Source organism: Panicum hallii, chromosome 9, assembly GCF_002211085.1.
Source record: "Panicum hallii strain FIL2 chromosome 9, PHallii_v3.1, whole genome shotgun sequence".
In the NCBI taxonomy this organism is placed as follows: Eukaryota; Viridiplantae; Streptophyta; class Magnoliopsida; order Poales; family Poaceae; genus Panicum; species Panicum hallii.
The window spans coordinates 73,384,825-73,451,766 of NC_038050.1; the positions used below are offsets into that span (position 1 = coordinate 73,384,825).

The window sequence follows — 66,942 nt, forward strand, 5'->3', positions numbered from 1 at the left end:
TTTGGAGAAAATTTTGAAACTATAATAGTTGAGCGCAAAATTTCAAAAATAAAATTGCCTCCACGTATAGGTTCCACATTAGTATAAATATTTCAGCTTTATAATTTAAAAATAGTAATTTAGACTTTAAGTGATATAATTAGCAAGTTTATGGATATGAATGTGCATTTTGAAAGTTTATGGACCTAAATGACACTACTAGCCAAGTTCGATGACCAACCGTGCATTTTACTCTATTTTTTAACATCATGACACTCTTCCGTTCTTGTGGTGTTCAGTAGGCCAAAGCTGAGGGTGCGTTTGGCAACTGAATAGGAAAAGATATGGGAATTAGTGGTGGGATTGATGGAGGGAATTCGCTTGGAAGTTTGTTTTTTAATCACAATCCCTTGTTTGGTTTGCGGAGGGAATTAAGGGAGGAAGTTGCAAAGGGAATTCATATCCTCTATTTGGTATGTGGGTTTTGACATGAAAAATTATATTATAAGTCATGATGAATGATGAAGGGTTAAGATCATTTGTTTTCATCTTAAAGCAGAATTTCCTTCCAATTGCCACCCCTGTCTATGGGAAAAGATAGCTGAGAATTGAGTCTCTAAATTCCCTTTCTCCATCCAAAAATTCCCCTTCGCCATCCCAAGTAAACTCCCCCACCCCCCCCCCCCCCCCGCCCCAACACTAAACAAACAAGAAAATTTGAAAATTTTAGTCTCATATCTCTAGATTCCATTGCACCAATTACCCCCTTGAATGTACTGCAATTTCCCTCGGCCCTCGCTCATGAGCATCTCCCATATTTTAGTGGCTCGCGATGTCGCTGAACCTACGAAGTAATAAGGGCTACCTGTAAGTAAAAGAGAAAAAAAGGAATTCGTTTCCCTAATGCCAAACGGGGTGCTGACGTGCTATTGCGTGGCAGAGATATATTCAGATAATCAGACCAGGTAATCAATCTAATCAAGTTTGACAGAATCACACAAATATTCAAAAATCAAATGTTTCAGTAGGCGAGCATTTGACCCAATACCACTCTGTTAAAGTCTGCATCATACCGTGCAGCACATGCAACCTTTGAAGATTTCTACTAGGTAAGCATCATGGTTCTAGGAATAGTGTAGGCGAAGGGCATAATTCTTACACGATTGCCATGTACAATCTCAACACCAAATAACCAAAACTTGATCCAAACATACAGCTATAAAGGCAGGAGACGATGCTACACTGCTACAGCAACCATCACTGTAAAATGATAAGCTTAGTGTTGACTCGGAACAATCGCTGATCAACAACAGACTGTCAAGGTTCACATATCATAGGCAATCATCTCTTTATATGAGACCAATATAATTATGTACAAAACTTAAGGCGTAAAAATGCAATAGGAAGACCATTTGATTATCGAAAACAACATTGCTAACATACTCAAGCACAATGGATTAAACCAAATGCTTACTTCTAAAGATGCGACATACAATTAGTTCCATATCCTAAGACACAAAACAAAGTTCCAAGTCATACATCATAGGGAAAACCACCAAGCTGAAAATAGAAAACTAGATTTAGACCAGATAAGGTAGCGGCTGCAACAAACCAGATTGCCGCACGGATCAGCCCTAAATAAAGAAGAGTGAGGAGGTTCTTATATATATAGTTCACATTTAAACTAGAAGCCAAAACTTCCCGATATAAACTATAAGAATAGAAACAGGCCCCAAGGGCCGTTCAGTTGTCCCAGCAGTAGGCATCATGTTATGCAGACAAGAACCTTAATGTTTGATTATTAATTTAGCAATCTTCGTAAGACATAAACACAGCTAAAAAGGTGTCACTGTGGAGCCTATGACATTAATCAATGCAAGAGCCTCCAAGTAAAGGAAGATAGGCATTGAAGCAGAGCATGCAGACACCAGTTTGTTGTTTAATGAAGTTGCACAGTCAAGTTCATGGACAAGTTCCAAAAAGAAATGATACAAGCATTATTATGTCGCTGTGCGGATAAAACACTAGACTGCTTCAGACCAGTCTTTATCCCACCCCAAAAAGATAGATAGCCTACCAAACAAATAGCACCAGTTAGCTGAGAAAATTCAGCGTATTTACTGACACACGATTGCACCAGATAACCATATATTTATCAATAACTTGTAACGTACCAAAAAAGAAATCGCTAAGCTGTGGAATCAATCAACAATTTACATGTTTTTCTATTAAAGATGATGCCAAAGTAGAATGCTCTCAGAAATCTGGAAAACTGCAGAGGATGCATGGTCATATTCATAGACAAGTTCCAACATGAAATGATCCTGCCATTAGTGTGTCACCGTGTGGAGGAGAAATCAGATTGCTTTGGAGCAATGTACTCCATACGAGACTATCAAACAAATATAAAGACTATTGAATGGATATAAGTCCATCAGGGGAGGAAGTTCTACACATTCATAATATACAATTGCACAGGCAACCAAACAACCCCATCAGGGGAGGAGATTCTGCACATTTCTAATCTACGATTGCACAGGCAACCAGAAATTACACCATGGCTTGTAGAAAGAACACCGAATTTTGCTTAGCTGTGGCAGTCAACAAGGTAATGCATGTTTTGCAATAACAAAGTAAGAATTCTTTCAGTTTGACTATGTAGGAACACATCAAGAGCGTATTCATTCATAATTTCAATTTCCTTTCCCCACACGACATACATAGACAGAATCAGAGAGACGCGACATATATAGGTGCATACAGCTTATACTGCATAATTTAATTCCGAGTAAATCATGCAATATTATTGCGAACCCTTTGGTTGCCCTCGGGAAGACCGAAGACGGATCCCCAATCCTAGTTCTTACCGGCGCCGTACTCCTCGGCGTCGTGGATGATGACGTAGCCGGCCTTCTTGGGGCTCTCGGAGTCGGACAGTTGGTCCTCGTCGTCGCTGTAGACGTCGTCGTAGCCGGAGGCGCAGGTGGAGGCGATGAGCGACCAGACGAGGTACATGGTCGCGGCGGTGAGGGCGCCGCAGCCGAATCCGAAGAGGAGGCCGGAGACGACGACGAGGATGTCCTTGGCGCGCTCCTGCACGGACGAGGCGACCTCCGACTCGGAGGCCGCGGCGGCGGCTGGGAGGGCCTCGGTGCGGCGGATCTGGTGCGGGCCGAGGCGGCGGACGCGGAGGACGGTGACGACGGTGGTGGTGAGGGGCGCGGGGTTGGTGGGGTCCGGGTTGGGCCTGGAGACGGAGGAGAAGGAGATGAGGAGCGTCTGCGCGTGGCCGCACTGGCGCGCGTCGGCGCCGGGGGAGGCGGCGATGAGGGACACCGCGGCGACGGCGGCGAGGAGGAGGAGCTTGCCGGCGGCGGCCATGGCGGCGACGACGCGGCGGATTTGGGGGGGGGATCGGAGGGTGAGTTGGGGAAAGGGGAAAATAAGGAGGTTGCAGACGTTTGACTTGGTGGGGGCACGCACTTGTCGAGTCTGAGCCTTCGCCTTCGCCTTCGCGAATTATCAGGAGCGTAGTTTCAAAATTTGTCTTGCCAATATTTTGACCTGCCCTAGTTTTAGCGAGGTAAATTTTGGAACCAAACGTAAACGTATCAGACTCTAGGCTATTGATTTGGTCAAAGGTCAAAAATCATTTTTCCTTTTTCTGGTCGGTAGCAAGGCCCACCATGCGCGTATTGGGAATCATGATCAGTAATAAAACAATGATCTGCCAGCCTGTGCGACCAATCCACATTTACACATGCATCGTTGATCTGCTCGGACGGAGTAGGCAAGCCGTGTACGCACACCAAAAGAGAAGCAAAAGGATAGTGATCACTTCCAAGACTGCGCTCTTTTTCGCGCCAAGAACATGACCATTCGCGGGAAGAACGTCGTCTTCCTCTGCCTCGCATCCGCCTCCGCCGTCGACGCCATCAGCTCGGTCCTCGGCATGTATCCTCCTCTCGGGCTCAGTATGTGAGGATTCCCGCGCCCGTCGCCGGCGCCCGGGTCGTTGAGCACGGAGATCTCAGCGAGCCCCGCGCGGGGCGACTCGGTCTCGCCGGCCGCGCGCCGCTGCGGATCGTGCTCGGCATGCCACTGCCTGAGCTCCCGCTCCGCCGAAAGCTTCCCGAACTCCTCCTCCTCGGCCTCCAGCGTCGCCGCCTCAAGCGCTTGCCGCCTCTGCTCGCTCTGCCTGTCTTGCTTCGCGAGCTTCTCCAGGCTACGCACCTCCGCGTCCTTGGCTTCCTTGATCAGCTTCACCGCCTCCATCACCCGCTTCCCGGCGATCTCCTCCGTCTCCCGCGCTCTCCGGCTCAGCTCGTCGTACTCCTCCACCGTCAGTGTCACGCCCCCTTCGACGGCGGCCTCGCTCTGCTGTGACTTGTTCGACGGCCTGCTTTCCTGCAGAATCGCGGCCGCCGAGGCCGTGGCGATCTCCTCCGACGTGGCGGCGGCGAGTATCTCCCGCTTCACCGCCTCCAGCCGCGCCTCCATGGTGGTGACGGAGGCCTTCGCCACGCCGGCCTCTTCCCTGGCCTTCGCAACCTCCTCGCGAGCAGATCGGGCCTTCGCCTTCGCCGCCTCCGCTTCTCGCCGCGCCTCGCCTATCTGTTCGGCCATCTTGCTCTCGTCCTTGTCCGCCTTTGCTGCTGCCTCCGCCGCGGCGAGCTCGGAGGTCACCCGGCTCAACTCGTAGTTGAGAGAAGGGATTGATGCTGACGAGAGCGCTTCCTTCCGCCGCAGCGCGGCGAGCTCCGCCTTCTCCTTGGCCAGTTCATCTCCCATCGAGGCGGCGGCGACGCGCAGGCACCTGGCTTCGTCCTTGGCCCTCTCGACGCTCGCCTTCACGTCTTCAAGCTCCTTGTTGATCTTCTCCAGCATCGGCAGGGAGCTCACCGTGGGCTTATCGTCCTCTTCGACGGCGCAAGCGAGCAGCTCGGCTTTTAGGTTCGCCATCAGTTCGGAAGCCGCCTCCGCCTTCATCTCGACATCACAGGCCGCCATCAGCTCAGCTCGTAGCCTCTTGGCCTCCTGCTGGGCATCCTCCAGCTCCATCTGCCATTGCGACTTGTCTTGCTCCAATGCCAACGCGAGGCTCAGTCTCTTCTCCTCCGCCTCCACAAGGGCGGCGTGCGAAGACTCCAGCTCCGCTTTCAGCGCAAAGAGCTCGGCGGCGAGGTCCTCGACGGCCTTGCCAGTCTCCCGCGACTCCGCGGCGGCCTCCCGCGCTCGCGCCTCCACCGCTGCCGCCTCGGCCGCGGCGGCTGCGCACACCTTCTCCCGCGACTGGAGCTCCGCTCGCGCCGCCTGCAGGTCCGCGAGCGCGCCCTCCAGCTCCGCCTTCGCCGCGGCTCTCTCGCTGGCGCCGCGCTGCAACTCCCTGAGGCGGCGGTCGGCGAGCTCGGCTTCCTGGCGCGCTTGGGCCTCCTCAATCTGCGCCTTCTTGAGGCTGAGCCTCAGCTTATCGGCCGCGCTCGTGGTGGTCCTCAGCTCGTGCAGAACCTGTGCGCTGCCGGCCTCTGCCTCCATTGATCTCCTGTGGTGCTCCGTGACGTCTTCCTGCACCTTGTCGCACTCATCATGGGCTCGCTTGCGTTTCTGTGCCATGAAATGTGGGTGCATACTAAGAAATCATCTGAAAATAATAGAAAAGGATTGGAATTGCACAATATAATATATACGAGCCACACCTCTCTCCAATCAAGGATGCCCCCGAATTTGGTGACGGCGCCTTTGACGGAATCGATGGGCGCGGCGGTGTCGACGTGCGACTTGGGATCGATGACCTCGATGAAGCGAGTGGCGATCTCTGAGGCTTTGTAGCTGCTGCTGATCTGCTCCTGCTCCTGCTCCTGCGGCGGCGTTTCATCTTGGTGTTGGTCTTGGGCGTCTTGGTGAGAGGTGGATGCGGGAGCGATGGAGGGCCCTTGAAGGTTAGCTTCCTCCATCCCGCAGCCGCAGCATAGGTGTATGATGTAGAAGAAAAGTCTGACGACCACAGGAGAAGAAACAATCATCAATCATGGATGAGCCTTGCATTACTTCACATTGTGCCGCTGCCTGTAACTGATGGAGAGGCTGTTAGTAAGAAAGTAGTAAAAGCCAATTTGCGTCCGAGGAACTGAAAATCTGTATGTATCACCACAAATGCAAATGCAAAAGCAAACGCAAACGCAAACGCGATTGATTGGTCCTTGCTCACGCAATTGGGTGGTACGGTACCTCATGGCTCCCAGGCATGGCCGAGTGGCCTCTCAATCGATTCAGGCTCCTCCTTGTCTTTCGGAAAAAAGGATTCAGGCTCGTTCTTCGTTCCAAATTCAACAAGCTAAGGCGATTGATTCGGCAATGCACCGGCAGGGAGGCGAGAAATTTACATGGAGGCAGCGAAAGGTACCTGGATGCCCGGCCCCTTGTAGTCGTCCTTGTCTCCTTGCTCGGTTTCTCGCTGGAAGTCCGTCCGTCGATGAGAAAGGAGAGGAGACAGATTGGGCTGGAAGTCCTGGTTTGGTTTGGTTTGGCCGTTGAGAAGAGAGGAGGGAGGAGAGGACCAGGGAGGGAGAATGTGGTGTGGTGGGGAGAGAAGCTCGCGCGCCAGCCGCGGAGCCTCCCGCCCGCATACGCCACCCGCATACGGCCAGCCATCACCATGCCACGGGCTTTATCTCGGCCTCCCTGCTGGGCCATCCGTAGCCCACTGGAGGCCCAGAAGGGCGGTGCTGTGCGTCGTGTCGCTGCGGAGTCCACACACAGCAGGTGACAGACAGGCCGCGGCTCAGTCAGGTGAGGTCGCCGCCGTCCACCACCACCGGATCGAGAGGATGAGACCACCGGTGAGCAGGGGGGCCTTCGCGTCCGTGCTGCTGGGGCGGCGCGCGCTCGGGGCTTCCCTGGTCGCCGCCCGCTGCGCCTCCTCGGCCGCCTCCCCTGCCGCCGCCGTTACTGCCTCCGGTGAGGCCAAAAACCTTCGTGCTTCTCGTTGATTGGTAGCCTTGCCTCCGTCTCGCATTTACTCAGTAGCAATCCAAGTGATTAGTAAATGAGTAGTACTGTTTATTATTAGTATGCCCCTGGCCACTGACGGCTGTCGATAAAACCCATGTCGTCGTTACTTAGTGGCAAAATTGCCTCCATTCATGTGCCAGTGGCGTTTCCCTCACCAGTTGATCCTTTTTTTTTGAAAGAGGCCAATTGATCTTGTGTGTCTTAGTGCGTTCTGATGCCCCTTCGTTTGGATTGTCCTTGTAATTAACTAGAATCACGCTATTGGAGTGCCAACAAATCCATTTCTTCCCTTAATGGCATTTGGGTTTCTAACAATTTTCCTGCTGAAATCCAGACCATGCATCCTTTGTTAAGGAAATCGCCGCAACGGATCCCCCGGAGCATCTCAACTCTCTCTTGAATGTGCTTCAGGCACGAGGTAGGACGCAAAATATCACACTTGCATTACTTTCTTTTATGGTTGCTTCTCTGTTGTCCATCCGCGGTGCATGTCTGAATGGGGGCCCTTTTACCAGCCTGATAGAGTGGCAAATTGTTACGAATTCGAGTCTCTGGTAGATTTTTGGCCGCAGAAATCACACTGTTGAAATCTAGCTGTTGGGACTTAGGACCCTCTCGATCTTGACCACACAAATATATTTGACAGGTGAAATGATTGTTTCTCCTGGAGCAAAAAGAGGCTTGATTCCGGTGGTTATTCCCTTATCAGAAAGTCCAGCAGGTTTGAATGCCTTATAGTTTGAGCGAATTGCTTGATAACAAACATTTGTGATCTAGGTTTGAGAAGTCTCTGAGTCTCTGGCTTTACCTGACATCATCTGTCAAAATGTAGGTAATTTAACATCCCTACTTAGATGGCCAACTGCTCCAACTGGGTACATTGCCACCCCATGTGCTGTGAATTTTATATCCATTTTATAAATCTTTGACAGTGGCAATCTAATTAATGTTTATGCGTTCGTATCCACTTGCCCTTCAGGATGGAGATGCCTGTAGTGGAAGTTCGTAAGCATGGGTTGTGGCTTTTGGCTAAGAATGTAAGTTTATATTGTTTCTTGTTACTAGTGCCTTGACTTATTATTGTAAATGAAAGGTACATGATAAATTTCTATACACATTTTTACTCATATTTATCAGGTGAAACAATATATTCACAGAATACTTGTTGAGGCTGACATCAATGCTAATGCTGGTGACGATATATGGGCTGCTGTGGACGAAGCTGGTGAAAACCTTTACACTAAAGGTGACTTCAAAGAGTCACAGCTGGCGAATCTTGATGTCTATTTGTTGAAGAAGGTTGAGAGATACACATTAGTTCCTAATTACTGAGTTAGAAGACAGCTTTTTGTACTGATGCTTTTTTGTAGGTTGGACTTTTCCCTGACGTTATAGAGAGGAAAACATTACACCATCTGGGAAAAGGAGATAATGTAAAACTCCTAGATCTTCTAAGAGATGCACCAGTCTTCTTTGGATACTGATTTTTAATATGCTTCAGTTTTTCTCTTCAGGTCTCAGCTCTTATCACTGGAGAATTCTACACTAGAGATCAATTTCCCGGATTTGGAAGACCCTTTGTGTTCAATGCAGAGATTTTAAAAAGGTATTACGTAACATGAGCAGTTTAATTTCCTGATTTAATTGCAACATGCAAGAAAAAAAATATTGGGCACATGTAGAATTTGTTCTAAAACAAATCTGAACTCTCTGGCCTGAAAAAGTCAGTTATGCATTGCCATCTGCAGCCACTGCAGTGCCATGTATTTTAACTGTGATATATTTCCCATGCACAGAGGCCTGAGAAGCCACTGCAGTGCCATAAATTTTAATGTAATATAGTTCCCATGCACAAAGGCCTGAGTGGAATTTAATGTTACCTCTATTCCTAATTTATCTAGGTTTTTTTTTTTTGCTGTTAAGAGTCGGGCGTACATCTGAAGCCAAAGATTCAGCCCGTGTGGCTTTGAAGTCACCATGGTGGACACTAGGCTGCAGTTACGAAGTATGATTTCTCTGGCCTTTTCATGTTTTGCCTATATGCCTATCACCCATCAAATATTTCCCTGTTCTCTTAAGGTCACTTGTTATTGAAACTAAAGACTAACAGATACAACTTTTCAATGAGACAGGAGGCTGCTGAATTAGCTGGGTGGGAGGATGAGCAGATCGAATTTATAAGAGAGAAGATAACCGAGGAGGGTAAGCGTGAGGATCTGAAGAAAGGGAAAGCTCCAGAACAGGTCTGTGTTGACAGTTCTCATTTTAACTTGTGATTGTAGTGGCCAATATTTTCTTGGCTGACGCCATCACCTTTGCTGCTTTCCCGGTCACGCCCAGGTGGTCCTTGACGAGGCAGCATTTCTAATGGACTTAGCATATGTGGATGGTAACTGGGATGATGTGGTGGACCGGATTGCTGAGTGTTACAGAGAAGCTGGGCTTGATGACATTGCAAAGTTCATTGCCTACAGGGAATAGGTGTTAGGTTCCCTATGCTTTACAATTTTATTGAAGCAATTTTGGCAAGCTTTCTATTATTCATAAGAGAAATTGTTCCAACCTGTTGAATTTAGGAATAATACTTCCCCTTCACACAGGCGCTAGCTCATGGATTTCTGTCGTCGTTTAGTGATTGGCACCATAATAGACATGTCCTTGTTTTGTCTAGCTCCCAACACAAGTTTTTGTTTTTGCCATTGCTTATTCAGGATTATTATGCACTGTCAGACTGCCATTTTGCTAGATAGCATGTAGAAGTATGCATCCTTTGTAGGGCTCCAATTTATTTACCAGAGTGCTAGGTTTAATTGTAATCACGAAAGAATGTCACTCTTAGAAGCAGTTATTATCCGTCACAGCCAAAGATTATCCTGGGAGTTAACGAGTACGGACACGGGACACTCTGGCCGCCTCGACATGCCAACCAACTCGGCAACTCCCAACCGATTGCCACGGGGACGCCCAACGGGCACGTCTCCTACGACAACGCGGCGCGGCCCTGTCCACCTTCCCCTCCCGCCTCCGCACTTGTCCCCGAACCCTAGCGCTGCCGCCATCTCATTACAGCGAAACCCTACGACCTTGATTGCTCTGCTGCAGCCTGCAGCTTCCTTCTGCTGCGATGGAGGAAGGCGGATTTGATTTTTGGAATATTCCGCGCGGCCCGGAGGCGGCGGTCGGATCGCCCCTGCCGCCACCGAGCAGCGGCTGCTGGGCGGGGATCAACGACCAATGCCCGGCGGCCTCCCCGCCCCTGATCAGCGCCGATGGAAGCTGCTGGCCGCTGGACCTATCGATGCTTGGCGGCGACGACATGTTGACCACGGGGGTCAGAGGACCATTGGCGCTCGAAGCCGAGGAACGGAGGTTGTGCGGCCACCAGTGGATCCACGGCGACGGCGGCCTCCCCGACCAGGCTGGGGGTCGGCGGCTGCTGGACGTCATCGACTCGCCGTGGACGAGCCAAGCACCTCTCGACTCGGGGTCGGGGGCCACGAATCAACTCCAAGCGGGCGCTCACCACCGCTGGGGAATGGACTGTTCGCTGCCGGTGCCGGTAACCCCGCCCGCCGGGACGAACGCCTTGTTGGTGGGAGCCCCGGCCACCGGGCCAAGCCAAGCGCCTCCGGAGCCTGCTGCGGCGTTGCGCGAGCACGGGATGGTGGACATGATGAAAAAGGTGGCCGAAATGGTCCGTACTGCGGAAGAGTTCGCCAAGGACGAAGCCGCGAGCAGAGTGTGGTCCGAGGAGGAGCACAGAGAGCTGCTCTACCGCCTTCAATGGTACTTGCGATCGTCTGCGTCAAATCCGTCTTCTGTTTTTCCCATACCACCAATGCAAGCTAGTCTCTTTACTATATATGGTCGTTTGATGTACTCCCCGGTCCCGCTGTTCCTCTATCTGAATTTGTTCTTCGCAAGGTATGCCAAGCATGACAGTGCCACCATGTGTATCAACATCGCATTCCATCTGCCCAACAAGACTGCAAAGGATGTCGCCCTGCGATGGCGGTGGTTGCAGGTGACTGATTTCCTACTTGAATTGGGGGCATATGTACACAGCACGGTTTCTTGTGCTTAAATAAATAAAAGATCATCTGCCGATTCTCTTTTGTGTTCTAGAACAAGGAAAAAATTGCCAAGAATAATGCAGAGTTGGTAGAGAAAGATTCTTCTGGGGTAAAGGTTAAGAAGGTAAGCATGCAAAAGCATATGTGATTCTGAATTCAACAGTTACAACAAAACTCAGCTTGGTATACTTCATACCAGTATGACATAACAGCATAAATAAGGACTATCATATCTTATTGTGAAAGCGCATGTCATAGATATTAACTTGCAGAATTCATTCTTTGTGCTAATCTGATGTTGAGAGATGCCATTATCTAGGAAGAAAAGAGGGCATATAGTTGAACTTGCTTGGCCTGATTAATTGGATCATGTGACGCCATCACAGTAATATCTGCATTTTATCTTTCCGATTGGCATGAAAACGCCATCCTGTGAATTTTGGTCTTTTTTCAATAGAGGCGTGCTTTTCATAACCTTCATTACTAACTTGTAATATGTGACGCGTTGTGCATCTTCCTTTGACTTAATAACCATCTCATTGGACAGGGGCAGGGAACTAAGGGCGCTAATAAAAATAACAACATGTATCCCCTTTCCAAAGGTACTGTTGATAAAGTAGTTTGCCTATTCAATATCGAAGAATTCTTCCTCCCTTAATCTCATTCTTGATCTTTTAGATTAATGGCTTGCTGATTGAGGTTGTTCATCTAGTCAGTAATCTATGCCCTTTTCCCCTGAATTATAATGCTATTCAATTTGCCAAGAATTCAAGTATTGCTCGTAACATTTTGGTTAGCCCCAACTTTGAAATTTATTTAGCCTGGACAGGTAAGTTTCAATAAAATTTAGTTACCGCTGCTCTGTAAATGCTATTCCCCAACCAACTTTGCGAATGGCTGATTTACCTTTTTCCGTTATGTTACAGAGGCTCTAGATTCCAAGAGTACTAGAGAGCTTCTCCGGGATAGTCATATTTTTATGCAACAAATAGAAGAGAACATAAAAGCAGGAGAGGTATGCTTTGTCATGCCGTACATTGACTTATACGTTTAAGCCTTTGTCAGACACTTGATGTCACAAGGTTCTTTAGTCTCTACAGTTTCATCATGGGAGTAACCTCCCTGTAGTTTTGTTTTTTCTCAAGGCAATAAACTGCATTGGTTTTGTTTTGGGCAGTTGGGCAACGATACTGCAGACTACTTTCACTACGTGAAAACTAACATGGATGCTATAGTAACGAGGTAAATCAAAACACATACCGACTGATGAAATATACTGATTTTTTTTGAAGCAAATGAAATATACTGATTTGAGTATAGCCATTCTCTGAAAACAAGTGCTACGGTTTGCTTGTGCAGAGAGAAGGAATTTTGTAGAATCAGCATCCCCATGCCTCCCATAGATGAGCAAGGCCTAGAGAAAATCCGACAGCAGTCTCGTCACAGTTCATCGGTACCTTCTGACACTTTGCGATTAATCCTGTTGTTGCGTCTGCTTCCAGTTTTATGCCGTGTCCTTTTCTTCTGAACTAAATGATGATATCTTTTTTTCTGTTCATGGCCAAAAAAAAAAGAAAAACCAGGTCGGCAAAAAGGGTGCATGATGGCTGGAGGGCACCGCACAAAGGTGGAGAGAAGAAGAAACAGGCCACCGTTGGAATTCTGAAAGATGAAAATGTTCGCATTGCATTGAGCTGTTCTCTTGCCTCCTTTATTTGCACTCTATCACAAGAGCGTTAGGTTTAAGCATGACTGAAAGTCAGCCCAGCCATGCTTTGTTTCGTGCTAATACTCCCTCTGTTTTTATTTACATGCCGTATTAGGGTTGTTCTAAGTCAAATTTGGTCAACGTTGACTAAATTTATAGAAAAAATAATAATATTTATAATACCAAATTTGTTTCATTGAATCCACCATGAAATATATTTGATAGTGCATATGTTGGATAATATAGTTGTTGCTATATTTTTGTACAGACTTGATCAAAAATTTAGGATAACCTAATATGATATGTAAATAAAAATGAAGCGAGTAAGTGGGACAAATTTTGGCGCGCCGAAGTCGCTTTGCTTCAAGATCCTGCCTGACGATGTGTGCCATTTGTACTATGAGCGTATGATGATGTCTGTATTGTACGAATAGGTACTAGGATGCACTTTGTAGAACAAAACGGGCCCCATGCCCGAAAACCCGAGCCCAACCACCTCACGCGGTGCGCACAGGACGGCGTCCGTCCATTCCGACGCAGGCGGACGGCCAGGATTGGCCGGTTGTTTGTTAAAACCCTAACGCGGAGGCCGTCCGTCCGCCCGAGTCCCCTATCTGCTAATCCCCCCTCCCCCCAACCCCCCCTCTCCCCCTCTTTCTTCCTCCTCCACGCCGTCCTCTCCGCCCCGCCGCCGCCACCGCCTAGCAAAGGTTAGCGAGACCGCCGATGCCCCTCTCCTCTCCCCGCCCTCTTGCCATGTTTTTCTTTACTAGGGTTGGACCGCTGTTTATGTGCGGTTCCGTCGATTCATTGCTCCATTGGTCGGTATTGTTGTATTGGTTGTGCGCTCAATCTTCGCAATCTGTTCCGTCTGTGGCCTAGATTTAGCCCTCGAGCAAGCAGCAAGGACTTGTGAGATTGGATTTAGCAGCCTGATTTGCCTATCTGCCGTTTTGGTAGATTCGGGTGTACGGTTGGGAAAAGCCCCCGCTGGATTTGCGCAAGCGCGGCTGCCTCGTGCTCTCTCACTATGTATTATGACTGGTCCCTGCTGTCTCTATCGTCTGCCTCTGTGCCTCATGTGACTTTTGTCTTGCAGATGAATGTGGATAAGCTCAAGAAGATGGCGGGCGCTGTGCGCACCGGAGGAAAGGGCAGCATGCGCAGGTGCTTCCTTGTTCTCTTCCTGCTTTCACATGTGTTACAGTGTTAGTGATTAGTATGAAAGCGTTTACATTTGTCACATGGGAATGACCTCCAAAATATTTAGCATTGCAAGTGCCATTACAATTCACATAGGTATTTGGTACAATATAATTACAAGAGGCAATAGCTAAAGTGTGCTTTTGATATCACACTGTTATCCGAAATGGCAAGTAGGCATTATTGAAGTTTATGTTGTGCTAACTCACATATTGAGCATCCATATGTACGGTGGGGAAACTGCATCCTTTTTGTGGCAACTTGTGCAGGAACATATCCTTCCTTTAGATATATACGTAGATACCTAAGCACCTAAGCTTGTATCGTGATAAAGATCCTTTTGGGCCCATATCCTCCCCTCCCTACTAACAATAATGTGTTGTCATGGAGTTTCTTCTGGACCCGTAGTTCCATACTGATAACGTATGAGGAAATTTTGTTGGCAGGAAGAAGAAGGCAGTTCACAAGACCACAACCACCGATGACAAGAGGCTTCAAAGTACTTTAAAAAGAATCGGAGTGAACACTATTCCTGGTATTGAGGAGGTCAACATTTTCAAGGATGATGTTGTGATCCAATTTCAGAACCCTAAAGGTGAAATCTTGCCATGCTGATGCATTAACTTCTGCTGGTCATTGACTTTGTCTAACATTGTCAATCTTTCTGTTTGCTGCAGTGCAAGCATCCATTCCTGCAAATACATGGGTAGTCAGTGGAGTACCACAGACGAAAAGTGAGTCGATAATTTTCTTTGGAATCTATGCATGCTTGATCGTTGTTGAGTACCCTTCTATTTATACTATACAGTCTGCACAAATTCATAGCTGGTGCCTGAGACATGGTATAATTATGTCTTGGTTCTTATGTCCAATGTCTTAATGGTTGGTCTTGCCTACCTTCTTAACTTAGAATTACTCTTGACATGCTGTAAGAGCAAGGGTCGCAACTAACGAATGATGTGAATATGAATAGCCTCGTTTTTTTAAACATGTAATGCCTTTAGTTCCTTATGTGTTTAAAGCATCTTTGTTATTCCATTACAATTCTTCAACGTGGTGTATCTGAAAGGTTTTCGTTTCTGTTATATTGGAGGTTCTGTGCCCCTAATCATTGCTTTCTTGTTTGAACAGGTCTGCAGGACCTGCTGCCAACGATTATTAACCAACTGGGTATGAATTTTTCTACATTGTTTTGTTGAATGCACTTCAATTAATTGCCTCTGCTTGTTGTGAAACAACTCCTGTTATTGCTTGCCTAACCTTGGCTTACTCCTCTTCAGGCCCTGATAACCTGGACAACCTTCGGAGGCTTGCTGAGCAGTTCCAGAAGCAGGTGCCTGGTGCTGAGACTGGTGCCAGCGCAGCTGCACAGGATGATGATGATGTCCCTGAGCTTGTCCCGGGAGAGACATTTGAAGAGGCCGCCGAGGAGAAGAAGGAACCAGAGCCTGAAGAGAAGAAAGAATCATAATTTTGCACATCTCATCCATTGTTGCCATCTGCCATGAGAGACGTGCTCTTCCGTGAACTCTGAGTCTCTGACGTGCCTTATTGGTCTCCATGTGCTCCAGTTTTCAGTTTTACAAGGATTTGGTCGAATCCCAGTCAAATTGAGTTTTGCAACAAGTGTGTGTTTCACGTTTGCAAGTTATTTTTTGATTACGAGAAATGTGTAGAGCTGTAATCTAGTGGAGGCTTAAGCTGCAAATGATGGGTGGTGATGATGGATGAGAGCTCCTAAGCACTTTTGAGTTTCCTTTAAAGTTCTGAATGGCTGCCTGTTGTAAGCACGTGGTGGTTCTTCGACGGTTGAATGCTCTCAGCGATCTTCAGCTCTGCTCTGAAAAGTTCGGTTTTGCGGTTGAATGCAAAGGATACTGCGATTAAACGTGTCAAACATGTGCCCCTCTTATCCTTCCACGTTGCTAATTGCCAACCATCCTCTCCTATCACGCAGCAGTTACAGCGTGCATTGTTCTTCCAGGTGCCGATTGGCTTGCCTTGTTGAATCTGGACAAGTTCCGTCTTAATGGAGGAGAAGCAGTCAAGGCTGAGAGAAACGAAAGTTCAAAGATTGTTCTGATGCGCCAGGTTCGATGCATAAATCAACCACATGCTAGCATCGTCCTGAGCAAAATAATATGAACAGCCAGCTTATGGTCGGGAGACAAATGAAAGTGAGATCAGACTTTGCATAACCTCCAGTTTCGTCATAAAATACACTGGATTCGAGACCTAGAACTAGTGCACGGCTGATGATTTCCCTTGTCGAGATCATACAAAAATGGATCTGCTAATCGCAGAGACCCGCTCAGAATCACACAAAGGACCAGTTCACGAAGCAGAAAGCCAGGCAGTGGACGTTGCTGTCCTCACCTAGCACCTTCCACGCTACAGCTTGATCGAATGAAACATGGCGACCCATTCCTGACATGCACACGCCCGGCTGCAGGTACACGTAGCCCTAAAACAAGGAATACGAACATGAAAATTATTCATCATATATGGGCATTCCAAACTGAAGAGCATGATAACTATTCATCATATATGGACATTCCAGACTGAAGGATGCATTGATGTCGGGTGTGCATCGAAGCAGTTCTAACCTGTTCCATCAGTTTTGAGATATCTGAGAACAATGCTTTTCTTCCAGACTCGTCGAAGATTTTGTCTAGAGTCAGATCTTGTAGGGCAACAAGGGATGTCTCCAGCATGTCAAGCCCTGCCTTGTTGGCAAACGTAAACATAGGTTTCTCCTGAAACAATAAGTTTGTTATTAGGTTTGAAGCGTGCCTTTTCTCGACCTTTCAAGCAAATGCCTTCGGATGTTTCTCTCCCCTAGGGTCGAGTTTTTTTTAGGTTCAAAAGGCAGCACGGATGTTTTAGTGCAAAAGCATAAACAACATGGGCAGAAGGATCTAATTTTGAAGTATGTTGAATATATCACCAAAAGTTAAGATTTGAGTCAGAGTTTTACGGAACCTTAAATGAGCAGCACAAAATAGCATCTGGATGATGCCAGAGCATTTTCAACAATGCCTCACCAGCTTCATCTGATTGGCTAAGTAACTCCATGCCGAGATGGTAACTGAATTGGAGCCCCAGAAAACAACCATGAGCTTACAGTTGAAAAGAATCAAAACATTTGAGTGGCATATCAGAAATGGCATAGAATGGGAACTATAACTTCACTTACTGATAGCTCTGGCAAACCCATCTAGCCAGTGTGCCTGCTTCAGGGAAGCCAGAAAGCATCCTCTGCCCAGCATTTAGACCAGACTGGGAGGGAGATATAGCCATGGAAACTCTTTGCACAGCAGAAACAACACTGCGGACATATTGACGGGCCATAGTTGCAACGCTGTCTTGAAGGTGCATCTCGTAAGGGAATTGAAAGGCGATTGTCAGCACAGATCTCAAATTGCAGTCATCTGGAGATGCATCCCCTGAGGCTTGGGGTGCAGCAGAGCCCACATCAAGACTAGATGCCAAATCTAGTGTCCTACCAGAGGATACACCGTCCTGCATGAGATACAATGGTCAAGAACTGCAGTGGAGAGGGAATTGCAGCGGACAAAAACTTTCGTATATTTTAAAACTAAACTAGGTAACAAATTACAGTTAGCTAGAACAGGGAATTTTTTTCTAAAAAATATTACAATCCCTTGATACAATATGTCAATAGCAGAAATGTGAGTGTTTGAATAGCAAAATGGGAAAAACATGACATGCTGAAAACAAAAACAAACAAAAGATCCAAACATATAATGATTTGCGGTGAATACACTATTATTCGAAAAAGAATGTGAAGTGGCAGATGAACAATTTTACGCTTGATCCGAATTAAGTTATAGCATATTAGTGACCTTTTGTGGATAATTGCAAAGCTTAATCTACTAAGAATTATTGCAACAAGGAAACCAAGCAGTGCCTAAGGGGAAAGAATAGAAAGAAAAAGTATGGTCGTTGGCGATGCTTAACTGTTTTCATATCAAGGGGTATGACACGAAAGCCAGAAGAAATCAAGGGAGCGTCATCTGGAAAATGTTCATCAATTGGTGCAAACACAAGCTGGAAGGAGGAACCCACAGATTTCTCATCTATTCCAGTGCAAAGCTGAAAATTAAATGAACAAAGGAGAGATTAGCAATTCATAAATAAATGATATAAAAAATACAAAGGAGAGGTTAGCAATTCATAAATGATATAAACTAAATAGTTTTGTTGGAAGGTCAACCCTTTCATACACATCATAAATTTAAAAGTGGGAGTAACAAATTAACAATACATAGTCTAAAAATTGCTCAGGATACTCTGGATGCTGGACCTATTTCTTTGTTCAAAGACTCCAATTACTATTACTAAACAGACATGGACCAGTTTTTACACAATCGGCTGTCAGATTAGATCATTTGATGTACTGTAAAAGATACAATTAACCAAATATAAACCACCATATCCTAAGAGCATACCGAATAATTTTAAGTCAAAGATCCTATAAACATAATATTGAGAAGCTACCAATTAACATTGTTATTGTGCTACTAGCCTACTAGACATTTTTTGTTAAGCGATAGGACTCGAATATTACCTGGAGAAGGTGGATGTCCCTTGAAAGAAGAGCTTCATCATGAGTAAGAGATTGTCCTTCAAGGCGCACAACTTCAAGAATCTGTGAATTATTCACTAGTCATTGACAGTAATTAATAAGTCCAGTGTTCAAAAAGGCGACACTAGGCGGCCGCCTAGGCGCGACTATGCGCCAGGCGAGGGAGTCCCGCCTAGCCTAAGGCATAGGTGGACCCCTAGGCGGCGCCAGCTCGTCGGCGCCGGCGGGGGAGGAGGGGTACCGGGGTACCGCGGTGCCTTGGGGTGTAGGCGGGCCCTAGGCGGCGACCCGGTGTCCCTACGTGCAGATCCGGCAACCTGGGGATGAGGCAGGGGCGGGCGGCGGAGGAGGCAGGGGCTGGCGGCGGCGGAGGAGGAAGAGGAGGCAGGGGCGGGCGGGTGGAGGAGGAAGAGGAGGCAGGGGCTGGCGGGCGGAGGAGGACGAGACCCCTGCGAGCGAGCGGAGGAGGAGGCAGGGGAGACGGGTGGGCGGGCGGTGGAGGACGAAGAGGAGACGGGCGGGCGAGCGGGCGGCAGAGGAAGAGGAGACGGTAGATTAGATCCCAGGGTGAGTGGATAAGGGGGAGGCTGGGAGGTGGGTTGGGCTTTTTCCAAAGTTAGGCCCATCAGCTTCTTATTTTTCTTTTTCTTTTAGAGACACATGTATGTGTATAACAAAATAAAAATGTATATGTGTGTATGTGCTAACGCCTAGAAAAACGCCTTGAAACGTCTAGGCTTGCTTAGGCTCTAGGCGGTGGGTCACCGCCTTGATAACGCCTAGCGCTCTTTTGAACATTGAATAAGTCACATGGTACATCTAGCATTTGTAGCCAACAGTGAGAATGACACTAACAGTGGGAATAACAAAGTCAGTGTGAAGGAAACCAAATAATTCAGTTTTAGTAATTTATATCATTTCAGTTCAATTATAGCACTAAAGGTTTCACAAAGACACATGTTTTTCCATATAAGTAACCGCAAACATACCTCCTCGTTCTCCACTGTGTGAGCTAGTGGCATGATCATCTGGCCCCCAGAAAATCTCATGGGTCGCAACCCGGGAAGTGAGCACGCACTGGCCTTCAGTGATGAAGCCAAATAGGCATCAATGTTGTAATCGGCCCATTCAGATCTATGCTCCCTCAAAAACCGAACCAGCACTGCCGGTGGGACACTCTAGAATAGCAATAAAGAAACATGTAAGGATTTAGCATGGCTCATTCTTCTTTTTTCTTAAAAGAAAAGGAAGCTTTTGCATATGAGAAAGCTATGTTGGGAATTCTCAAGTTAAAAACACTCAGATCAATATCATATTTTCTATTTCAAATTGGGCAGGACCTCTTCCAATCACCAGACAGAAGGGTGCAGCACCCACCAGTCCACCACAGCATTTCAGCATAATCCATAAATCTCTTGTGTACAATACTCTTGTACGACCAAAAATTCATCTATTGTGCCACTTTTCGCATAGCACTAAATTGTGGTACAATAATTAAGTCAAATCCAAAAGATAGAAACAATTATAGCATCTCATATGCAAATCAAGTAGTACGATCTTATACTTAACATTAAAGTCCAAATCAAGTAGTCCGATCTTATACTTAACATTAAAGTCCAAATCAAGTAGTACGATCTTATACTTAACATTTAGCAGAGCCAGGCCTCAGCAATCCATTTGTCATTTTCCTTTTTGTTTCTAAATATGAAAGCTATACACATACTGGAGGTAACTCGCAACATAGTGATCACCCTTACCTGCAGTAACATGGACGCCTTTGCACAAATAATGCCTCCAGGGGCTCCAAATGCAATCCCCACACTGCTGTTATTCCTAATTTTCTTGCTTGAGTTGCAAGCAACTACAACGTCTTCAATTCCATCTCCCCCCATTATAGACCAGCCATCATCATTGAAACCGCTAATGGCATCATTAAAGCCCCTACCAGAAGCATATGAAATTCGATGTTTTTAACTGGACAACAAGTTCTACACGAGAGTTGGGATGAAAGTTCGATAAAAACTTACCTGCTCAGCCTTTGACTAAAAGTCCTTAGGACTGCAGGTTGCCTGCCCAAGGCGTAAACTACTTCCCCACTTGTTTCTTGAGCAATTTGTCTAAGGTGCCGCAGTGCCTGGATACATATAGCAGCTTGTAAATTTTAGCATCAAATATAGTGACAACAACGAGCTATTTGAAGTTTCGAACACATCCACAGAACTAACTTCAATCAAGTGTACAGATGTAATTACTCATTTTAGTACATATACAAGAGACTTTTTCAATCATGAATAAATAGCTTCCCACAAACTGATGATTGGCAATCCCATTGACGAAATTAACAAATTTAAACTGAAAACATTGGAACAAAAAATTGCAAGCATGTACCACGGTAGTCATTTTCTGAGCAACTACTCTAGAAGACTCATAAAGTGGTCGAAGCACTTCAGGAACACTCCGAGCCTGAAAGAAGAAACAGATACAATCATAAATGGACAGCATACAGACTGAAAGCATCTAAGGATTAAAATACAAAAAACAAAGTGGGAACCAGACCTCGAGATCTAGATGGTCCACTATATGCACGATCGAACCCCCACCTTCACATGGGCGAACTAAATACCCACTTGGAAGCATCTCGGCTCTTACAAATTGATGTGCAGAGGCTGCATTTGGACCACCCCCGGAACCACTCAAGGATCTCTCACAGACCTTAGAGATGGAGGAAGATTAGCAAATATAGTGTCCTGGCTCATTTATTACCAAGGTTTAACAAATAGAATTGCAGTTCAGATTCACACATACCACAAGGCTGCCATCTTCCATTGTTGTTGTGTATCGTAACGTCCAAAAATCACGTGCAGGGACTAAAGTTGTTGGGGCATACATCTGTAGGAACATAACAATAATAGCACCCACAAAATGAGTCATGCAGTTCAGTAGAAAGGCTCAATAAACATCATGAACGGAGCAAAATAAAATTGCCCACCTGCATGTAGACAAGTTCAATTGTTCCCCCATTTCCGGCTGGAAACATTGTAAACACTTCAAGGCTTCGACAATCACGGAACCAAGATGGACGATCTTTCAAGATCTCTATGACCTTCAGAACACAGTCATATCATAAACAGAATTTCTCGAAAGCAAATACTACACTTAACAGTTAAAATTTGGCATTGGTTGGTAGGTTAAATATGAAAATATTCAAGGGCATCTGTACTCAAATAAAGATTTAGGAGTTTTTATTAGGCTGCTCAGGGACTTAGGCTACAAAAAAAATGAATATATAAGTGTCTAATCATACCCAGATGACGCAAAACACTTGCAGATGAACACACTAGAACAAAGAACAAACGAGAGATGCTCATAACTGTAGCATGAAGTCCCAAACAATTGAAATACTTACTTTTGTTGGTTCTAGATTCACCAAACCACAGGCGCGGGCAGCAACACCACGGCAACCATGCGAAATGGCCACAATACCAACCGAATCCGGACCAGGCTAATATCACAAAACATTATGTAGTTAGCACCTGGCACTTATCTGAAAAAGAAAATTTGGTATGCAAGCTAAAAAACGAGAAACTAGAGTTGGCATATAACCTTCATCCCAGGCATCTGGACCCAATCAATAGCTGTCCCAGTAGCCTTTGAGAGGAACTCTGTGAAGGTCTCCTCAGCAATCGAAAGGAGTCTGGATCAAGAACAAAAATTGCATTATCAAAAAAAAGGCAAGGTTATGCAACAAGGATCCTTCTCGTGACTCCCAGAATGATTTACTTACCCAGAAGGGTTACTTGCGTCCCTTATAGGGTTTGGAGGGGTAGTCACATTTGATTCACAGCTTGTATCATTGGCCAATGATGTCTGTATCCAATCAATGGATGTTATCAGGAAATTGTAATGGTAAAGTACAGCTTAATTAAGGTGGAATTAACATGTCATTGCCATGAGTTTGTTGGCATTATCTGAAAGTCAGCCGCTACTGGTACAGTACAACACTCAAGGTACAAAATAATGCACGGAACTGGACTTCACATAACTCGCCACTCAACATATGTAGTACTAATACTAATACGGTATGAACAAAGGACTTTGAGCACTAACAAGGCCAGCGTGTTGAAAACTTACATTCTGCAGCTGCTGGCGCATGTGCGCATTTTCATGAACCAACTGAGAGACCTGCTTCTGAAGACGCTCATTCTCTTCCATAAGGAGCTTGTTCATTGCCGTCAACTTTCTGTTGACAGCCTGAAGCCGAGAGGATTCCTTCCGCTGCTTATCACGGCACCTATAGCAAGACAGGCACAGTTCAGAAAAACACGGAATGCATTGTAGTCAGGTCGAAGTTACTAGCAAGTTATGGGTGCCTGCTTCAATTACCTTCGGTTCTGAAACCAAACCTTGATCTGCTTTGGCTCAATGTTGGCAAGTATGGGACACTCGCGCAGCAACTGCTGCCGCCGTGAGGAGCTTGGCTTGGGGCAATCGATGTAGAGCCGCTCGAGTACCTCGACTTGCTCCGGGGTGTAACGCACGTATTTCCCCGAGTCCATCCCGGGAACTTTATCAAATCCACCGCTGTCACTGCTTCCCCCTCGCATCGCCACCGCCGCAGCCATTGTTCCCTTGCCGACGCGAAGTCCTGACCACACAACTCTCGAGTCTCGTCCTCCTCCTCCTCCTCCTTAGTTGTCCCCTGCCCTGCCCTTGACAAGCAACACTTGAGGTTCCAGTACGTTGGCGAAGATCCCTGGGTAGGAAAAGGAAGTGGAGAATTGTGAAGTGAATTTTGCCGCCTACACCATATATAACTGCATAGGAGGGATGGAAATGCACACCACAAAAATGGTCTAAAATTGGGGAGATGGGTTCCCAGAATAGAGGGAAGGCGAAATGTAGATGTTTGTTAAAGGTAGCAGTGGCCTTTGCCAGAAAAAAAGTTGCCGACCCAGAAATGCCATACTACACATGAAGTGATCGAATCCAGAGGACGAAGACACCAAAAGCGAGATCTACACAGGCACGGGCATGGCGAGAGACGAGCAGAAACGCAAAACCAAACTGGAACGTACCCTAGCTAGTACAGTAGATCCTAGCTCTGACCTGCAGAGACAGGAAGCAAACGCCGCCGGGGCCTCCCGTAAGGCTCCCTAGCTCTCGCCGCCGGAGCAGACGCACGACAGAAGGTCACAGCCTCCCCGCAATTGAGCCGCCTCCCGCGGCGGCTCCCATCGATCGGCGGCGAGCGCGCAGGCAGGAGCCGGAGTCCCAGCAGGGCAGCGGCGGACGGATGGGACGCGGCAGCAGCAGGCACCTACTACGGCGCGCGGCAGCAGTACTAGGGTTTGGGTGTGGTTGTGGAATTGAGGAGGGGGCAGGAGGGCGAGGGGGGTGGGGAAGGTGACAGCCTTAAAGCGGAGACAGAGACGTGGAGCAGCAGCCGCAGCAAGCCAAGCAAGCAGGAAGAAAGGAGAGGAGAGAGAAGCGGCCTGCCACTGTACTGCACCTGCACGCCTATATACCCGCCCGCTCCCTCCTCCTGCACTGCACTCCACCACCGGGGACTACCGCTACCGGAGGAGGAAGAGAGAGAGAAGGCGGATGAGCTGGCCCCTGCCATGGTGAACCGGGTGCAGTGCGCCGGGCGGGACCCGGTGCTGCGTCGGCTGATTGAATCGGGCGTTGGGGGTGGGGTGGGGGGGGCGGCGGGTCCCGCGCGGCCGGGAACCGGACGCGGGCATCGAGGAGCGGCGCGCGGGTGGGTGGGGGCCGCGCTCAAATCAGCGGCGGAATGACGGGAATGCCCCCCGTTCCGTTTTTTCTTTCCGGTGGGGCTGGGGGGACGGCACGCGTGCTGTCCTGTCCTGTCGCCGGTCCTGTCCTGTGGCAGTGAAAAGAAAGCCGGGCTGCCAGGCCTCACCTTTTTACAGTTTTACCCCCCTCTCTCTCTCTGGGGCAGGACAGTTGCGCTTGCTCCCAAACGGCGCCTTTTACGCCGTTGCTTTCTTTTCCCGTCCACGGTGAAAGCGGCGCTACAGTTCCAGCTGGAGCCGGAGCACAGTGTCGCAGTATACTAGTACCGGTGAAAGCTCGATTTTCGACTAAGGTGGTGTTTGGATCAAGGGCAAATGGCAAAAGGGCAAATGGTAAAATTTTTACTCCTGTCACATCAGATGTTTGGACGCTAATTAGAAGTATTAAATATAGTTTAATTAAAGAACTAATTACATAGATGAGGACTAAATGACGAGACGAATCTATTAAGCCTAATTAATCCATAATTAGCAAAATTACGTAGCATTTGCCCTTTTGCACTTTGGGGTGTTTGGATCCAAAAGTGCAAAAAAAGTGCAAAAGAGCAAAAGTTTTGCACTTTCTCTTTCTCTTTCCATGGGATCCGAACAGGCCCTAAGCAAAGGCAAGGCTGTTGTCCAAGGTAGGCACGCTAGCAGAGTACTGGTACTGTACAGTGCTGATTAGATTAGCTCAATGTGCTGATTAGTAGTAGCCCTCGTTGATGGAGGACTGTGAGGTGGGCCACGGCACTGTTCCCTGCCACTTGCCCCATGAGTAGTAGGAGTAGTGAATGGGAAGCAAAGGAAAGGACGACGAGGTAGGAACTAACGCTTGTGTCTGCTGCCAGCCATTTTTTTTGCAGCAAGATCAATCTCGCTCATTGGTTATGTGGCAACATTCTCTGCACATTTTTTTCTTCCTCTTCGTCCTCTATGTGTGTGGTGATATATAGGAGGATGTGAATGTGATTGGCTTCGATTTCAAATCTTCAGCATCTTTCACCAGGATATTAGCAGTACATCGTTGGAAATGGGAGGTGCCATTTCCGAGTTCCAATTCCAGCCAAGTGGCAAGAAGGATCAATGCATGGATGGTCGTTGTTCACTACTACGAAAAATATATTTTAGGTGGATGCAGTGCCCGCCCCTACTTCTCGTAATTAAAAATAAGATTTTAGGGCGGGTCACCCGCCCTACAAATCCATTTCCAAAAAGTAAAAATATAAAAAAATTGAAAGCAGTAAAATAAAAAAGAAAAATAAATTGCAGCCAACCAGCCCTTGTACTATCGAGTTACAATTTTTTTAACGAAATATACACAATTGCATCACCCGGAGTTCAAACCGCATACGTAAGCCTCGCACGTACATTCTTCTCCACCACACTACACAGTCACTTGTGACTCTATAGGTACGCTATTCTTTTATATTAACTCTAAAATTGATTTATAGGAGTGGTTGACGCCATCACCCGCCCCTAGAAACGACATTTCTAGGGGCGGGTGATGGCGTCAACCGCCTCTAAAAATATTTTTCAATTTTATTCTAAAAATTCATTTAAATCTTTACATATAGCAAAACAAATCAAAAAATTAAAACTTCTACACCATGGGTATTGTGAACTATAGATACAAAAATATAGATAAAAAAATATGTCAAGTATATTTCAGTGTATATAAAGGTTAAGATTGTTGAAACTTTAAAATATGACTTGAGTTGTATGAGATGCTATATAGTCATAGCTATATATATAGGTTCATAATACTTTTTGAACCATTAAATGATCTTAAATGAAAAATTATCAACTATAAAATTTTAGATCTCGTCATTTTCTACAATTTTTGTATAAAGTTTGACTTCAACCGAGATCATATGAAAAATTTTGACTTCAACCTAACTGCATTTTTAGGGATGGGTGACGCCATCACCCGCTCTGAAAATGATGCCCATTTGTAGGGGCGGCAATGGCGTAACCCGCTTCTAAAAATACTTTCTAGGGCCGGGGCCGATGCTACAGTACCCCCGCTCTGTTTGCAGGAGCGGGTTACCTTCTGACCCGCCGCTGGAAAAAACGAAGCGTTGCTACAAATCTTTTTTAAGCAGCCTGGACATAATAATTCGATCAATTAATCCTATTAAAATCAGAGTGCTCATATTGCTTGATTATTAGTGGTTATTAGTAAAGTAGCGACAGCCAGGTAGGTAATTTCTTTCTTTTTTTTTTTGAAAACCTTGCGGGAGCACCGCTATATCATTTAAGAAGGAGAAGCAAGCAGGCAGGACTAATATTACATAAATAAGGTTCAACTCAAACTTGCATAACAATAACTTAAACATTTAAACTAGATAACTCTAGCCGCCCACAGGCCATCTTCCTGTAGTTCACCTCCGCTGGCGTCATAGATTTGTGGTCAAAGACAGGCAGGTAGGTAATCTGCTCCTATATGTAGTCCTATCAAACCATGTCGATCTAGTCCTCTCTCTCTTTGGTAGAGTAGAGCTGCTGTGCCATTTGCAGCCGGTTTTTCTACTAGATTCTACAAGTGTGATGTGATGAAGGTTTATCATTGGTGGGCTTATCTTACATAAATATAACGAGCAACAGTAGTGACGATCCATTTGCATTCATCTTGAAGCAAGCAAAGAGTGCTCTCTGCTCCCTCGCCCACTGCACGCGCACTCTGCTTTGATGAGCTAATCTAATGCCAACCTAGCTAGCTCAAACAGGGATGAGCTATTCTGCTGCAGGCCAGCAGATGAGTAACCTGATGGGCATGCATGCAGTTGGGCACGGACACAGTATGCACCATGCATGCCATGTACTAATTTGCAGCTATATACAAGCGAGTAGCTAATTAGTAATGACTATAGATTTAGTTCTCATCAAATAGCCTTAGTTAATAAATAAAATAGTCGGATGCACGTTGATCCATGCATGCGCGGATGCGTGAAATAGTATCTTATGCCGCACGCATGCACGCGAGAAAAGAAGCAGGCCTGCCGGCACATGCATGCATGGCTCCAATTTCCTTTCCCCTGGGGGCTGCAGGGGCATGCAATGCACAAAGGGGAAATAAAAAAGTTTTTTTAAGAAAATGGAAAAAAAGAAACCACCATTGACGCCTGCATGCAGTGAAGCTTCTTCTTCTCCTTGGTCCCATCCCATACCTCGATCGGGTAGGGTGGGCAGCTCCGAGAATGATTAAAGCTATATATATATATATATATATATATATATATAGAAAATCCATTCTACACGTACTTGTAACTACTTCCACATATGCATCTCATGACGTAGGACGTATCTGACCCAACGAAGAGTATGTATATGAACTATGTGATCGTATTAGAACATCTATGATGGTATATACGTTGGGTATATGACCATACAGTATGTGAACATACTAGTTTTTATATACTAGTATTAAGGTATAATTATAATATATTTTAAAAATAAGGGTACTTGAAATTTTTTATATATATCCTTAAGTATCTTAGAATTAATATATGAATATATGCAAAATGATAAATAAATATGCGGACATACGCATAGTGGTATACTGATGGTGAGACACGCAAGTGTAGATAAAACTCGTCATATATATATATATATATATATATATATACATACGAGGAGTACTTTGGAAGGGTGGTGGTATGGCATGCATATGATGCTGTAATAATCCCTCGCACTAGCAAACAACAGCCGGGGTATCATGCATGGGTTAATGAAATGTTAATGGTGGCTGTTTGATTATTTGACGAATGAAAACGATGGACATGACAAGCAAGGGTACCGGGCCGGTTGGTATATTTTCAGGTGTGCGTGGTGCGGGGAAGGAAGAAATTAAAGAGCAGTCGCGTCATGCTTGCTTTGTGCTTTATTTGGACCCATGCCTTTGGAACAGACCGACGTTCCCCTGCCACCTCTCTCAAGGCGCATGCAACAAGTCATGACGCTACTGTTTGATTATAACTGACCCTGACATAATGCATCTTATATATCATTGGGATCCATATAATCAAACAGTGAGCATCATACCCACACACACACACACCTACATGCTATCTACATCTTAGATGTAATTAGAGCCAACTAATTACTGAACAAACTTTTAGTAATAACTATTGCGCGCGATTACTGAACATAATTCAGTAATTCGGCAACTTGGTTCAGTAATTTCTGATCAGTTCGGTCAGTAATTTAACTGCATACGGCTGTTTGCAGCAAATGATGGCACAGAATTTGATTGCCCCCTCCGCACACGGGTGTTTGCAGCAACCTCCTCCCAGGCAGCGAGGCGACGAGGCTCCCGTTCCCGTCTCGCAAAAATTGTCCAACACAATGCCTATCATTTCAGGAACAAGACAGAGCTCTGGCAATTATATTGGCGGTGCCGAGCAAGTAGGCAATCCGATCGCTGTACAACTGCTAGTATTATATGGGTGAATAGCACTACGCAACAAGCTGGAATAGCTCAGTTGGCCAGAGCGTGTGGCTGTTAACCACAAGGTCGGAGGTTCAAGCCCTCCTTCTAGCGTTTTTCTTTTCTTTTTTCTCAAGCGAACATTTTTTTTACACTTTTATATTTTTGGATAGAGTATAATTCCTCCTTTGTCGATCGTAACACATGCAGCAAGACAAGCATCGTCTTTGGCGATCACCAACTGCGTAACGCATCTCCAGCTAGCTCTGTAGTTTACATGTGCGAGGGAAGGGAGCTGACCGCCCGGGCCGATCAATGAGCTACTCTTGCTAGTGCCTCAGGGTTTGGCCCATGGTGTGCTGTATGCTGTGCATGCAGTGCGTCTGCAACTGGTAACAATATAACCCTACCGGCCCAACTTAACGGAAAGCCCAACAGCTTGTCGCCCACAGCCCATTTCGCGGGCCGCTCTCTCTCTCTCCCGTCTCCCCACCCCGCTGCGGACCCGATCGGCGGGCGAGGTTCGGATGGAGAGCGCCAAGCGCATGCGCGCCGCCATGGTACCACCTCCCCCACAACCCCTTCCCCTTCGATTTCTCCGTGCTTGCTGTTTTATCTCGTCGCGATCTGCTGCGGATTGCTTGGGGTTTCTCCGCGGTTGATGCAGTTGCTTTCCTGATTAATTAGAGTTTGGATACTTGAAAACGCGCCTGCTGATTTGGAGTTAGTTATTTCGAGTCTGGTTCGGAAGCATTTTGGAGTCGGGGATCGAGAGTAGCGCCGTGTTTTGCTTGCCTGCGCTTGATGAGCTCTTGTTTGCGTGCGATTTGGTTGGGAGTTCGTTAGTTGCTCACTGCTTATTGGTCCGGTAGGGTTTTAAATCGTCTGGAGTTTTGGATTCGAAATCTGTGGATGCGCGATCGCAATTGAGTTGTTGAATTAATTGGGGTTCGAGATTAGGCCACCCCGATTTCGAGTTATGAGCATGCATCGTTGGGGGTTTCGACCACCAGTTTCACATGTTCAGTTCAGTGTGGGCTAGAGATTTTATTCAAATTTTTTGAGCCGCTAGGCCAACTTGATGATGCGTTCTAATCCGTGCGCTTGGTGTGCGTTGCAGAGCAACGAGGAGGACACGACCAGCCAGGGGAGCGCGGGAGGCGGCGTGGCGGCGTCCTCCGGTGTCGTCGCCGTGGCCGTGGCCGCGGCCGCGACGGAGGGGGACGACATGGCGGTGGTTGCGGCGGACGACCAGATGGGGTCGGCGGAGACGGAGGACCACATCCAGCGCATCCTTGTCGCCATCGACAACTACACTCGCCAGGTGAAGCGATGAAGCGACATCTGTGACCGGACGGAGGACGCGGTGCTCATGCGTACGTGCTTGTGTGCAGGTGTCGGAGATGCTGGATGCCGGGCGCGCGCTGTTCAAGGACCTCGCCGCCGACTTCGAGGAGCGCCTCTGCTCGTGAGGATCTCTCCTCACCCATCGTCATTTCTTTCCCCGCTGCCGATTCGCTTGATGCAGAGTGCCGGAATTAATGGCAAGGCCGCTTAATTATTGTGCAGGATCCACAGGGAGAGGCTGGAGCGGTGGGAGGAGGAGATCCGGGAGCTGCGCGCCCGCGACGCCGCCAACGAGCAGGCCCGCGCCCTCCTCCACAACGCCCAGCTGCACCTCCTCCACACCGTTCGCGACTAGCCGGGAGCTCTCTCCTCCATCGCTTCCCCTGCTTCAGCTCTACTGTTACGTTCTTCCATTTCCTACTACTACTACTACTAGGCGAGGATACCGTGTGGAGGTTTTGGTTCATGTCACTCCAAGTAGCAAGCGCTAGCCTCAACTCTCAACTACTCCACCTGGCTGTTGCACTAGTTCACAACATGTTTGCAGACTGCCTTTGCTTTACCACGTTTCTGTACTTTCCTGCAAATCGCTGTTACCCTATCTGTCTAGTCTAGTTTAAGATAGATGTATGTATATATTCATGAATGGATCAGGCAACAATGAGACATCTGAATGTTATTAAAAAACGGCTGCAATTGCATACATCAAAACTTGTTCTAAAATACTAGATACCTGTTCATGTGCTGAGATATGTAACATCACAAACGATTGTGATTTCTAGGGGCTAAACATCATGTTCAGGCGTAAGGATTCAATGATTCAGGCTGTTGAGACACCTCTAGACGCAGGGCACGTCGTGCAGGGGGTGCCCCTTCATGTTCCTCTCCATCACCCTCCTGGCCAGGGACACCTGCTTGCCCACCGCGAACACGAACGCCTTGCCATTGCCGGACGCGCCGCGGGCTGTCCGCCCAACACGGCGCATGTACTCGCTCGGGTCGCGGGGGTAGTCGAAGAGCACCACATGGTCCACGTTCGTAAAGTCGATGCCTCGCGACGCCCTGCCAACCATCGAATTGTACTTCAGCACTGAAATGATGGCTGCAAAGAACAAACTATAGCAGAATGCAGTTTAGTCGATGCGGACCTATCTGTGCACACAAGGAACATGGAGTCTGCCGTTTGTTTTTTCAGGAACTCTTTGATGTTTGCGATGCGCTGGGCCTGATCCAATGCAGCATGGAATGGAAGAACCTTGATTTGCGAAGCTTTCCTGTCAAGCCTCCTCAACACATTCTCAACCTTTCTGCATGTCTCAATCTGGCAACAAAAAAACACAATCATGATATGGTTATCAACCACACTGTGATTTCTTATGACTGCTGTGATCAATCCATAAGGATATTAGGGAGAGGGGCTACCTTGTTGCAGAAAATAATTGTTTTACGAACAGGAGATTCCTCGACTATCTTTACAAGTGCCGATTTCTTGTTCGAAAAGGCTGTTTCTGGATTCCTTTCTTCATTGTCATCTCCACTGCAGTCCACAAGAATCTGCAGTTGAGCCAATACAGATGTAATCACTCTAAGAAAACAATGACGCATTGTACCAAATGCCATGGCCCTTGCTATGAGCTTAAATGCACCATGCAATGCTATACCTACGTGTCACTCATAACCAAACAATCTGCCAAAATATCTACGGATGACCAATAACTAATCAGACATTCAAGATGCATTTCCTAGAGGCTCTTCAGAAAGCATATGTGACAGAATGAAAGGTAAGAAAGGATGAAGAAAGTGAGAAATGACCCACCTCTTCAAGGCGAGAGCTTGTTCGGTGCACACCAGGTCCCATGATAACCTCACAGTCAGGAAATGTTTCAACAACCTTGTTATAGATATCGAGAGGAAGAGTGGCAGTCACAAAAAGATATTGTGTTGTCACTGGTGCAATGGTAATCAATTGATGAAGCACTTGCTCAAAACCTTCTTCACCAAATAAAATGTCCACTTCATCCAACACAACACTGCAAACAGGGAGAACTTCAATTTTATGCTGACAAGTTAATCCATTCTTTTGCTTCATTTTATCCTTCTCTGATGCAAAGTTCAAATAAAGGAAAGATGTAAAAGAAAAGATCTATACCATCTGAGGTTAGCTAGTTGCACAAAGCCTTCCTGCATCAGATACAAGAATCGTCCAGGTGTTGCTATAAGTACATCAAGCTCTTGCTCAAGGCTTTCTAGCTGTGTCTTCTGTCGAAATCCTCCGGTTGCTACCATAGACCTAAATGGAACCCCAGATTTTGATATCAAGCGGCAATTGTTAAGGACCTGAGATTAGACCAGAAGGATCAACGGGCAAATCCAAATATTTAAGTATCAGAAAAAAATGGAAAGCATTAAACAATAAACATACTTGAGAAGCAAGTTCAGCAGTAGGGGTCAATACTATCACCCTGGGGTTCCTAGGGGATGATTTATGGAGCCCCTGAACTTCTTCCTTCCTTAAATTTTGTACTATAGGGCAAAGATATGCCAGTGTCTTGCCAGACCCACTTTGATCAGCAATGACACAACTCCTCCCCTCCAAGATAGGACCATAGGCCAGAGCCTAAAATAGTTTATCAGGCAGTTAATGAAAGCACGTGTAGGCATGCGTACATGGATGCAAGTGCTAAAGCAATTCAGGATGTTTTTCCTCACAACAAACGAGACAAAGCGGAGCATGTACTTTTGACAAGTATTTACCTGAATATGTGATGGACGAGGGAAATCAAAATTTCTCAATGCACCTATAATTTCATCGCTGCAGCCAATCTCCTTAAAGGATCTGCGACTGAAAAATCCACTGTCCAAAGGCCCTTTTCTTTGAGGGAAATCTAGAGGCTCCCTTTTCTTTCGATTCTGTCGTCCATAAGTAACATCGGCAATGTTACCCCATCCTTTGGAACCAGAAGTAGCCTCTGAACCCGTGGAGTCCGAATCTTCACCTCTGTATTGGCTTAAAACAGAATTCAGAGAATGTGCACCTCGAGCCCTTTCATTTCTGGAGCTACTGATCTGCTTTGCACGGCGTTCTGAGTCCGAGACAGGCTTTCTTCTTTCAAAATAGCTTTCCTCTTGATCGGAATCACTGAAAGAGGGTTCATCAAACCGGTTAGCACTTGTGCGATTAGAACTCCCTCTCTTGAGGTAAGCTGATCTTGCAACCAAGGATTTTATTTTCTGTGCCTTCAACCTGCCAAAATTCCCTATACCTGTACCTCCCGCACTACCTGTAGTGTGAAACATAGCAGGTTAGCTTTACCAGAATGCAAAAGAACGCAGGACAGGTTGCAGGCACCTCTGACATGCAGCAATGTTTATGATTTTACCCCAAGGCTGTCATTTTAAGTTACTAACTAGGACTGAGGTCAAACGATGGCACAATGGCATGAAGCAGCATTTGTGGAAGCTAAAAATTCAGTGCACTAGCGGCAGTATGAATGAAGAAACAGGGTGTTAAATTCCAAATGTTCAATTGGTGCACTCAATTGGCTACAGGCGTGAGCCGCCGAATCAAAGGGTGTGTGATTGTGACCTCTGCTGGGGCGGTCGGTGGTCCTGGAGAGCACCGCTGGGGACGGCATGGCGGCCTCGTCGCCGTCGTCGGTGCCGCCCCACACGATGACGCTGCGGCCGGTGGCCCGGTCCACCAGGCGGTACGCTCCAGGGGTGTCCATTGGCACCTTGTCGTAGCCGCGGGTGTCGTCCCCCTCCGCCGTGGCCGCCGCCACCCAGCTCCGGCGGGAGCCGGCGCAGGAGACGGAGACGGAGGTCCGCAGGGAGGAGGGATGGCGGAGCAGGAGGGGAACCGCGCGGGCCTGAGCCCCCGCCACCTCCATCTCTCTCCTCGGCCGGCGTCCTCCTGTCCTGCTCGCTCGCTCAGCTGCGTCTCCCAAGACAGCTGCTGCCGCCTCCTATAGTCCTATGATCCTATCCCATCCGATAAAGATATTCCTATCCCCATTTCATTTTTGGGCTGCACAGTTTGCCTTATGGGCCTTTACTGGGCTGGTGGGCTACTTTTACTTCAAATTGCGAAGGAGAGAGAATTCCTTGGAGAGCGCCGAATTCGCGCAGCAATTGGGAAGCGTAAAACGGAAAATGATCTGCAGAGTGGCCAATGATGCTGCGACATGCTACTTCTCTGTTTGTATGGAAAACGGCGCAAAAGGGATTTACTAATACAGAACAGAGCTACTCTGCCATTCAAAAACGAAGAGCCAAACCAATAGCTGCTCTGGTTGCCTGCGTCAGCTGAGCTCCTACCTTAACAGAACAGAAACCAAGTAATGATCTTGCTACTGCAATTGGCATGCATGCATCCATCCATCGATCTATCATGCGACCTTGATCACCTCCAGACCTTGACGCATCCATCATGCGATGCGGATGCAAGCAAGCCTGTGGCAAGACATCCATCCAAATCTGAAAGATGGCAACCGTGCGCCTGCACAGACTCCACCTTGTTCTCAGCAAAGTTCCACAGTGTGATGCTCTGCACATTTTCCACACCAGCCAGCGAGACAAATGAAAATGTCACCACAATATCCAAGAAATGAACACAAAAATCATTCTGTAAGAACAACACGGTCCGAACGATGGAAGTAAAAGGCAAAGATTGATACCTCGTATCCCCCAATGACCAGCGTGTTTGGATACCTCGGGTGGAAGCTGCACGACCGGAAATAGCCGTTCCGGTTTAGCTCACGGACAGGTTGTCCGTCTGTAGACCAGACCTTCGCACAATTGTCACTAACACAAGCCAAGCAATTGATATGTTCATTCCAGCATATGGAGTTCAAAGGTTTGTTATCCCTGTTACCCTGCAATTTTTGGGCACTTTTATGCTGAACCGAACCAGGAAACGCATCTGATTTTAAAAGTGCACACGCATATACTCACCTGTAAACACTTGAACCTTTCATCTGTCTCGACATCAGTAATGTTCACAGTGTGTCCAATAGCTGAAGCAAGAAATTTTGCCACGAGGGTGGAACCTTACTTTTGCTTTACCTGTCTGCAACACCAGATAAAAACACACACGTCAGAGGACAATACAAAATTATTACATTGCAGATTGAAGCTGGGAAAACATTGGACCTACAGCTTTAGAGATGCGTCTCGGGCTAGCTTGGCCTATTGCCCAGTAAAGAACCTTCCCACCATCATCACACGAGCAGAGGAGTGAAGTGTTCTTCGGATTAAACTCTACCCATGTGACCTGAGTGCTATGCCCCGTGAAGCGCTGGGCCTGGACATAACAATCACCCTGTGACAAGAAAAGGGTACTCATTTCTAAGCATCTGAATAATCATCTCCATTACTAGCATATGCTGGACAGATCAGAGTAATTTTGTTACCTGAGATGCGTCCCACAATCGCAAAGTTCTATCGGATGAAGCTGTGGCAAGCATGGATTCATCCGGACGGAAGCTGTTATCTGTGATGAAGCTAGAGTGTGCATCCCAACTGCGCTGCTCTAAATTGTTTCTGAGATTCCAAATGAAAACCTAGCGAGTTTCATAACGGAAGCATATAAGAATCGAAGAAATCGCTGTGTAATGCAACAGTGCATGCTAAATGCACCATCAGGTGATAACATGACAAATTCCCATAGAATACATAATCAGTACTCATTAATAACTGTGCTATACCAGATATCCTGGGCATATTTCGCAAGCTTAAATTTTTTTGGAGCATTTTATAAACAATGAAACTTTCTCTTCATTTTCATTAATTCATAATCTCCCTTCCAGTAAGCTGCAACCAATATTGGATTAATGAATGCGTCAGACATCAAAATCCATCTAATTTCTCAGACAGGATTTGCAACCTTAATACTAAACAATCATGGGCATATTTACCATTAAACAAATATTCAGGGATTAGTAAAGAAACGTGACCTACCAACCATGAAGTATTCTCTACACTAAAGTTTTGCAATTTACAATGACTGAAATTACACAGTTACCTTGTTTTCATCTCCAGCACTAGCCAGCAATGCACCATCTGAGGAAAAATCACAGCAAAAATCTTTTTGCTACTGGCTTTCAGACTTAAAACTTCCTCGGTTATGATTCCTGGATGTGTACCTAGTACTGCACATCATTATATTTTATCGGATATACAACGGCGAATGTAGCGTTGTTCAACTATTTCTTTTTTTAAAAAAACTAGTCCTTTCAATAATTCTTTAAATTTAGAAAAATACCTATTGTTTTCTTCATAGCAACATCCCCTGATAAATCAAGCATGTCATCCGCACTGTTTCCATCCTAGCAAAAAAGATTTAGGATCACAACACCATGTACAGAGCAAAGCGTTCGGTTGACAAATATGAATGTTTACTGGAGCAATGTTTGATGGATAAAACATTAGGCATGACAGAAATTCTGTCCAGTGTTAGTTTTACTTCATAAAAATATACTAACAATAACTTCATGAAATGCATACGAAAGAAGTAACTAAAGAAAACAAGGTAATATAAAAGGCAATATTTATAGGCACTTACAGATGTCTGTTGATACGGTTGCTGCATATGCCTGGGGGCAGTCCTGTCAAATGGACTGTGTGACGGAACCGCCAAATTAAAACTCTAATTAAGCGTAATGGCCGTCATTTGAACACATCGGGCGCATTAGCTTAACGGCTTAATTTGGCGATCCTTTCTCAACCCACGTCCCGATCGAAACAACACTGGTAGTCCCACGCGAAGGTGGGCGCAGATGGTACAACATGACGTAACTTGAAAATACACAAGAGTGACAAAACGATAACAATAAAGAGTTTTACAAACCGAGTTCGAAATACATAATATTATACAAGAGTATCTGCCCTTTATACAAAGTTTGGATAACATGGAATCTACCCACTACCGCATCCAAAAACAGATAAGAATTGCGCACTCAGCCCACGAGTGTGCAATCCCATGCACATCTAAAGTTACGCGCCTGGATCCTCAACACTCCACCCCTCCACGTCCAACCGAACGAACTTGGCGCAACACGGACAGAAGTCTACGGGTGCGGGACCTGAAAACATTTTCCAACAAAACCCTGAGTATACTAATACTCGGCAAGACTTACCCGACCAGTGGGTATAACTTAGCCCACATATCTAGACATGCAAAGCATTTGGCTGGTGGTTATTTTGCAGAAAAAGCGACTAAAGTAATCTCTTACTTTCATCATTTTAGCTCCAGATTCTATTTAACTTAACTATAATCTAATCATTGGCATAACCTATCTATAGCACACATGTGAAGCATTAACCTTAATTCAATGTATGGATCCTCATCTATATTTCTTATCATCCCCAACATAACACTACGCTGCGACGCAGTGACCAAGGTGCTCATATCCGAGAGCGACTGACGGCGAATCGATTCGATTTAACCTTGCAAGGTGGACCTAACCAACACGGCACGCGTATGCCCCGTCGGACCACACGCACCAACCTTTCCCCTCCCCGCCTCGAACTACAGAACCGCCCCACCTGCATATAGTCAGCCGAGCCCTACGAGAGACCACCAAAAGTAAACTCATGCATCCCAATTCTCCGCGGCCACTCGACTCGCCCTAAGGGGTGGGTAGAAGTTCTGTACTTCCGAAGCAAGGCAGTACTCGGCTTACCGGTTTCGACTACCTCCTACTCCCGGCATGCGGTTAGTACAATTCAAACATGATCAGCAGGGCCAACAACGGCTCGGTCCTTAACCGACACAGGCGGAACTACACCTCTCCCGCCCGGTCTCAGATTCTATTCTTTCTTTCATTTCAAGACTTTCATCCATAAATTAGTAACTCATATCTGAAAACATAAAGCTATCCTATATCTCGCGAGTAACCAAAAATTACTCGACTTCTACCGAGTCCTATTAAGCATAGCATTTCTATCATCCTATACATACTAGTACAACTCAAGGACACCTAGGGTTCATGCAACTAGGGTTTCAAACAACTCCTAAACGTAATGCATAAGCAATAACTACATATATATATATATAGGTGTCGTAATTTAAAAATTAGTAGGATGTGCACCGGGGCTTGCCTTTGGGCTGTTGCTCAGAGTCAGGGGCAGACGGGCCTTGGGCCGGATCCTTGCGAACCCCCTGTGGGACTTGCTCCGGGTGCTCTTTCGCCTCCGCGATCACTTCATATACGACTCCCTCGGCGGCGGCGTCTACACGTATGCACATGACATGAGAATGTATGCAAATGCGATATGCAACAAAAATCTTTGAAATGCCCAAGTAGAAACGCTACAAATTTTTCCCAATTCTGCATCCAACAGTTCTAATAAAACCCGGAATATCCGGACTCATATCCGGAGTATCCGGACTCCAACGTCCGGAGTTTCCGGACCTATACCCGGAGTTTCCCCCGGAGTATCCCAAATCCGGAGTATCCGGGCTTATACCCGGAGTTTTCCCCCGGAGTATCCCAAACCCGGAGTATCTGGGCTATTTCCCGGAGTATCTGGGCTTGACAGCATTTTCGCCCCAAAAAACTGAAATCTTGATTTTTGGCAAAACCACCCCACCAAATTTGAAACCCTCTTGAATCCTAGTTGAAAGATGCATATAGAGATGATTGACCAAAGGAAATCACCTAGAACATCCTAAAACAACTAAATCACCTTGAGCTAGTTCCCCTTGCAAGAAAACCCGAAAACGATGTCGCCCCAAGGTGGAATACTTGTAGAAAATGATCCCCCACGCCGAGTGAAGCTCCCTTGGCCTTGGAATCAAGTTGAAATGAAAGATTTCAGAATCTAGAGCTTAGGGAGAGGGAGAGCTCGTGAGGGAGGTGAGGGAGAGAGAGGTAACGGGAGAGAGTGAGAGTGAGGGAGAGAGAGAGAGGGAGTGATATTTTCTGTTTAAACGATTGTGGGGTCCAGATGACCACATTATGGAAATAGAAACTCCACGCCCGGAGTATCCGGGCCAATGGCCGGAGTATCCGGGTGTTACAATCCTTCCCCCTAAAAGAAATCTCGTCCCGAGATTTAGGGTGAAAGTGCTAATTTGGAAACAATGCGGAAAAAATCATGTACCGTGGTGAGTTTGGAGCAATTCCGGACATTTTGACTGAACAAACTCCTCTGTTTTTCCAGGTAGCTTCTCGTTCGGAGTGATTGCTCCATTGGATTTTGTAGAAATGGCTGATTTGATTGCGAGTGACCCGAGTCTTGTGATCCACAATTTTGATTGGATACTCGGGATAGACAAGATCGGGCTCCAGTTGCAACTTTTCTATGTCAATCACCTTTTCTGGAACACGAAGGCATCTTCTAAGCTGAGAGACATGGAAAATATTATGAACCGCGGATAATTGGGCAGGAAGTTCCAGGTGATACGCTACCGGCCCACACCGCTCAATGATAAGAAAAGGCCCGACATAGCGAGGGGCGAGTTTTCCCTTCACACCGAATCGCTGGACTCCTTTCATTGGAGATACCCGCAAGTAAACATGGTCTCCCACTTGGAATGAGACGGATTGACGTTTCTTGTCCGCATAACTTTTCTGTCGAGATTGGGCTATTTTTAAATTCTCCTGTATGAACCGGACTTGTTCTTCTGCCTCACTGACCATCTCAGGGCCGAACACATTCCTTTCCCCGGCTTCTGACCAATTCACTGGTGTTCTACACCTCCGCCCATACAGTGCCTCAAACGGCGCCATTCTGATGCTTTCTTGATAACTGTTATTGTAAGAAAATTCTGCCAGAGGTAGGCACTCATCCCACTTCTTGCTGTAAGAGAGCACACAGGCTCGAAGCATATCTTCCAGAATTTGATTGATTCGCTCAGTTTGACCATCGGTCTGAGGATGATAGGCTGAGCTGCGAATAAGCTGAGTCCCCAGAGACGCATGCAACTGTTCCCAGAAACGGGCAACAAACTGTGAGCCTCTGTCTGATATAATGGTTCTTGGGATACCATGAAGACTTACAATCCGTGCAATGTATAACTCAGCATATTGATGAGATGAATAACGGGTCTTCACTGGAAGAAAGTGAGCGGACTTAGTGAGGCGGTCAACGATAACCCAAATCGAATCATATCCCTTTGACGTGGGAGGTAACCCAACAATGAAGTCCATACTAATATCCTCCCACTTCCACGAAGGGATATCCAAGGGTTGTAGCATACCAGAAGGTTTGAGATGACTTGCTTTGACTCTTCGACAAATATCGCACTCGGACACATATTTGGCGACCTCACGTTTCATCCTGGTCCACCAGAATCGCTGTCTGAGATCTTGATACATTTTGTTACTGCCCGGGTGAATAGAATACCTCGAAAGGTGAGCCTCATCAAGAATTTGTTTCCGAAGCTCAAAGTTCTTGGGTACTACTATCCGATCTTTAAACCAAAGAACCCCCTCACTATCTCGATGGAAGCATTGCACCTGAGGATCATCCTCACTGAGCCGTTGCCTGATCTTATCCACGCCCACATCATTCTTCTGAGCCTCCACAATTTGATCCCTGAGTGTAGGTGTGAGGGTAAGATTAGTAAGTGTGCCTTCAGATACAATAGTCAGATTTAATTTTTCCATTTCTTGGCATAAGGTTTCATGCACCACAGAGGCTGAGGTGCAACTGCAACTTGCCTTGCGACTCAGTGCATCCGCAACGACATTCGCCTTACCCGGGTGATAATGAATCTCCAAATCATAATCCTTTATCAACTCTAACCACCGTCTCTGGCGCAAGTTGAGCTCACTCTGGGTAAAAATATACTTAAGACTCTTGTGGTCCGAGTATATGTGAACAGGATTACCCAAAAGATAATGGCGCCAGATCTTAAATGCATGTACTACTGCTGCCAGTTCCAGATCGTGAGTTGCATAATTTTCCTCATGCCGTCTGAGGGCTCTGGAAGCATAAGCAATCACCCTCTGGTCTTGCATGAGTACACAGCCGAGGCCCTTACCTGAGGCATCACAATATACATCAAAGGGCCGAGTAATATCGGGCTGAGCCAGGACAGGGGCAGACGTCAGAAGCTTTCTCAGGGTCTGAAAAGCCTGCTCACATTTGTCATCCCAATTAAATCTCACCCCTTTCTTGAGTAATTCAGTCATGGGTCTAGCAATTTTTGAAAAGTCCGATACAAATCGGCGATAATAACCTGCTAGCCCAAGGAAACTCCGAATCTCTGAAACGGATTCAGGAGTCTTCCAATTCAGGACGTCCTGAATCTTGCTAGGATCAACAGAAATCCCCTTGTCTGAGATGATGTGGCCCAAGAACTGCACTTCCTTGAGCCAGAAATCACACTTACTGAATTTGGCGTACAGCTTGTGCTCCCGCAGGCGCTGAAGCACAATGCGGAGATGCTCTGCATGTTCTTCTTCATTCTTGGAAAATATCAGGATGTCGTCAATGAAAATCACGACGAACTTATCTAGCTCCGGCATGAACACCGAGTTCATGAGATACATGAAATGAGCAGGGGCATTCGTTAGCCCGAAAGACATGACCAGATATTCAAAAAGTCCGTATCTGGTGGAAAAAGCTGTCTTGGGAATATCCTCAGCTCTAATCTTTATCTGATAATAGCCAGAGCGGAGATCAATCTTAGAAAATACTTTGGCCCCGAATAGCTGATCAAACAGAATATCAATTCGGGGAAGGGGATATTTATTTTTGATCGTGACGGCATTTAGAAGTCTATAGTCTACACACAACCTGAGGCTTTCATCTTTCTTTTTCACAAAGAGTGCAGGACAGCCCCAAGGTGACGTGCTAGGACGGATATAGCCCTTGTCAAGCAATTCCTGCAATTGTTTCTTTAACTCCGCCAGCTCATTGGGTGGCATCCGGTAAGGCCTCCTAGAAATCGGTGCCGTACCCGGTTGCAATTCAATGGTAAACTCCACTTCACGATCAGGCGGCATTCCAGGCAATTCATCCGGAAAAATATCCGGGTATTCACATACCACTGGTATATCCTCTAGCTTCTTGCCCTCGGCGTGGTGCACCGCATGGACCACCGGGGTGGAGTTCACAAGACTTAAGGCCATCGAACCATGAATAGGGGAGTTGATGTGCACAGATTGAGAAACAGTGTCAAGAACGACTCTGTGAACTCCCATCCAATTCATGCCAAGAATAATATCCAGCTTCTGGGATGGTAACACGATAAGCTGGGTGGCAAAACTTCTTCCCTGTAATCGCAAGGGTACTTGTCTAACAAGTTGATTAGTAATCAAGTGTCCCCCGGGTGAGTGAATATTATATGGCCTGGATATGCTCTCCACTTCTAACCCTAGTCTATTTACACATCCCTTGCTAATAAATGTGTGAGATGCCCCAGAATCAAATAGTACAGTAATGGGATGTCCGTTAATAGAGAACGTACCCGACATCACTGGTGCTCCCTCAGGAATATCCTCAAGGGTGGTGTAGTGCACTTGCCCCGGCTTGAAGTGGGCCACACTCTGCTTCTGACCTTGCTGGCTCGATTGCTGGCCTTGCTTAGGTGGCATTGGGCAGTTCCGTGCAAAGTGACCCGGCTGTCCACAGTTGTAGCACGGAAAGAAATTGGGGCGTACCCCTTGCTGCTGCACCCAGACCTTCTGCTCATTCTGCTGAGGAACAGGAGGCCTGACTGTCCCCTGTGGCTGAGTGTCCTGAGGGGGCCTGTATCCCCACTGCTGCGGCGACTGGTGCTGAAAGGGGGCTCGCTGTGGGCCCGACTGCACTAGACGGAACCTCTGAGGGGCACTGCTAGAAGATCCTGCTGCCGGCGTCTTTCTCTTCTTTTCTGCCTTGTGAGCTAGGTGGGCATCCTCCTGTATGATAGCCCCATTGACCAGCTCACTGAAACTGTCAAACTTGACCATTGCCAAGCGATCCTGGAGCTTACTACTAAGCCCCTGCCTGAAGCAAGCCTGCTTCTTCTCATCGTTGTCTACATGGTACCCCGCATACCGTGCCAGTGTGTTGAAGGCCTGGGAATACTGCAGCACACTGTTATTGCCCTGCTTCAGGGCTAAAAACTCTGTGAGCTTCCTTCGGATCACACCGGCTGGAATATGGTGTGCTCTGAAAGCCTCCTTGAACTGAGCCCAAGTGAACCGGGTGTCCGCGGGGAACATTGCCACATGATTCTCCCACCATGTGCGCGCGGGACCCCTCAGCTGCTGGGCTGCCAATCCTGCTTTATCCCTATCATTGTATGGGTGCAGGGTAAACTTGGACTCGATGGTCCGAAGCCAACTGTCCGCCTCTAGTGGTTCATCCGCCTTATGGAAGAGCGGTGGCTGAGTGGCCAAAAACTCCGGATATCCAGGAGCAGGTGGCTGGTGGTGATGTTCAGGCCGCGACGCTCTGCCCTGCGCCACAAGCTCACGGAGGAGTGCCGTCTGCTCGTCGCGCCCAGTCAACATGGCCGCAATAGCCTGAGCCAAATCCGGAGGGTTCAGTGGTTCCCCCATTCTGCATTCAGCCATGGTTGGATTAGTCCCATAACAATCAACCATGGAAGAATGCAGAAAGCGTAAATTAAATCAAAAAGCCAGGAATCTTTTTGCAACCAAATCCGGAATATCCGGATTATCACCCGGAATATTCGGACACCCCAATCCGGACTATCCGGACCTATGTCCGGAGTATCCGGTTACCCTCGTGATGTTTCGCACTGTTCCCACCCCTAATGCAGGAATTTAGATCAAATAATGACATGATGCATGATGCATGATCGTCCTACGGTAACGCCTATGCCCAGAACCACCCATATACCCACGATTCGAATACTAAATATATAGGGCTATTACGAATAAACCCGCCCATACCACCAAATAACCTTTTATCTTAAGTTGAAATTTGTTTTTAATTCATGAAAACCTCAAAATTAGTCATGCTCGTACCACCCCCCAGTGTGTTTCGGCTCTGATACCAGCTGTGACGGAACCGCCAAATTAAAACTCTAATTAAGCGTAATGGCCGTCATTTGAACACATCGGGCGCATTAGCTTAACGGCTTAATTTGGCGATCCTTTCTCAACCCACGTCCCGATCGAAACAACACTGGTAGTCCCACGCGAAGGTGGGCGCAGATGGTACAACATGACGTAACTTGAAAATACACAAGAGTGACAAAACGATAACAATAAAGAGTTTTACAAACCGAGTTCGAAATACATAATATTATACAAGAGTATCTGCCCTTTATACAAAGTTTGGATAACATGGAATCTACCCACTACCGCATCCAAAAACAGATAAGAATTGCGCACTCAGCCCACGAGTGTGCAATCCCATGCACATCTAAAGTTACGCGCCTGGATCCTCAACACTCCACCCCTCCACGTCCAACCGAACGAACTTGGCGCAACACGGACAGAAGTCTACGGGTGCGGGACCTGAAAACATTTTCCAACAAAACCCTGAGTATACTAATACTCGGCAAGACTTACCCGACCAGTGGGTATAACTTAGCCCACATATCTAGACATGCAAAGCATTTGGCTGGTGGTTATTTTGCAGAAAAAGCGACTAAAGTAATCTCTTACTTTCATCATTTTAGCTCCAGATTCTATTTAACTTAACTATAATCTAATCATTGGCATAACCTATCTATAGCACACATGTGAAGCATTAACCTTAATTCAATGTATGGATCCTCATCTATATTTCTTATCATCCCCAACATAACACTACGCTGCGACGCAGTGACCAAGGTGCTCATATCCGAGAGCGACTGACGGCGAATCGATTCGATTTAACCTTGCAAGGTGGACCTAACCAACACGGCACGCGTATGCCCCGTCGGACCACACGCACCAACCTTTCCCCTCCCCGCCTCGAACTACAGAACCGCCCCACCTGCATATAGTCAGCCGAGCCCTACGAGAGACCACCAAAAGTAAACTCATGCATCCCAATTCTCCGCGGCCACTCGACTCGCCCTAAGGGGTGGGTAGAAGTTCTGTACTTCCGAAGCAAGGCAGTACTCGGCTTACCGGTTTCGACTACCTCCTACTCCCGGCATGCGGTTAGTACAATTCAAACATGATCAGCAGGGCCAACAACGGCTCGGTCCTTAACCGACACAGGCGGAACTACACCTCTCCCGCCCGGTCTCAGATTCTATTCTTTCTTTCATTTCAAGACTTTCATCCATAAATTAGTAACTCATATCTGAAAACATAAAGCTATCCTATATCTCGCGAGTAACCAAAAATTACTCGACTTCTACCGAGTCCTATTAAGCATAGCATTTCTATCATCCTATACATACTAGTACAACTCAAGGACACCTAGGGTTCATGCAACTAGGGTTTCAAACAACTCCTAAACGTAATGCATAAGCAATAACTACATATATATATATATAGGTGTCGTAATTTAAAAATTAGTAGGATGTGCACCGGGGCTTGCCTTTGGGCTGTTGCTCAGAGTCAGGGGCAGACGGGCCTTGGGCCGGATCCTTGCGAACCCCCTGTGGGACTTGCTCCGGGTGCTCTTTCGCCTCCGCGATCACTTCATATACGACTCCCTCGGCGGCGGCGTCTACACGTATGCACATGACATGAGAATGTATGCAAATGCGATATGCAACAAAAATCTTTGAAATGCCCAAGTAGAAACGCTACAAATTTTTCCCAATTCTGCATCCAACAGTTCTAATAAAACCCGGAATATCCGGACTCATATCCGGAGTATCCGGACTCCAACGTCCGGAGTTTCCGGACCTATACCCGGAGTTTCCCCCGGAGTATCCCAAATCCGGAGTATCCGGGCTTATACCCGGAGTTTTCCCCCGGAGTATCCCAAACCCGGAGTATCTGGGCTATTTCCCGGAGTATCTGGGCTTGACAGCATTTTCGCCCCAAAAAACTGAAATCTTGATTTTTGGCAAAACCACCCCACCAAATTTGAAACCCTCTTGAATCCTAGTTGAAAGATGCATATAGAGATGATTGACCAAAGGAAATCACCTAGAACATCCTAAAACAACTAAATCACCTTGAGCTAGTTCCCCTTGCAAGAAAACCCGAAAACGATGTCGCCCCAAGGTGGAATACTTGTAGAAAATGATCCCCCACGCCGAGTGAAGCTCCCTTGGCCTTGGAATCAAGTTGAAATGAAAGATTTCAGAATCTAGAGCTTAGGGAGAGGGAGAGCTCGTGAGGGAGGTGAGGGAGAGAGAGGTAACGGGAGAGAGTGAGAGTGAGGGAGAGAGAGAGAGTGATATTTTCTGTTTAAACGATTGTGGGGTCCAGATGACCACATTATGGAAATAGAAACTCCACGCCCGGAGTATCCGGGCCAATGGCCGGAGTATCCGGGTGTTACAGACTGGTGCAAGAACGAAATAATTGCTGTAAATCTGATTGGAAAATAGATGGAAATGTAGATGCGTTTGATTAAGGAAACTTAGTAGAACTAAAGGCGTTACCTCTTGTAGACAGGTGAATTTGGTAGGTCCATCCTGTCAACACCAGGGACTTGGTGCGACTGCTGAGAATGCATCTGAGCTGGATCAGCAACACGATCCTGGCGCATTGTATGGTTGAATGTGGCATCATTTAACCTATCTGAATTGGCAGAAGTAGCAGCTCTTTGCTGCATATGCTCCTCTTCTAAACTGAAGTGGTTGCCCACCTCCAATGGCTTTTGCTCTGGTGCATGCCCCTGGCTCAACTTAGATAAACTTTAGTAGAATACGACAAATATATTTTTAAAGAACACAACCCTAAACCCTTTCAGAAGGGCCTATATTGTCACAGTGCACACATACATCCTATTAGATACTCTCTCAAGAATTAGACAAAGGAGGATGCTAATTACTTACTTCTGGGCATGCCAGATCACCTGGACTTGAAATGAAGCTTGGCCAAAATATAGACCACCAATCAGAGAGGAGTCCTCCAGGAACATTAATTTCTGACATAAATCAATAAAATATAGTCCCAATATAATATGAGATACCTTAGTACCCAACTTGAGGATAAATAATGGACAAATTCATTTCAGTTAAAGAAGCAAGCAAGTAATCGAGCTGTACGCAAGATTTTTTTTTCTGGGAACTGTACGCAAGATTTTTGGGTAGCTCAGAATACACCAGATGACAAAATTTTGACTCATTTCTAAAAGATAGGTTACAAATTATTACCAATAATCATAATTTTCAGATGTAAAGATGAGAAGGTACCCATTTGTTAGGTTGAGATTGTATTATATAAAAGAAGCGACTATGCTTGCACTTTTGCAAAGCCACCTTTTTCTGGAATGATCAAGAAATGAGTCAAAGTAATAAAATTATTGTAAAAAAGAATATGATCTATTCAAGGCAAAAAATTGCCATTATTTCTTATATCAAGTCTCATCCAGGAAATTAACGAGTTGGGTGAAGACAACAACAATTACTTTGAGGGCATAACCATTTTGAGTTGAGGGTCATGAAACTAATTACTTTGGAGATCAGTAACAAATGGATTTGCTTCAGTCTCTTTCACAAAGGCTTCAGCAGTCGTGATTAGCTTGCGTTTGATCAGGTAGTCATAAATGTACACATCCAGCCTAAGAAGAAAAGAACAAGTAAAATTTAAAGTAAACGCTATGTATCTTCGATGAAGAAAACAAAGAATAAGCATGAATTTGTATGCATTGAAACCCACAAAATTATGAACAAAGTAAACGAAGAATAACTGTGATTTTGTATGCATGCAAATCCGCAAATTTAATTGACAGCAATCAGCTTGGTGGTCTGAACAGACACTATAAGTGCACAGAAATCACAGGCGCATACTAAAAAACACGTAAACTACCACATCTGTTTTACAGTATTTTTTTTGGCAAACATATGGAGGAAGGACAAAAGCTAAGTACGTAAAAGATTTTGCAGAATTGGATCAGTATCTCTTATCAGATAAATGTAATGATTGATCCATCCAGTGACTACAGATTTGGTATGATTCCACTAAATATTACTCAAATAATATGCCAACTAGGTATGCAGACTGGATGCACATTATGAAACGAAAGGACTAATAGAACAAAATACATTTCAGTGACAACAGTTGCACAGCTAGTTTAATCAGAGCACGCAAAAGATCTTCAATAGCGTTAACATCGAGACCATCTTGGCAAGTTGGTATTAGTAGCTAAGTAATGCTCAAGATGCTGTGTAAACTTGTTTCCTCTTCTTAACCTCAATGAAGGGCTGCCCTCCTGCCATTTCCATAACAAATGCGCAAAATGCAGGGTCATCACACACTCAAAAACTTTATTTAGGAAAACTGCATGCGAAATTTATGATGAGTGCAAACACTGATACTTGGACATGACACAACAATAAAGAACATTAGCTAACAGGTCCCCCATTTAGAACTCACTCTGTAGTGTAGGGTGGAGGAGGTGGTGGAGATACCTCCCTCTCCATGCCTAGAGTTCACCGACCTGCAAATGCACCAAACAAGGCAGAAGAAAAAAATTAAGCAAGCACGCACAGCAGCGCCTTCATTTTGTAATAAAAAAAAGACTAACCAGCCAATTATAACTCCCCTGGCTTGCAAATAAAGTAATATGTATGAAACTAAGCTGGCGATTGAAACATTGAAGCATGATACACTAGGGAAATTCAGAAAACTGCTAGCTTCACAACAAGTAGGTTTGACGTTCTTAATTATAATTAGCCGCCAAAGAGTTGACAGAATTCCACCCCAAACAACATCAACATGCGAACATTAGACATGAAACGTGTTGGTGGCACTCATGTGCAAAATAGATTGCACAGAAGGGCCAATATATAAAATATAATCTGTATAACCTGGGTGCTGTAGAGATGAGAAGAAGTAGTTCTTTACCCAAAAATCCAGAGTGTTCCTCACTTGTCCTCTCCTGTTCCTCCATCAAATCCATTCAAAATCCGGCAACATGGTATCAGGGCTCAGGTGATTGGAACGGCGACCGCGGAAGCTGTATCGAGGTGAGCAGCTGCACTTAGGTCGACAGCGAGTGCGCTCGAATCGACGGAGATTGAGGCGGCGCTGCACGCAGAGGTGAGTGCGTGCGTGAGGGCGGCAAGAGCAAGCTATCAGGCTGGAGATTCAAGCAGCTGCGGCTGTTCTAGAGGGTAATGTTGTGTGGGATTTGGTTTTCTCCTGATTTGGGAAGAAGGCAACTCGTGTGCTGCTGGTGAGAGGGCAGGCCGTGGAGCAGCTGTGTGCGGAGGTGGTGTGTTTGTGGACTGATTGGGTATTATTTGCATGTGAGATTGGAGAGGAAGACTAGGAGACAAGTGCAGCGATGGGTGATAATGCAGATACTCCAGCAGGAGTTACAACAGGGGAGCTTGCAGCTGTACTGCAAGCCATGGATGAGAAATACAGGTTATTGTTTGATGCACTCAGTAGACAGGGAGGAAGCTCAAGAGCAGAAGTTGAGACCAAGGAAGAAATTCATCCATTACAGATGCCTCATGTGAAGTTGGGGGGAGCTGAAAGTTATGCAAGCTGGGCGGAGCATGCTGAGACTATTTTGGTCTCAAGGAAACTAGAAGGATACATTCTTGGCACAATTGAAAAACCAACAGAAGAAAGCTCGAAAGAAGGCCAGAAATGGAAGATGACCAATGCACTTGTAAGAGCATGGCTTCTGAGTTCAGTGTCACCTCAAATCGCCAAACAAGTTGAGAGAATCAAAGAAGCAGCGGAAATATGGCGACTACTCAAGAGTACCTATTCAGGGGTTGGAAATGAGATGTTGGCTTGCAAAATTCAGAAAGAGTTGCAAGAGGTGTGTCAAGGTGATAAATCTGTAGTTGAGTATGTGTCCGAGCTAAAGAGGTTGTGGAGTGATCTAGATTACTATGATCCAATTGAGTTGGAGTGTGGCAAGTGCATTGAAAAGTTGAGCAAGTGGACTGAGAAGAGACGTGTGCGGGATTTTCTGAATGGCCTCAATCCAAAATTTGAGAACAGAAGGGCTGCACTATATGGCAGTGGAAAGCTGCTAGTCTAGAGCAAGCTATTTCAGCTATCATCAGTGAAGAAACCCGTCTAAAGTTGGAGTCAACGGGACTTGGTACAAATGGGATGGCACAGAGGCGATCAGCCCTAGTTGCAATGGATGGTGGAAATTACCAGCGTATAGGGACGAGTATCCTAGAGAGGAAATGCTTCGAATGTGGTCAACCTGGACATCTGAAGGCTTTTTGTCCTGAGTTGTTGAGTGCAGGTCGTGGTAGAGTCCAGGATTGGAGAGGCAGAGGTCGGGGACGTTCATTTGATGGACGTGGTGGCACTCGTGGTCGTGGAGCCAGATCGACAAGCAAAGCAAATGCATCAACTTTTGTTGAAGAAGAAAACAGGACTGTAAATGTGGAGATGAATACTGATGAATGGAAAAAATGGTGTCAATTCAAGGAGATGACTTTGGGTGACAAGAAATCTTTGGAGGAACAGCAGATTTCAGCTGCATCTTCTGCAACAGCAAATTTCAGCGGTAAAAACCTAAATATTGAATCTTATAATTATCACGAAGCATCCTGGTTAATAGATTCAGGGGCATCAAGAAATATGGCTGGCAATCGTGGAGTTTTTTCTAGTTATGTTCCTAAAAAAAGAGAGCAGAGTGTTAAGTTAGCTGATGGTTCTTCTCAAATTATATTAGGTTCGGGGACTGTCAGTTGCAACACAAAAATATCTTTATCTTCAGTTTTACATGTGCCTTCATTCCCAACAAATCTCCTATCCATTAGTTATATTACAAAAGAGCTCAATTGTGCTGCTATTTTCTTCCCGTCATGGTGTATATTTCAGGAACTTGGGACTGGAAGAAGACTTGGGACGGGGAGAATGCATGATGGGCTCTATTACCTGGATGATAACACATCACCAATTGTGGCAGCTGTTATGTCATCCTCTTCATAGGAGGAGCTTCTACTACTTCATCGACGTTTGGGACATATACCTTTTGCTATCTTGGGTCAACTCTATCCTAATCTTTATAATAAAATCAGGAAAGATAGGCTAGTATGTGATGCTTGTCAATATGGGAAGCAAACTAGAAGTACTTACGTGTCATCTGACAACAGAAGTGATGTCCCACTTCAAACTATACATTCAGATGTGTGGGGTCCCAGCGGAGTTGTCTCTATTAATGGGTATCGTTATTTTGTGACGTTTATTGATTGCTGCACAAGAACTACTTGGGTTTATGTGTTACGGAACAAAGGTGATGTGTTTGAGTGTTTTAAAGATTTCCATAATCTGATTACGACTCAATACAACGCATGTGTAAAAGTATTCCGTACTGATAATGGCACTGAGTATGTGAACAAGAAGTTTGATGAATATCCGTCAAGCTATGGAATCATTCATCAAACTACTTGTCCAGGTACCTCAGAGCAGAATGGTTTGGCTGAAAGGAAAAATAGACATTTGTTGGAAATCACTCGTTGCATTATGCTATCAATGAATGTCCCTAAATTCTTGTGGAGCGAAGCGGTGATGACAGCTGCTTATCTTATGAATAGAATGCCAACTAGGATGCTTGGTTATAAGACACCAATAGAGTGTCTAGTTGGTGAGACCAAATATGTGGTTCCACCCAAAGTCTTCGGGTGTGTATGTTTCGTGAAGGATTACAGGCCAACTGTTGGCAAGCTGGATCCGAAGGCCTTGAAGTGTGTTTTTGTGGGATATTCTGGTAAACAGAAGGGCTATAAATGTTGGTGTCCGACTGAAAGGAGAATGTTCGTGAGTATGGATGTGGTATTCAGGGAGCATGAACCATTTTATGGTGAACCGACGGACTTAGTTGATGCATTTCCTGACTTATTTACTAATGATACTCTAGATGCAGACTGTAAGACAAGGGGAGACGAAAGAGAGGAAGATAATGAGGAAGCAACCAGGGAGGTAATAGTTGGAGTGATTCCAACTGGTGAAGGTGCGAATATATTAGAAGAAGAACAAGGACAGACACAGGGGGAGCTGCAAAGCACTCAAAATAAAGAGTCTCGGTGGCCTCGACCAAATGAGGAACATAATTTGCAAGTATATTCGTAAAGGTGTCAACACGAGAAGGAACCTGTACAGGGGGAGGAAAACGGTTCAATGAGACAATATTCCGAGGTACCTGAACAGCCAGATGTACCCGATTCAAGTTCTGCTTTGCCATCCTCTGCAAGTGAAGGTACCCTCTCCTTTCCAAATGATGACCTAGATGTCCCTATTGCCCATAGAAAGCCACCACGCTCCACAGCTGGAAAATTGCCCTCAAAATTGACTCCATATAATGTTACTAATCATGTATCATATGCATATGTTGGTCCTTTATACAAATCTTTTATAGCAGCACTGGATTCTGCAGAGTCTATACCTCATAATTGGCAGGAAGCTAAGCAACATCCAAAGTGGAGGGCAGCGATGATGGAAGAGATGGAGGCTCTTGACAAAAATAATACATGGGTAATTACTACACTCCCTGCTAATAAGAGAATTGTTGGGTGCAAGTGGGTGTTTACTATAAAGCAAACTCCTGAGGGTAGAGTGGAAAGATATAAAGCAAGATTGGTGGCAAAGGGGTATAGTCAAACATATGGAGTTGATTATGATGAAACCTTCGCGCCCGTGGCAAAAATGAATACTATTAGGGCACTTATTTCTATAGCATCGAACAATGGGTGGAATTTGTTCCAAATGGATGTGAAAAATGCTTTTCTTCATGGTGATTTGCAAGAAGAAGTGTATATGGAAATTCCTCCAGGGTTTAATAGCCATAAAACAGAGGGTAAGGTGTGTAAATTAATAAAATCACTCTATGGTCTTAAACAGTCGCCTAGAGCTTGGTTTGGAAGGTTCAGCAAGGAAGTTTGCTCTCTAGGATATAGACAAAGCAATGCAGACCACACTCTATTTTTCAAGCACTATAGTAATAAGATTACAATACTCGCTGTCTATGTGGATGATATTGTAATTACAGGCAATGATGAAGGAGAGATGAAATACTTGAAGGAGACCTTGGCTAAGACATTTGAAGTTAAAGATCTTGGGTACCTTCACTATTTTCTGGGAATTGAAGTTGCGTATAGCGTCCAAGGTATTTATCTTTCACAAAGGAAGTATATTCTTGATCTGCTTGCTGAAACAGGGATGCTTGATTGTAAACTACTCCAATTGAACAGAACCATCATATTGTAGCTGACTTTGGTGATCCTATAGATAAGAGCAAATATCAACGATTAGTTGGGCGTCTAATTTATTTGTCACATACGAGACCAGACATTGCATATGCTGTTAGCATTGTGAGCCGATATATGCATGATCCTCGGTCTGGTCATATGGATGCAGTGAATAGAATTCTACGTTATCTTAAAAACTGCCCAGGAAAAGGAATTATGTTTTCAAATAATGGGCATACAATACAGATGCTGATTGGGCTGGATGCTTAGATGATAGAAGATCCACATCAGGCTATTGCATATTTCTTGGTGGTAATCTTGTTAGCTGGAGAAGCAAAAAACAGAGTGTGGTTGCAAGATCTACAGCGGAGGCGGAATTTAGATCTATGGCCTCAGGATTATGTGAATTAATATGGTTGAAAATCTTGTTAACTGAACTCCAATTACATGATGGGACTCCACTTCAAGTTTATTGTGATAATCAAGCTACAATAAGTATTGTGAACAATCCAGTCCATCATGACAGAACAAAGCATATTGGAATAGATAGACATTTTATTAGGGAAAAGCTAGAGGATGGAACACTTCAGGTTAGCTTTGTCAAGTCTAGTGATCAATTAGCTGATGTTCTAACAAAAGGGGTTAATGTTGTACATTTTGATAAGTTATGTAATAAGATGGGGCTCATAGATATATTTGCCCCATCTTAAGGGGGAGTGTTGGTGGCACTCATGTACAAAATAGATTGTACAGAAGGGCCAATATATAAAATGTAATCTGTATAACCTGGGTGCTGTAGAGATGAGAAGAAGTAGTTCTTTCCCAAAAAATACAGAGTGTTCCTCACTTGTCCTCTCCTGTTCCTCCATCAAATCCATTCAAAATCCGGCAACAAAACGAACTCGTGACACCAGTTACGTTAGCCAGGAAACCAATAGACATCAACCTATAGGTGGTTTGGAATTAAGCAACTAAGCGCGTTGCGTTTCAGACGAATAGCGTTCACCCGAAACCTAGAAATAAGCGCAGCACAGTTAACCAACCAGACAGCCTACATCAGAATATCAGATAGATTAGCCGCCGAACTGGTGAGGCAAGTAGCGCGAGCACGTACAATGGCCAAGTCGAAATCTGTGGAGAGCCGTCGGAAAGCCCCGCCGCCTACAGGCGAAATCAGTCCGATCCAACCCGATCCCCATCCCACAGCCAGCAGATCGCGCGCGCTATTGGAATCGAGCCGAGGATGTACGGAATGCGAGGAAAACCAAAACCCACGCGATTGCTGCGCGCGCGTAACAAGAACACAACCCCCGATCTGGCCCGCTCCCGGAAACCCATGGAGATTGCCGGGAGAAGGCGGATGACCTGGCCAAGCAATCGCCACGCGGTTGAGGCAGGGAGAGAGCATCGGAAGGAAGCCGCGTGACGGGAGCGGAGCGGAGGGTATTTGTAGTTCCGGGAGAGTGCTGCCGCGGGCTTTTGGTTGGCTCCTCTCTCTAGCTGTGTCTGGCCGAGCAGTTGGGCTGGGCCAAGAGATTCGGCTGGGCTCGTGCAGCGCCTTGTGTCTCAGGCGGGCCTTTCGTCCTTGGGCCGGAGGAGGGCGAGTTTTTTCTAAAAAAGGATAAAAAAATAAAATTAAAAAAGGGAGTCACATGGGATAAATTCGAGAAATGGGTACCTCCCGCCCGTTGATCCGGCGGGAGGCGTGGGGCCGGGGACCTCCCGCCCATCCAGTGGGCGGGAGGTTCCCCGAGGGCCTCTTCGCAAATAAGAAAGTTAAAACTTATTCACGAAGAGGTCCCTGCGGGGGCGTCCTGCCCATCCAACGGGCGGGAGGTGTGCCGAGGGGCATCCTGCCCATTAGGCAGGCGGGAGGTCCCCCCGGCTGTATAAGCCCCCACCTGCCCCTAAATTTCCATTTTATTCAGCAAAAACCAGAAAAAAAAGAAAGGGAGGAGAGGAAGAGAGAAGAGGAAGCGGCGAAGCCCTGTTCACATGTCGATTTGGAGGTATATTCTCATTCTATTAGTATAATTACTTGAAAGTAACTATAATCTAGGAAATTTTTCTTTGGGTAGTTATGTTTTGAATAGTTTTTAGTATTTTCAATTGATTTTAGTATAATTTATATTCTGAATAGTTTAGATTCTGGAAAATATAATCTGGGAATCGCTAAAATTTAGGGTTGTTGTGTATTAATATGTAGTATAACTAGTTTTTAAATGATTAACAGATATGTCTTCCGAGAAGGGTATTTTCAGTATATATTACGGAGAAGGAAATGTGATTTATGGGCCGAATGGGGTAGATTTAAATGAATTTAACTGTGCAGTTAGAGAAATTACCAGACCGCACGAGAGGACATTTGAATCCATATGCAACTAGTTAATGAGGGGATCAAGGATTAATTAGGAGACACACGCTGTGAGTGTTCAGTGCGTCATAAATCGTACCACTCACGCTTTGATCTGGGAGCTGATGCCACTTGCAAGCAACGAGGACTGGTTAACCTATCTGCAAAATGCAAGTCATTGGCAATGGGCACTGGTACTCCTTGTCAGTGTGCACCAGAACCCTTTCATAAACATTGAAGCTGCTCCGGGGGATGAAAATATTGATGAAGAAGTTGAGAAGGCAAACATTGAGGCAGGTGGCACCGTAGCACCTCAATGCGTGGCTGATGAGAGGGAGAACGTACCCTTTATTGTTGAACAGCTGCAAGACGAAGAACGTGAATTGGATGAAGCAATGAATGCCGATTCGTCTGATGATGACGATGATATGCCTGAAAAATGGGTAAATAGAGACTTCAGTCATCTTGTCGTAGATGAAGGATCTAGCGTGCCTTTGGATTGCAGTGAGAACAAAATTGTTCAGGGTGCGAGGTACCACTCAATTGAAGAGGTGAAGGAAGCTGTTAAGTGTTGGTCTCTCTCTTTTATGTGAGAGTTCAAAACAGTCGAGTGCAAATCTCGTAAGTACGATGTGGTATGTGTGAAGGAGGGTTGTGTAATATTGCCGCGTTGAGTTTGTATCAGACCTGGGTGTGTATTTATAATTTTAATAGACCATTATGTGTATTTGTATATTTAAACTTGTTTGTTATCATACTATTTTATTTTTAATGGCTTGATGTATCGTACTATCGTAATATTTGGATTCTACGTTGCAAAACGTTATCGCTTAACCATCTTTATAGGAGTTTTACATACCGTAATCTTCTTCGTAAAATTAAACTAAATTTTTTTATGTATACAAAAGAGTATGGCGAATAAATCTTGTATTTTTAAAAGTCTGAATTTTAAATAGTTTGTAAAATATAAATTCCAATAAAGAATAACAAAAATTAAGTGGGTGGGCACCTCCCGCCCGTTGGTCGGGCGGGATGCCTCCCGCCCACTGACCGGGCGGGATGCCTCAGGGACCTTTTCACGAATAACAAACTTTTATTATTCGCGAAGAGACCCTCGGGGAACCTCCCGCCCGCTGGATGGGCGGGAGGTCCCCGGCCCCACGCCTCCCGCCCGATCAACGGGCGGGAGGTACCCATTTCTCGAATTTATCCCATCCGGCTCCCCCTTTTCGAATCTTTTTATCCTTTTTTTTTAAAAAAACTCGGCGAGCAGCAGCCAGCATTCAGGCATCGAGTGTGGCGAGCAACGTCACAAAGCTAGGCCAACCAGCAACAGCACGAGAGCTTCTTCCCTTTTTTTTAAAAAAAAGAACCGGAGGAAGTAACTAGGATGAGTATATGGTTGCGGGCAACAACACGTCAAGCCTGGCGCGCGGTTGAGGTTGGTCCGGAAATATAAACAATACCCCACCGCAGCGATCACCCTGCCTATCTGCTTTTTAATATCTGCAAAATCATATATGTACGGATATAATTGATGAATGATCCGATAAGAACAAAACTACCTCAGTTGTGGGAAGTAGCTAGCTTAGGATGGAGCAACCAATCATTCAAAGGGATTTGGATCCAAATACTAATATCTAAAACTGCTAAATTTTAGTACTACCTCCTTCAAATAAGAGTTCTAATAGGGTATGCTAAACTTTAGCCAAGATCTAAAAACTGTTTTTAGCATGATGTATAACGGAGTTAAATATCACGAGTGCCCTAAAGAGGCGGCCTTCAAAGGTCTGAGCGAGGATTAGCCGGTCACCACCGGACGGCCCGGCCCAGCGAGGCAGAAGGCACGGACAGTGTCGACCCATCAACAACAAAAAGGAGTTGCCACATCCTGGCAGCAGCGGAACGTAGCGCCCTCTCGACCCTACGTCGCCGTATGGATCGGGAGGCCTGAGCTGGTCTCAGAAAGGAGCCCAGGCTCAAGATCTCTTGAAGAAGACGCGAGGCGGCATTAACTTTGCCGGATTCGACAAGACGGGCCGGTCAGCCAGGTCATCATGATACCGCGACCGGTGCTTACACCGGGCGCGCCCCCCTTCACCAGCTTGACAGGATAGTTCGCACCAGGTTACCCTCTACCGTCACGCGTAGGGTGAGGTGGGCGCGCCGAGCTAGCGGGCCCAGCTGCAGACCCGGCGGCAACGGTAATAGAGGCGCCCGACTCACTCGACCGGCGCAAGGGTGGTTGAACCTACCGACCAGGCATTCCGGAAGGACGACGACGAACAGGACCAAGGACGTGTCAGACGCGCTGCAAATCGGGCGGACGAGACTCGGCTTGGGAAAGCAGCGGGGCGCGTTTGATCGAGGGCCCCGGACGGAACACGTGTAGGATAGCTGACCTCACCCCCGCGACGCCGATCCTGGTGTGCGAGGCACCCCCCCTCTCTCACACATTGTAGCTCAGCCCACCGGATATATAAGGCGGAGCTGGGCCTTCTCACAAAAAGGGACACACTCTCTCTCATCACACACACCGCTTGCAAGCGCCCCGTTGTAAGCATCCAGCATTCGAACGTGGGAAATACGAAAAACACCACCCTATACTAAACGTAGGCCAATCGTCCGAACCAGTTTAAATTCTTGCATTCGATTGTTAGCCACCGAAATTGATAATGTATGAGTGGTAATAGGTGCTAAAATTTAACACCAATTTAGCACATCACCATCAATTTATTGTCAACAACCACGGTTAGTTGTCCGGTTCCCGAGCAATGATGACACATGCAACTAATAGACCTGCGCACGCGAAACACGAGTCTGCAAATAATTAAACAATGGCCACGCGTCTTGAAGACACGCAAGCTAGTCAGAGATCACACACACACACACATCTCCATCATCGTCTGCTGGCTCTGCTTCTACTGGAGTAATAAATAAAGAGCAGACAGACCAACAAGAAGCAAGAGCTACGCAGCAGTCAGCGGATCGAGATGCTTGATTTTCCTTCTTATATCGTTCATTCTGTCCAAAGGATCGTCGTAAATATATAATTATTGGATAGTATCATAGGAATTAGATGCATGATCGATGGATGAGGTAGCTAGCTGGGACGAATCATATCTCCCGCAGACGTTAATTGTTAGAGAACAATCAATATCAATCGATCATGCAGTAGGTAATTATAATTATTATTTGTTTGTTTGCCGATCAGCTAGCACTATATATTTATATTGTTGGCATTCATTTTTTATTTGCTATAAGCAGACCAGCAGGGTCGTCGCTCGAGGCTACGACAGCTGCATATGGCGGGCGGGGCCACAAGTCAGAGAGCAAGTGCTCTGCTAGGCTGCTATAAATTAAAGAAGAGTCGAGCATGCAGCAGCGAGCAGCTAGCTAGCTACCCGGACTCCCGGAGCTGCTGTGCGGCCTGGTGAGCTACCACCACCACCACACACACACCGACAGACCATACACAGCGCGCGCGCATACACCCGGATCGGACAGGCCAGGCAAGGCCTCCTGGACCATTAATCCGCCCCCGGAGATACCTAGATGATCCCGTACGCGACGGCGGCGGAGGCGGAGGCGGCGCTGGGGCGCGCCATGACGTGGGCGGAGGCGGCGTGGTTCCGCTACTCGGCGGCCACGCCGGACTACTGCCTCTACTGCCACAACGTGGTGATCCTGCTGGTGGTGTACACGCTGGCGCCGCTCCCCCTGGCGCTGCTGGAGCTCCGGGCGCCGCCCAAGCTCACCTCGCCGTACAAGGTGCAGCCCCGGGTGCGGCTCACGGCGCCCGAGTTCCTCCGCTGCTACAAGGACACGGCGCGCGTGCTGCTCCTCACCGTCGGCGCGCTCCAGCTCGTCTCCTACCCAGCCGTCAAGATGGTTGGGATCCGGACGGGCCTGCCTCTGCCGTCGGTGGGGGAGGCGGCGGCGCAGCTGCTGGTGTACTTTTTGGTGGAGGACTACCTGGGGTACTGGTTCCACCGGCTGCTGCACACGGCGTGGGGCTACGACAAGATCCACCGCGTCCACCACGAGTACGCGGCGCCCATCGGCTACGCGGCGCCGTACGCGCACTGGGCGGAGGTGCTCATCCTCGGCGTGCCCGCCTTCGCAGGCCCGGCCATGGTGCCCTGCCACATGACCACCTTCTGGCTCTGGTTCGTCCTCCGACACGTCGAGGCCGTCGACACGCACAGCGGCTTCGCCTTCCCCTTCAACCCCACCAAGTTCATACCCTTCTACGGCGGCGCAGAGTACCACGACTACCATCACTACGTGGGGAGGCAGAGCCAGAGCAACTTCGCATCCGTTTTCACATTCTGTGACTACATCTACGGAACGGATAAAGTAAGCACATGTTGTTTACTTTAATTATTTCTTAACTATTCTTCTACCTTATATTCATCAAATATCAAACAACCTGCATGCTGGTGGCAGCAACTAGCTACCTAGTAGTAGCTACAACTACATACTGATATGTATATTTATCTTAACTTCAGGGTTACAGATACCATAAGCAGGCGGCGAGCTTAGCCAAGGTATGTAATTTCATTTCCCAATCATCAGCAAAGTAGTATGTAATTGATAAGCTAACCTACTACGTTGTGAATCATCAATAGTACCCCGTTCGTTCCAAATTATTAGTCGTTTTGTTTTTTCTGGATGCATAAATTATACTATACATGCACCTAGATATAACATATACTTAGATGCATAGAAAAAAATTATAATGCATCTAAGATGAATAATAATTTAGAACGGAGAAAGTAGTTGAGTACATGGATCGGAGTGCGAGGAAACCAGCCAGGCCAGGAGATATTATCGACCGTGTCATTTAATTTACTATATATATTCTAACCATAATTATATTTTATCTCTATTTTCCTAGATGAAGAGAGACATGGCGATGTACAATAATGAGAAAGGACGCCTTGCTGCATTCGACGGCTGGAAGCAAGATTAGATGACAACCTATTAATTCAGTGCCAAGCTAGCACCGTAGGCAGCAGTGCTAGCTAGTGCCCATCACGGACCATGTGGACGTCGTATGTATGTCCAGATCCGATCCATAAATCATCAGGAAGGATGATGTACCATAACTTTCCCATTTTTGGAACCATATATCTATATATATTTATATACGCAACCAACCAACATGACCATGCGTTGCCCGGGTTGAAGATCCAGTACAAATCGGTTCTTTTTTTGCGATGGGATTATTTTCTTCGATACAGTTTCTTTTTGTTGTGTTTTCACGTTTTTATTGTACTTGAGTCCTTAGTTACAGTCCAGTATATGTGTTCGGTTCTCATTATATAGTATAGGTGTTTGATTTTAGTTACATACGCTTTGGATCCACCAGTCGGTGATACGAGTTAGACTAAACTAAAATTTTGGATGAAAACGTTACGTGCTTTATTAATAGATAAAGATAAAAAAACTAGTTATGTGCTTTATTAATAGATAAAGATGGCTAGCAATCTTTCGAGACGAAGACGTATGTCAGTGCCATATATGCATGCATAGAAGTAAACTCAACTAGCAACAATACATGAAATTGCAAGAAAAATTTCTTCAGGGTCGTCGATCGATAATTGCAATAAACTTATGTATGGCCGAACCATCTATCCGGAACCGTTGGAGCCTTGAGAGGATGATGGTCATTTGAGAGTCCCTTTCATCTGATAGGGAAATGCCTATCATAGAGCTAGGTAGAGCTTGCTTGCAGGGAACCATGCATCATAGTCAGGACCGTAGTACCCTCCTGACTGCGCCGCCTGAGCCACGTCGGTCGATCGCAGTTCGTCGTTGCCGCGGCGTTTTGATCCAGGCCGGCTCACCTAGATGCTAGGAGCATGCAGCACAGACAATTGCTGGGACCGTTCCTGAGCTCTCCGTACCACAGCAGCAATAATAGAAAAGCCGATGAGTCGTAGCTGCAGCATGTGGGTGACAGGGAGCTTTCGCGTACACTGATATGATAACGTAAGCAGCGGATCTATGAGCCCTTTTGGCGGGAGCAAGGAGCGGCATCAAAACCGGCTTCCTTCCGGAGAAGTTCTACCATACGTAATATCAAAACTGCTCTAAGATTGAAGCATATGGAAGTTATTTCTCTCTCTCCTCTCCCCTCTCATGAAACACAAAAAGCCGGTGGAGCAACAAATTGTGGGGGAGTTTGGCAGAGCTCCTTGGAAGAAGTTCGAGCCGTTCCTCCAGAACGACTCCGACTTCTCTATTTTTTATTTAAAATAGCTTACTTCTCGTACAAAATGTTTGGCATGTTTCTCTGGAAAAGCGGAGCCAGAGAGGCAAGTAAAAACCCTGCCAAACAGGGCTCCTCCGGCTCCGGCTCGTACGTGCTAGGAGTCACGCGAAACGGGCTGCACACACGTTTCATCCAGGAACGAAGAAGAAACTTGCTGCCTGCTTCTAAGGCGTGCAGTGCAGCGCAGATGATAAGCAAGGGCGCCAAAGTCCAGACCAAGTTGGCCGCGTGGCTTGGCCTGATGCTTCAATCAATCAAAAGGACGATGTTGAGATGTCATATGCATACACAGGAGTACAGGAGGCTCAACTAAACGAGACAAGAGTATTAAAAACAAGGCGTTCAGACATCAGTATCAGAGAGACAGAGAGAGAGAGAGAGAGAGAGAGAAAGAGAGAGAGAGAGAGAGAGTTACTGCTATATATTAATATTGCACAAATCACAATTAAACCATATGTGCACTAGTAAATTTGTAATTAGCGAGATAGTGAAATAAAGTCAATTTACCCCCACGGAGAACGAAGTCCGGTCATAATAAGGTTCACAGCCTCTGCTATAGCAGTTGTTCTATCTCTACACATATATAGTCAGGGTGCAATCTATCAATGCAAGGTGATGCGTTTAAGACATCCATGTAGAAGAGACTTATCTGTGACAAATAATGAAATGATAATCGGTTTAAGATTTTTACAACATTCTGTATAAACCATGATAGTACATAAAGAAGAAGTTACATTTATCCCATATCAAGATAATATGCCCTATATCTCAGAAGTACAACTCGTGGAGATTCCTAATCATGAGAGTAACGCCAGGCTAAGCAAAGAGTTACCTGAAATAAACAAAGAAGAAGAGCTTAGTGTAATCATAGAAGATTATCATATAGCTAACAACAATATAGAGTGCATCGGGTTGCAATCATTTGCACCAAATTGGTATAGAGATATCAAATCCAAGAAAGATATAGAAAGGACCGTGCAAAGATTAGAAGATATTCAAATTATTGGGGAAATACCTATGAATCATTGGGATAAAAATTCTATTGTTTGCAAAATTAACATAATAAATCCAGATTGTATAATCAAGACATGCCCAATAGAAGCTACTCCAAAGGACATAGAATAATTTAAAATGCACATAGAAGAATTACTCAAATTAAAATCCATTAGAGAAAGTAGAAGCTCTCATTGATCGACTGCCTTTATAGTAAGAAACCACTCTGAGATAGTTAGAGGCAAATCAAGAATGGTCATTAACTATAAGAGACTTAATGATAATACAGTAGATGATGCTTGCAACATACGTAATAAGCAAGAATGAATCAATAGGATACATGGAAGTAAATTCTTTTCAAAATTTGATTTAAAAGCTGGGTTTTAGCAAGTAAAGATGGCAGAAGAATCTATCCCATGGGCAGCATTCACTTGTCCGTTAGGACATTACGAATGGCTTGTAATGCCTTTAGGTTTAAAGAATGCGCCTGCATTGTTCCAAAGGAAGATGCAGAATATATTTAATGAGAATCAAGATTTCATTTTAGTTTACGTAGATGACCTGTTAGTCTTCTCAAAGTCATATAAAGAATATATTGCTCACCTTGAAGTATACTTTAGGAAGGTAGACCAAAATGGGTTAATACTATCAAAAAGAAAATAAAAATATGTAAGGAGAAAATTAATTTCCTTGACCATGAAATAGGAGAAGGAAAAATACACTTACAAGAGTATATTGCAAAGAAGATCTTATAATTTCCTGATGCTATGAAGGATAAGAAGGTCTTACAACAATTTTTAGGAATCATGAATTATGCTAGGAATAATGTAGAAAATGTGGCAAAACTTGCTGGTCCGTTATATGCTAAGCTAAGAAAGAATGGTCAAAAATACTTTAACTCAGAAGATTTAAAATTAGTTCGGGCTATAAAAGAAAAGGTCTGAAATCTAAAGCCCTTGAAATTACCCTTGGATGATAATTACTTTATTATTGAGACAGATGTGTGTAAATTAGGATGGGGTGCTATATTAAAGAAAGGCCTAACAAATACTCACCTAAGGCAGAAGAGAAAATATATGGATATGCTTCAGAAAGTTATAAGCTAAATACTACAAATAATACCGATAGAGAGATATTGACAGTAATACATGTCAGGGATAGATCCCGTGGGTACCGTAAGGAAGCTACCCGTGAGGAAAAAGAAGTCTGATTCCTACTAGGTTTCCACTGTAATCCTATTAGGACTCATATCTTGTAATCCTACTAGGACTCCTACCTTGTAATCCTACTAGGAATCCCATCCTCTGGGATATATAAAGGAGGGCAGGCATACCTAGATAAACAGAGAACCAACAGAGAGCAACCAACAGTGTCGGTGTTTTACTAGCTGCCCATCGAAGGGTATACTCAAGGTGGTAAGTTTAGGTGAGGAGACGCCGAGATCAGGAGCTCGAAGGTGCAAGGAATACAAGACTTAGACAGGTTCGGGCCGCGAGGTGCGTAATACCCTACATCCTGTATGGTGGTTTGTATTGCCTTGGGTGTAGATGTTGTTCTATTTTGAATGGATCCCTGCCCCCCTATATATCCGAGAAGTTAGGGTTACACGAATCCTAGTCCAATACTAGCCAAGGAATCGTACCCAGGTATAACTCAAGTAGTTTCCTTCTGTACCGACTAGCTTTATCTCTTACTCATACGAGTAGAAAACAATATAAATAAGAGATAAGACAGGCTTTATCTCTTAATCCTGTTTAAACTATGTTATGTACACAGCCCCGTAGCTCCGGGTCTGATAAGCCCTCGAGCTCTTCGTAGCTGAGTACTGCAGGCTTCTCGAGTACTTTCAAAATAGTCTTCGGCTTCTTTTGAAGCTCCGTCTTGAAGTTCTTCTTCGAGTACTTTCTTGGCTGCATCGAAGCTATGAGGTGCTCATGCCCCGAGTTACTTCTTCGGTATGGTGTGCGATCGAAAAATCGCACTCCATATGGAGTAGCCCCCGAGTCTTAGGTTGAATCAGAAAATCAGGCTGAGGGTCATATTAGTCTTGAATTTTCCTTACTTACTTTTCAAATAAATTCGAAAAATAAGTAGTCGATGCCACGTATCCCACAGCCCCCGAGCCTTGAATCCAAATCTCTCAGGTTTGGAAATAAGGATCCAAAAGTCGTGGCATGCAGTGAAAAAATGTTCCTATGATAAATAACTGGTGTGATGGTACAAATGATGAAAGTTAGATCTGGATTTCGAAAAACCCTGAAAAAATGATTAATCGAATATTGTATCTAAACAATCCACCAAATGACCCCTCATCTTCCCAATATTCCCTGAAACGACTTTTCAACTTCGAAACAGTAAAACTGTATCCGGCCGCTGATTATTTAACCCTGTGGTAACACCGAGTAAAAACTGTGCTTCCAATCTGCAATCCACCAAGAGCTTTCCAAATCCCCAAATCAGAGCCGCACTCCGCCTTCACCCCCTTGGAGAGCCCCAATCCAACCAAATCTTGTCGCCCCTTTCCCCCACAGCCCCCGTGCAACTCGTGACGAGCGGATCCAGAAATGGCGCCGAAGAGATCAAGCGAGAAGGATGGGAAGAAGAAGGGGTCGCAGCCGCCGTCTAGGGAGTGGACTCAAAGTAAGTGCTCCAACAACGACCTCAAAAGACTTGTTTCCGAGGGATTGCTCCAAGACAAGAGTCTTGTCAATTGGCGCCTGTTGTCGGTCAAAACCCGCCGGCGGGCAGCGACAGGCAACACGAGGAGCCGGGAGGCTTCCGGGATGGCTGGTGGACCCCGGTCCCTCGGTCAACGGCCCAGTGATCTGGCGCGCGCCCTGGCTGAGAGTCGCTAGGCGTGCCACCTGATCCTGCACCCGATCAGGAGGGTGTGACGTGTCGCACTCCTGTGTGCACAGACATGTGTAAAGATTAGTCCGAGCCGTGATCGGCTCATCATCTCCTCCCCGGCATCGGCTATGACGAGCCGATTGCATCAATGCCGGATTGGATCTTTGAAACGGGCAACATAGACACATATACACGTATACATTCAAATAAAACTTGCTTCATAAATAACAATCTAATCCAATCTATGACGACCAAGCTCTCACTGCACGATCGGAACATCCTACACGTAATTGAGCCTAACAAATACACGAAAGCATCGACAAAACGATCTAAACAGAGAGCAAGGAAACAACTGAAAGCCGATCCCTGACACAACCTCCATTCAAGCGATAAGCCGATACAGAGCATACTATCGGATCATTCAACTCGTTTGCAAGGCCTAATCATGCACATATCGAACCAAGCTTCTAAATAAATAGAAACCAGCCATAACAGATTGGATCTACTGATAACTACGAAACAAGACAAAACCATCGTATCCATGAACGGACACAACGATCAAACATGCGAGAGCAACATATAAAGCATGATTAAAGCACAAAAGGAAAAGATTACTCAACGCATGCCAGGATAAACAACGCTACTCGCCATCTACAAGGCTTCAGCACGAGCAACGTATGAACGAACGAGCAAGGGTGACACTACCCCGATCACGCAGAGCGTGATCGAGGTCGCATGGCACTTACCCGATGAAAACCCTAGAATAGGGGAGGCGATACGCCAAGAGTTGATGATGAATGATTCTGTTTCTTGTTTATTCATGGTACATATTTATAGTCCGTAGACTTGTTCTTTTTAATTAACCCTAACCTAACACGACACGAATCTTAACTGCTTATTCCTAATTTACACGGCCTTATGGCCTCCATCTTCCGCTCGGGGCCTAATTTGCAAGCTTTGTCACGACTGCCTTCTAAGCCCATCTTGCTCCATGGCCCACTTCTGGCCCGGTCAAAATACGGCGATAACACATGCCCCCCTGGTTTCGGTAATGGTAATTCCGAAATCATCACCGCCTTGACCCTTCGTCTTCCGATCCGTACAACCGTGCCCTT

General features: G+C 45.9%; 10 protein-coding genes and 1 non-coding gene across 17 annotated transcripts; 6 read left to right on the top strand and 5 right to left on the bottom strand.

Annotated features, from left to right (window-relative positions):
* Positions 1-2,541: 2,541 nt before the first annotated feature.
* On the bottom strand, positions 2,542-3,449 carry LOC112878268. Its single transcript, XM_025942711.1, has one exon. It carries the CDS (start codon positions 3,358-3,360, stop codon positions 2,836-2,838), a length of 525 nt encoding a protein of 174 aa, XP_025798496.1. The 5' UTR covers positions 3,361-3,449; the 3' UTR covers positions 2,542-2,835.
* Positions 3,450-3,674: 225 nt separating this feature from the next.
* Positions 3,675-6,514, bottom strand: LOC112874008 (protein WEAK CHLOROPLAST MOVEMENT UNDER BLUE LIGHT 1-like). Its single transcript, XM_025937144.1, has 3 exons — positions 6,383-6,514; positions 5,676-6,051; positions 3,675-5,583 (listed from the first exon to the last, which is right to left on the bottom strand). Exons 2-3 carry the CDS (start codon positions 6,000-6,002, stop codon positions 3,814-3,816), a joined length of 2,097 nt encoding a protein of 698 aa, XP_025792929.1. The 5' UTR covers positions 6,003-6,051; positions 6,383-6,514; the 3' UTR covers positions 3,675-3,813.
* A 19-nt stretch (positions 6,515-6,533) lies between these two features.
* LOC112874010 lies at positions 6,534-9,689 on the top strand. The gene is made up of 11 exons (XM_025937145.1): positions 6,534-6,936; positions 7,325-7,408; positions 7,637-7,711; positions 7,823-7,865; positions 7,970-8,027; positions 8,128-8,289; positions 8,361-8,423; positions 8,505-8,596; positions 8,914-8,995; positions 9,123-9,233; positions 9,331-9,689. The coding sequence occupies exons 1-11, from the start codon at positions 6,549-6,551 to the stop codon at positions 9,469-9,471; spliced, it is 1,299 nt and encodes a 432-aa protein (XP_025792930.1). The 5' UTR covers positions 6,534-6,548; the 3' UTR covers positions 9,472-9,689.
* Positions 9,690-9,828: 139 nt separating this feature from the next.
* LOC112874011 lies at positions 9,829-12,972 on the top strand. 2 transcript variants are annotated; one of them, XM_025937146.1, is made up of 8 exons: positions 9,829-10,776; positions 10,915-11,014; positions 11,116-11,187; positions 11,611-11,665; positions 11,990-12,078; positions 12,241-12,305; positions 12,423-12,516; positions 12,638-12,972. In XM_025937146.1, exons 1-8 carry the CDS (start codon positions 10,115-10,117, stop codon positions 12,665-12,667), a joined length of 1,167 nt encoding a protein of 388 aa, XP_025792931.1. In that variant the 5' UTR covers positions 9,829-10,114; the 3' UTR covers positions 12,668-12,972. The 2 variants fall into 2 exon arrangements, with proteins under 2 accessions (XP_025792931.1, XP_025792932.1); XM_025937147.1 differs by lacking the exon at positions 11,116-11,187.
* LOC112874012 (basic transcription factor 3-like) lies at positions 12,638-15,745 on the top strand. Of its 3 annotated transcripts, none has more exons than XM_025937148.1 (6): positions 12,638-12,740; positions 13,871-13,938; positions 14,421-14,569; positions 14,652-14,708; positions 15,106-15,144; positions 15,255-15,745. In XM_025937148.1, exons 2-6 carry the CDS (start codon positions 13,871-13,873, stop codon positions 15,443-15,445), a joined length of 504 nt encoding a protein of 167 aa, XP_025792933.1. In that variant the 5' UTR covers positions 12,638-12,740; the 3' UTR covers positions 15,446-15,745. The 3 variants fall into 3 exon arrangements, with proteins under 3 accessions (XP_025792933.1, XP_025792934.1, XP_025792935.1); XM_025937149.1 differs by lacking the exon at positions 12,638-12,740 and adding an exon at positions 13,399-13,481; XM_025937150.1 differs by lacking the exon at positions 12,638-12,740 and adding an exon at positions 13,580-13,803.
* Positions 15,746-16,102: 357 nt separating this feature from the next.
* LOC112875384 (homeobox-leucine zipper protein HOX10) lies at positions 16,103-24,107 on the bottom strand. 4 transcript variants are annotated; one of them, XM_025939218.1, is made up of 19 exons: positions 24,093-24,107; positions 22,967-23,336; positions 22,715-22,874; positions 22,368-22,450; positions 22,187-22,277; positions 21,990-22,085; positions 21,573-21,686; positions 21,389-21,472; positions 21,140-21,295; positions 20,972-21,046; positions 20,611-20,717; positions 20,341-20,524; positions 19,573-19,761; positions 18,566-18,646; positions 17,956-18,090; positions 17,171-17,496; positions 16,957-17,062; positions 16,581-16,730; positions 16,150-16,438 (listed from the first exon to the last, which is right to left on the bottom strand). In XM_025939218.1, the coding sequence occupies exons 2-19, from the start codon at positions 23,203-23,205 to the stop codon at positions 16,292-16,294; spliced, it is 2,523 nt and encodes an 840-aa protein (XP_025795003.1). In that variant the 5' UTR covers positions 23,206-23,336; positions 24,093-24,107; the 3' UTR covers positions 16,150-16,291. The 4 variants fall into 4 exon arrangements, with proteins under 4 accessions (XP_025795004.1, XP_025795003.1, XP_025795002.1 ...); XM_025939217.1 differs by lacking the exon at positions 24,093-24,107 and adding an exon at positions 23,690-24,051; XM_025939216.1 differs by lacking the exon at positions 24,093-24,107 and adding an exon at positions 23,659-24,051.
* Positions 24,108-28,847: 4,740 nt separating this feature from the next.
* Positions 28,848-28,921, top strand: TRNAN-GUU. The gene has a single exon. It is a non-coding gene; the product is annotated as a tRNA-Asn (tRNA).
* A 344-nt stretch (positions 28,922-29,265) lies between these two features.
* Positions 29,266-30,800, top strand: LOC112877812. Its single transcript, XM_025942181.1, has 4 exons — positions 29,266-29,367; positions 29,928-30,131; positions 30,202-30,275; positions 30,377-30,800. The coding sequence occupies exons 1-4, from the start codon at positions 29,335-29,337 to the stop codon at positions 30,507-30,509; spliced, it is 444 nt and encodes a 147-aa protein (XP_025797966.1). The 5' UTR covers positions 29,266-29,334; the 3' UTR covers positions 30,510-30,800.
* Positions 30,801-30,815: 15 nt separating this feature from the next.
* LOC112877811 (DEAD-box ATP-dependent RNA helicase 50) lies at positions 30,816-34,106 on the bottom strand. Its single transcript, XM_025942180.1, has 8 exons — positions 33,741-34,106; positions 32,909-33,435; positions 32,577-32,771; positions 32,304-32,491; positions 31,971-32,184; positions 31,577-31,708; positions 31,303-31,475; positions 30,816-31,216 (listed from the first exon to the last, which is right to left on the bottom strand). Exons 1-8 carry the CDS (start codon positions 34,042-34,044, stop codon positions 30,994-30,996), a joined length of 1,956 nt encoding a protein of 651 aa, XP_025797965.1. The 5' UTR covers positions 34,045-34,106; the 3' UTR covers positions 30,816-30,993.
* Positions 34,107-44,323: 10,217 nt separating this feature from the next.
* Positions 44,324-49,043, bottom strand: LOC112877813. The gene is made up of 9 exons (XM_025942182.1): positions 49,030-49,043; positions 48,559-48,622; positions 48,375-48,394; positions 47,637-47,743; positions 47,016-47,107; positions 46,620-46,864; positions 46,187-46,287; positions 45,599-45,730; positions 44,324-44,580 (listed from the first exon to the last, which is right to left on the bottom strand). Exons 6-9 carry the CDS (start codon positions 46,790-46,792, stop codon positions 44,492-44,494), a joined length of 495 nt encoding a protein of 164 aa, XP_025797967.1. The 5' UTR covers positions 46,793-46,864; positions 47,016-47,107; positions 47,637-47,743; positions 48,375-48,394; positions 48,559-48,622; positions 49,030-49,043; the 3' UTR covers positions 44,324-44,491.
* A 10,035-nt stretch (positions 49,044-59,078) lies between these two features.
* Positions 59,079-60,872, top strand: LOC112877714 (methylsterol monooxygenase 1-1-like). Its single transcript, XM_025942071.1, has 3 exons — positions 59,079-60,063; positions 60,216-60,254; positions 60,605-60,872. The coding sequence occupies exons 1-3, from the start codon at positions 59,260-59,262 to the stop codon at positions 60,677-60,679; spliced, it is 918 nt and encodes a 305-aa protein (XP_025797856.1). The 5' UTR covers positions 59,079-59,259; the 3' UTR covers positions 60,680-60,872.
* Positions 60,873-66,942: the final 6,070 nt, after the last annotated feature.

Bases quoted from the DNA above. Each gene is read 5' to 3' on its own strand.
- LOC112878268 (XM_025942711.1), bottom strand. From the start codon at position 3,360: ATGGCCGCCGCCGGCAAGCTCCTCCTCCTCGCCGCCGTCGCCGCGGTG.
- LOC112874008 (XM_025937144.1), bottom strand. From the start codon at position 6,002: ATGATTGTTTCTTCTCCTGTGGTCGTCAGACTTTTCTTCTACATCATA. The intron at 5,584-5,675 runs GTGTGGCTCGTA...TTCATGGCACAG, and splicing joins GCATCCTTGATTGGAGAGAG to AAACGCAAGCGAGCCCATGA.
- LOC112874010 (XM_025937145.1), top strand. From the start codon at position 6,549: ATGTGGTGTGGTGGGGAGAGAAGCTCGCGCGCCAGCCGCGGAGCCTCC. The intron at 7,866-7,969 runs GTACATTGCCAC...CTTGCCCTTCAG, and splicing joins TGGCCAACTGCTCCAACTGG to GATGGAGATGCCTGTAGTGG. The intron at 8,424-8,504 runs GTAAAACTCCTA...TTTTCTCTTCAG, and splicing joins ATCTGGGAAAAGGAGATAAT to GTCTCAGCTCTTATCACTGG.
- LOC112874011 (XM_025937146.1), top strand. From the start codon at position 10,115: ATGGAGGAAGGCGGATTTGATTTTTGGAATATTCCGCGCGGCCCGGAG. The intron at 10,777-10,914 runs GTACTTGCGATC...GTTCTTCGCAAG, and splicing joins CTGCTCTACCGCCTTCAATG to GTATGCCAAGCATGACAGTG. The intron at 11,666-11,989 runs GTACTGTTGATA...GTTATGTTACAG, and splicing joins CATGTATCCCCTTTCCAAAG to AGGCTCTAGATTCCAAGAGT.
- LOC112874012 (XM_025937148.1), top strand. From the start codon at position 13,871: ATGAATGTGGATAAGCTCAAGAAGATGGCGGGCGCTGTGCGCACCGGA. The intron at 14,709-15,105 runs GTGAGTCGATAA...TTGTTTGAACAG, and splicing joins TGGAGTACCACAGACGAAAA to GTCTGCAGGACCTGCTGCCA. The intron at 15,145-15,254 runs GTATGAATTTTT...ACTCCTCTTCAG, and splicing joins AACGATTATTAACCAACTGG to GCCCTGATAACCTGGACAAC.
- LOC112875384 (XM_025939219.1), bottom strand. From the start codon at position 23,205: ATGGCTGCGGCGGTGGCGATGCGAGGGGGAAGCAGTGACAGCGGTGGA. The intron at 21,296-21,388 runs GTATGTGTGAAT...TCCATCTCTAAG, and splicing joins TGGAAGATGGCAGCCTTGTG to GTCTGTGAGAGATCCTTGAG. The intron at 16,731-16,956 runs GTTCCGTAAAAC...TTATTGTTTCAG, and splicing joins TTTTGTGCTGCTCATTTAAG to GAGAAACCTATGTTTACGTT.
- LOC112877812 (XM_025942181.1), top strand. From the start codon at position 29,335: ATGGAGAGCGCCAAGCGCATGCGCGCCGCCATG. The intron at 30,132-30,201 runs GTGAAGCGATGA...GCTTGTGTGCAG, and splicing joins TCGACAACTACACTCGCCAG to GTGTCGGAGATGCTGGATGC. The intron at 30,276-30,376 runs GTGAGGATCTCT...ATTATTGTGCAG, and splicing joins TTCGAGGAGCGCCTCTGCTC to GATCCACAGGGAGAGGCTGG.
- LOC112877811 (XM_025942180.1), bottom strand. From the start codon at position 34,044: ATGGAGGTGGCGGGGGCTCAGGCCCGCGCGGTTCCCCTCCTGCTCCGC. The intron at 33,436-33,740 runs GTCACAATCACA...TTCACACTACAG, and splicing joins CACCGACCGCCCCAGCAGAG to GTAGTGCGGGAGGTACAGGT. The intron at 32,185-32,303 runs GTATAGATCTTT...CCCTGTTTGCAG, and splicing joins CAACTAGCTAACCTCAGATG to TGTTGTGTTGGATGAAGTGG.
- LOC112877813 (XM_025942182.1), bottom strand. From the start codon at position 46,792: ATGCAGCAAAGAGCTGCTACTTCTGCCAATTCAGATAGGTTAAATGAT. The intron at 46,288-46,619 runs GTAACGCCTTTA...CTTGATTCCAAG, and splicing joins AATTCACCTGTCTACAAGAG to GCCAAGGGAGCTTCACTCGG. The intron at 45,731-46,186 runs GTGATTTAGTTG...GCATACGTGTAG, and splicing joins GCAAGGGGAACTAGCTCAAG to ACGCCGCCGCCGAGGGAGTC.
- LOC112877714 (XM_025942071.1), top strand. From the start codon at position 59,260: ATGATCCCGTACGCGACGGCGGCGGAGGCGGAGGCGGCGCTGGGGCGC. The intron at 60,064-60,215 runs GTAAGCACATGT...TCTTAACTTCAG, and splicing joins ACATCTACGGAACGGATAAA to GGTTACAGATACCATAAGCA. The intron at 60,255-60,604 runs GTATGTAATTTC...CTATTTTCCTAG, and splicing joins AGGCGGCGAGCTTAGCCAAG to ATGAAGAGAGACATGGCGAT.